Source organism: Cyprinodon tularosa, unplaced genomic scaffold (genome assembly GCF_016077235.1).
Source record: "Cyprinodon tularosa strain WSP-4 unplaced genomic scaffold, ASM1607723v1 ctg779, whole genome shotgun sequence".
Taxonomy (NCBI): Eukaryota; Metazoa; Chordata; class Actinopteri; order Cyprinodontiformes; family Cyprinodontidae; genus Cyprinodon; species Cyprinodon tularosa.
This window is the reverse complement of record NW_024039539.1, coordinates 110,575-171,522: the sequence shown is the minus strand read 5'-3', so window position 1 is coordinate 171,522 and position 60,948 is coordinate 110,575. Positions and strand designations below refer to the sequence as shown.

The window sequence follows — 60,948 nt, the reverse complement described above, 5'->3', positions numbered from 1 at the left end:
TATATATATAGAAAATGGCCTACCCCTCTTTGAGTTTAGGGCTGACTTTCGGACACAGCCAGAGTTCTCTCATTTTTCACAGTTTACTTCTTATTCACTTCTTCAATAAATCAAAATTTGGAGCCCCCTTGCCCCAGTATGGAAAGCATCACCATATATCAGGTAGCTTATGGGCAGTGATACTGATAGAATTATGACTAAACTAAAAGGGAGTGTCACATTTCTGAAATCTTTATTATTCTGTAGAACACAACTTTGGATGAAAAAATATTTTTTTTAAACGCAAAAGAAAATTGTTCATGATTGCACTGAATCAATCCACATAGAGACTTGTTCAATTATCCCATAAATATTTGGTTGTAATCTTTTTATTTTTGAAAACTAGTTAATACATACAGTTTTTTCTGACTAGAGCAGAGAATGTGTGAAGGGAGCCATTATGGTTGGCCTAAGTGAAGCTGATCACCAAATAGAATAGCATGCCAAAACATCTGTATACCAATAATACAGGGGTTTATTGTTTTAAATGTTCCTCTGATCAAATGGAGAGACTGATGGTGCTTTCAATCAAATTTAAATTAAAACAGACAACTTATTACTTTTTTTGTGTGGTTTTTGTTTACACATTTAACATTGCTTCATTTGAGAGATTCTTCCACAGTGCCAAACAAATATTTGCCTAAAACACGAATAATGCTATTATGGTAGAGGATGAGAGCCACTGAAAAAATAAAAAAACAGTTAACTGATTTTTAAATTTTATTTTAGTTTAATATGGGAAAAAAGTCAGAATTCTAAGATTAAAGTCAGAATTCTGACTCTTTTCTCAGAATTCTGAGATAAGAGTCAGAATTCTGAGAAAAGAGTCAGAATTCTGACTTTAATCTCAGAATTCTGACTTTTTTCTCAGAATTCGGACTAACAAGCATGGCTTAGAATTCTGACTGAATTCTGACAATAAAAAAAGTCAGAATTCTGAGATTAAAGTCAGAATTCTGACTCTTTTCTCAGAATTCTGAGATGAGAAAAAGTCAGAATTCTGAGAAGAAATTCAGAATTCTGAGATTTAAGTCAGAATTCTGAGAAAAGGTCAGAATTCTGAGATTAAGTCGGAAGTCTGACTTTTTTCCCATATTAAACTGAAATAATATTCAAAAATCTGTTCATTTTTTTTTTTTTTTTATTGTCAGTGGCCCTAATCCCCTATGCTGTTAATACTAGAAGCGGAGCAGTAGCTTGTCGCTTCTTCTAGGCAGTGGGAAGTGCGGAGCTCCAACACAGGATGTAGAGTCACAGCTGGGTTGAACAACCTCCCCCCTTTCTGGTGTGCAGGGTTCCCCCATATGCAGGGATCAAAGTGCGGATCGCGCATTTTCAGCCACCGAAACTCTCCCGTCTGGCTCCGCTGATCCATGAAACACAAACCGACTCTTTACGCGCGGAAAAATATATAAAACGAGTATGAAGGTGAGTTGGTTAAAGAGCTCTGCATCGCATCAACATCAACAGAAAACAATCATTCCCAAGTTGTGTGTTTAGGAGGTGTTTGTTGTTTAGCTTTTCACTTAATCTGTGAAGGGGAAATAATTTAACTACCACGAATTTAAAAGAACCTCACCCTAATCAAAGGTAAAAGCATAATGAATTCATCCTATTTTATAAAATAGTTTCTAATATAAATAAAAACCATCTAGATGCTGCATAAATGTACATACAGAAATAAAAAACTAAAAATAACCAGCTTTTTACAACTTTTCAAGTGGCTGTACCCAACCTGCATCGTTTGTCATTTATTATAAAGGATGGAGATTGTTGTTTTTAAAGTAATCCCCTTAAACTCGTTTATATTTCCAGCAGAGAGTTACACCTTTTTCTGATTTAAGTATGTACTTTATGTCTGCATGTATTGTTGTTCTTCTGTTTCACTGATTCATCAAGCAGTTTGTTTAACTTTAGTTGTTTTTAATGGGATAGAGTCACAGAGCCTGCAGTGATCTCTACTGTGAAGCAACATTTGTCACTAATTCAGTTAGTAATGAAGCTTTTGGTTCAAATGTTCTAAGTATGTAAACTACTAGCGAGTTTAATTTTACGCTGCAGACAGCCAGGAAGGGGCTGGCGTTAATGACAGGGTGCTTTTCTCCCCACATGAAGCTTTTCATGTCTAAACATGCACTGGATTGACTCTGTGCTGCACAATATCGCTGTTGTCTAACTTAACCTCTCAGTGACTTCATGCTGTAATAAATGCTCTGATTTGCTGATGTGGTTTCAGGGAATGACCCACCTCTGGACCCTCATGCCTGCATTACTGCTGATGCTTTCGCTAGTCACCGAAAGGCTGAGCAGCCATCCAGGAAATGGCAATGAAGTCCTCAAAGAGATGGAGACCGAATTCAACAGAAGCCGGGTCAGTAGTTTCTTGGGTTTGTATGTGTTCATTTATTGAGCTTTTGGGGAAGGGAAGAGGTAAAGTTTGGATGTCTATTTATTATTATTTTATTTGTATGCTTCAGCAAACCTTATTTATTCTGAAATACTTGATCTTTAAAAAAACCCAAAGGCACTAAAGCACAGAAAACAGTGCTTTTACAGTCGCAGCTCAAAGACTCTTAGAATAATAATGCCACAGGTCTTTTAAATCTTAAATTCTACATTTTCACCCTGTTCTTTTTAATCAGTTGGACTGTCATCATTTTTCATATGCTGGTGCGTTTTTTCACCCGTTTTTACTTTGATTTGTTTCATTTAACAAACATACAAAAAAAGTGTTCTACTACCATGATGAACCTGGTTTCTTTTTTCTTGTATTTCAGAATCTGGAGATTGAGAATGTGATCAGAAATATCTCGGATGTGATGCAGAGTTATGCAGCGACCACTTGTAGGTTTTCTGTGCTTTTCGTGTCCTGATGACCTGTCCTTTTTCTATTTGTAGTAACACAGAAAAAAAAAATCATATACCTTTAACTTTTTCAAACCAAGTTATGGTACATCCGCCATTGCGGATGTGTTTTATTGGGACAATATCTTATACAAACTTAGAATTGTAAGGAAAGGGATAATTTTTGTTGTTGTTTGCTTTACAAATGAAAAACTGAGAAAGTTAGTCATTTTTGTTTATCTCTACCAGGTCAACCCTTTTTACATCCATATTTTTTTTTAAATAGAAGGGTAAGATTTTTGGATATTGTTTCTATCAGCTTTGCACATCTCTAAAAGGTAAAGTGTTGCGAGCTTTTCATTGGTAATCTGCAGTTGTTCAGATTGAATATAGGTGGAACGGTTTTTTTATTTCACCATGATTTTTTTTATGGAATTCCGCCTTATCCGGGGTCGGAATGCAGAGGCAGCAGTAAAAGTAGAGATGCCCAGACTTCCCGATCCACACACACCTCCCCCAGCTGCTCTGGGGAGATCCTGAGGCGACCACTAGGCCATTCTAACACATAAAATGCTTTGTTTTTATTGTAGCTTTGACTGTATTAGTGTCGCTGACATGTTAGCAGGTGAATATTCATTCATCTTTTGTGGCCACTGCCAACCTTTTATACAGGATTGAAATGTATTTAATTCCATTTATCTTCCAAAAGCTGAGATTCATCAAGATAACAATTTAATATCAACAAATATTCAGTTATAAAATTAATCTTTCAAACTTGTTTTTCAAATTGTGTTGATTTTACTGAAACAGAAACAAAATATCAAAGAACAGCTTTGTAAAGCTTCTGGTGAAGATTCTCAGTCATCCAAAAAAAGTAAAAAAAAAAAAACAATCCACTGGAATTTGTTTTCGAAGTTTGAAGATGTTTCGCTTCCCATCCAGGAAGCTTTTTCAATTCAAAATGTTAGAGTTAGCGTTGAATTCTAAGCTTTATATAGTAGCCCGAAAACTTGTTTTGGCTTAGAAAACATGCAAATTAAACCAGAAGAACGGGTGCACCTCTTAGGAATGGGGAGTGGTTTGGGTTCTTTATTAGCCTGCAATACCTAATACTGGTCTATTCCTCTTAAATGTGGGCCGTTTGTAAAGCTGGATCTACTAAATAAAGTCCTGTCAAACTTTTATCTTAACTCATTGTCTGAAGTTGAGATATTGCATTTTTCTTTCATTTGTTCATATAAACTCTTTGTGCTAATCAGAGGATTTCTAAGTGTTTTGTGAAATTGAATTCCTTTCATGTGTATAGCATAAAGCATAAAAAGGCAATGAAAACAAATAAATAACACCTTAACCCATGTTTTTTACATGTTGTAAACTTTAAAAACTGTGTGCTATTTTCTTGCATTCAGTTTAGTTAGATTTATAAAAAAAATAAATAAAATAAATTGCATTAATGTTTGTTCTAACATCACAAATGTGAAATGGTTCAATAGGAATAAATATATAATGCTTTATTTTTATTTATCCTTATAACCAGCTCCAACCATCGCCATGTCTCCTCCAAGCTCTACTGTTGCTCAGTGTCCAGGAAACCAAGTGACGCAGGAGGGCAGTGCTGGCTGTGGCTGTCCATCCGGAACTGTACAGAGCCGGGAAAACTGTACTTGCCCTGTGGGGTTTGCTCTGCAGGGAGCAGCTGAGTGTAAAGGTGAGACATGGACAGATTGGGAAGAATGAAGCAATGATTAAAGGTGATGTCTGTGGTACTTGGAATACAAGGAAACTGGAGATGTTGGGAAACCATCATAGGGTTTATCTAGTGTGCAGGCTGCAGAATTGTTTCCACACAATTTACCACTAACTTGTAAAATGAGAATTCCTCCTTGGAATAGATAAATGCACTAAATCCATACAGATGGAGGAATGTAAATTTGTTAGAGGCAATGAAAATTGTAAAACCATGGAGTTATTTTGAGAAAGCAGCTGTAACGGGCCTTACTTTAGATTTTTGTTCTGTCTATTTTTCTAGGAAATTTTGAATTTAACACTTCCACATCGCGCCAAATTTGATCGTATATCTTACCCTCATCTGTCTCAATTCAACAGATGTTAATGAGTGTGAAGGAGAAGGACCAGGGCCATGTGGTCTCCATGCCAGCTGCACTAATACCCCCGGCTCATACTCATGTTCCTGTCTCCGTGGCTACATGATGGGTTCAGGAGGGTGCCAGGGTTTGTCCGCCTCCATAAAAGTGTGTGTGTGGGTGTATGGTGGAGAGAAAGCTAGATATTTTCATAAAGATAGAGTTTGTGTGTCGTGGTTATAACCCATATCTCCTTTGGGTTTTTGTAGATATAGATGAATGTGCTCTGGCTGCAGTCACGGGCCTGCAGGCCTGTCAGAAAGGGGCTGAATGCAAAAACACCCCCGGTTCCTTCGCCTGCTCGTGCCCAGTGGGATATGTGAGGGCTTTGAATGGGAAAGACTGTATAGGTAAGGTGCATTTTAGATTTGATATGAAAGCTGTCTTTGTTGTTCGAATCCTGGGTAGCCCGTCTTTATGAGACTGTATCATCATGAATAACTTCCATAAACGTCGCCCTCCACCCTGATGCTGACAGATGATGATTTACATCCTGTTTAGATGTAGACGAGTGCAGCTTTGAGAAGCAGTGTCGCCGTGAACTGGGAAACATATGTGTGAATACTCCTGGCAGTTTTCTGTGCCAGTGCCAGCCTGGCTTCAGAGCTGAGACCCCTACCTGTGTTGGTAAGTCTTTTATTAGGTGTCACTGGAATAGGTTCATATCTAGATTTGAGCCCATGCTTTCAGTACCTATCCGTCTCCTGAAAGTAGGGGATATACAGCTTCAATCTGTTGCTTTGCTGCAAACCTACTCTTTAAGCCTTTATTATTGCCTGCTTCTACCTCTTTTATCCATCCTGTAATGAAAACTTTCTCTTTGGAAGTGAACATTTCTTACCATTCTGTAAGTTGCTTTTCATGCATTACTTCTGCACCTCTGTACTGTGGTTCTCTGTAGGCCCTGTGTATCTGCACTACTTATCGTGTCAGCTCATTGTATTCTTTAAATGCAAAACACCTGCTGCCTGCTTCAGGATCTTTATTTGAAAAAGCACCAGTTAAGGAAATATCTAAGAAAGATAAATGCTATTGCACGAGATTATGTGGAATGACGTGGAGCACCAAAAGTACAAGTTAGACACAGGTTCTTTCAGTTTTAAACCTAAACAAAACTTTCAGTCTTAAACAAATATAACCTGTTCAGAGAAAAAAAAAATCCAAACCTCTTAATCTAACCTGCTTTATTAATTTAATGTCTTTAGCTTCAGGTCATAAAACTGGTAAAAATGGTTATTTGATGTTTTTATGATAAGTTAGTTTTAGAGATGACCAATAATTCAAAATCAATATATATCGCAATGTAATTTCATTCAATAATTGTGATATTACAACATACAGTATTCTTTACAATTACAGCATTTTTTACCGACTAGGTGATTTTTTTTTTTAAAGCAAATATTTCAAAAAATGTTATATCAGAAAAGTTTTAGAAACTTTTCAAAATAATTGTCAGAGGTTTGTGCAGATATCCATGGCAGTCTTTCTGAGACTTTAATTTCATATATATCGATATTGAAATGATTTTGTATCCCTCCATCCGTCCATATTTTGTCTGCTTTTCCCAAGCAGGGTCGTGAGAAATAATTTTGTATCAACATAAAATTTAAAAAAACATATTGTCCGTATCGTTTTAGCCGTATCATTCAGCCCTTGTTACTTTTATGCCAAATAAAACGAAAGCAACATATTTCATATAGAGTATTTTTATAAAAATCTTAGTGATCATCAAGATGTGAGGCAAAGGTTTCCTTTCTATTCCGTTTTGCACTGTGCCCTTTTTTTTATGCTGAATTATTAACACTGACCTTATCTGAGGTGAATAACACCTGCACAGCTTTGGATTGTGCTTTCTAAGGGCTCCAGAAGAGGTCATCAAGAATACCTTTAGAACCTTTTTTTTCCTTGAACTTTATTTACTACATCTATGTATTTTCTCACCTTTTCTGTGTAAGTTGTGTGTATTTTCCCAGTGCAGCACAAACTTTTTACATCAATCCCATCCACTGATACTAGCTTTTATTTTGAAGGCTAAAAAACTCATATTACAAACCTTGTGGAAACACTTAATAGATGTTCAATAAAATTAACTTTTGATGACTTTAGTCTGTTTGCAGGACACCAACCACTTACACCTAGTAAGAACGCTGAGTTTGTTTGAACATAATTTTGTAATATGACTTATTTGTGTAAATGTGTGTTAATATATATATATATATATGTATATATATATATTTTTTTTTTTTTTTTTTTTACTCTTATCAGCTGTTAATGAAAATAAGTAATCTGCTACTCTCTGTCTCTGTCCCAGACGTGGATGAATGTACTGAGAGTCCCGGGTTGTGCAACGGTCAGGGTGTGTGTGAGAACACGCTCGGGAGCTACAAGTGTATGTGTCGACCCGGTTACCAGGGAAACGGCACACACTGCGAAGGTAGGCAATTAGTGCTGACGTCTCTCTGTGGAGAAACTCTGCTTCCCAACCATGGGGTCAGCTTCATCGTGTGCGGAGATTTTAATGCCTGCTGTTATGCCTTCCATTAAAATGATCCCGGGTGACAGAATGGTTATGGAACAAAAATGAACGTAGTTTTAGATGCAGCAAAAAAAGTTAAAAAATAAATAAATATATGTATATCTAAATTCTCCCCCTCAGATGAAAATGAGTGTTTATCAGGTAGTCACAGGTGCGACACCAACGCTCGGTGTGGCAACATCATCGGCTCATACTTCTGCCAGTGTTACCAGGGCTTTAATGGAGATGGGCAGGCTTGCTTTGGTGGGTAAGAGTTATATATGTGCATGTTTTCCCACAAACATGTCTAGCGACATGAAACATGAAGGTCTTTTAAGTTTGTTCTTAATTACAGATGTTGATGAGTGCCTTCTTAACAATGGCAACTGTGAACACAACTGCACCAATGAATTTGGAGCTTACAGCTGCCAGTGTGCTGCAGGCTTTCAGCTCGACAAGGATGGACATAACTGCACAGGTGATATAGATCATAGATTGAAAGAGGATGTCAAAAGAAAAAAAAAAAAAACCTAAACACATATTTTTAGATGATAAAAATTCAATTAAATTAAAATGCGAGGGGTGGAATCTTGGATATGCAGGATGAACAAGTGGATATTTGGTATTCAAGTTTATTTACATTAGTAAAAGAGTGCTATGGTACTAATCTTTAGTAATTCAGCTTATTAAAATATGTTTTGTAATTCTCACTAGATTCAAAATTCTGAATGCATTTATTAACAGTTTGCTTGGCTTAGTCCAGATTTTAACTTTTAAACCTGGCTTTTATACTATTCTGCTGTTCTGTTTGAGGTCGCATAAAAACAACATAGCAGTTTGTTTTTGTTTATTTTTGTAATTAACAATATTAACACTTTTGTAATGTTACAGTAGAGGCCATTCAAAATTTCCCCAATTTCCTTGAAGGGCCCTTGCTGGTCCCCTACAATTCCTTTTTAAACATCAATGTTTGTACTAAGGTATTCTTTCTGTCATGATATGTGAACATTAAGATTTAAACAGAAGCGTCATCTCCTGGTCAGCCCTTGTCATTCAGTGAAAGGGTGGAGTCAGAGTAAAAAAAAATGCCTAGGAGAAGGAAGGGGTCACTCCACTGGCTGGAAGTTGGAGGGGATTTTGCTGGAAGTAGCAGGGGAGTAGGCTGCCATTCTGCTGGCATTTGACTGGGAAGGGCCATTTTAAATGGCTGCTTCTGTATGTTTTAAAACAATATTATGAGTGTTTATATGACAGGAGTTCATGGCTAGCTCTGTAATGTAGCTCTTTTGAGTTTTGTAAAGATGACTTTTAAGTTATTCTCTGACCACTACATCAAATGAAAAATAGTAAGAAACACCAACAAACTAAATCACCTGTCAACTTGTAATGTAATATCTGTTGGATTCTGATTCAATTCTAGGTCTAATCTTTCAAATCACTGCCCCATTGCAACATTTTTCATTCATCCTAGAACCAGGAGAATTAAAATATATTAAATGGTGCACTGTTCTTTCTGCTAAACTACTTTGAAATCTTGACAATATTTAATTATTTAATCTCTGATGAAATTAATAGCATGTGAACAGTGTTTTGTTTCATGCAGTGATGCATATCTTTGAATAAAACAAGAGATACAGTAAGACAAACACTGATATTTAACAGTCAGGCCCAAATTTAGATTTGGTTCTTTGTAGAGGTATCAAGTATAAAGTACAAATACTTTGTTACTGTTCTTAAGTACACTTTTTAGGTATCTATACTTTACTCCATTACTCATTTTTCTTGCTACTTCTGACTTCTACTCATTACATTAACACACAAGTAACTGTACTTTCTATTTTTTACATTTAAAATAAAAAACATTACCCGTTACTCTTGGCTTCGGTTTATAAATATTTATTTAACGTCATGTGCGCCATCCAATGCAGATCATTGGCGCCATCCACATCTAGTGAAAACTAGTAAAATTGGATGAGACATATAACGCAAACACTCATTGGTTAGCTAAAGGAAATCATCAGAATCAAGCAGGTGTTCTTCAAACTGCAAACGTGAATTGTCTATGCCATGCTACAATGTTGGATTCAGAAAAAGATGTCGAAATGTCTAAAAGGTCGGAGAGAGCGTATCGGTAGATGGAGACGGAGACCAACAAGACCTCCCTCATCCTTTGCCCTATCTCAATAAATGCTTGAAAAAGAAGTTAAGTCAATGGTTTGGTCTTAGATAATAATGTTTAAAAAAATTAGTACTTTAAATCCCATATTGAACAGATTTCTTGAATGTAATTATTTCAACTCTGGAATATTGCAAAATGTATAAATATCTTGTTCAGGGGTGATAATGAGAAACTAGTCTATGTAGATTTTACTTCAAGGCTAGGCGTAAAGCCTTCCTTTTTGATTAAGCTAATAGAGTGACTCAGGTTATACTGAGCTATTATGCTGCTGAAGGCTTAGACTGCTGGAGGACACAGGAACCACTTTACATCTGTCTGCTTCATTCTACCTGTATTCTTTCATTCTTCAGTATTTCTTATTTTTAGAAATTCTGGGAACCACTAGTAAACTTGCTAATTGAGAGCGAAGTTCTCTGTTAGGAACATACTGTAAGGAACAATCATATCTCTGATATAAGCTGGAGCTTGGTAATTTAAGGTTCATATGTGGGAAGGAGAAATTTAAATCCTATTCCAGATTTAACAGGAAGCCAATGAAGAGAAGCTAGGATATGAGAGATATGATTTCTCTTTTTAATTTTCATCAGAACTCTGGCTGCAGCATTTTGGATCAGCTGAAGGTTTTTAACTACAGTTTGTGGACTTCCTGATAGTAAAGAATTACAATAGTCCAGCCTTGAAGTAACATGTTTTATATGCATTCAGGAGCAGAAAGTTAAGAGTCATCCAGGTTTTTATGTCTTCAAGACATGCCTGTAATCTATCTAATGGGTTAGCTTAACTCAAGTCCGTCAGATAGATATAATTTAAACTAGTCTAGTGCTTTTCCTTTAATTCTGAGAAAAATATTCAAGTCTTTCTAAAAGAATATTATGATCAACTTTATCAAATGCAGAGCTGAGATCTAACAGGACAAGTATAGATACAAGTCCATTATCTGAGGCCATGATAATATCATTAGCGAATTTCACCAGTGCTTTTTCAGTGCTATGATGAGCCAGACTGAAACTTCTCAAAAAGTTCATTATGGTGTAAGTGATCGCACACTTGTTTTTTACTAATTGTAGATCATAGTGTTGGGCCTGTTTTTCAGTGCTTAGTCCTGTTTCCTTAATTGACATTAGCTTTACTATGTCTAACTGTTACATTAAAACCAGCTCAGAATGCATCTGCTTAATAAATTCTTTCCTAGATAGAACCATCTATAAATGTAGCTTACTGTTTTCTAACCTTTTCTAACATTAAAAGTATTCATGGATCACTGCTTTTATGTTCTTTGTGTGTCTCCCTCTGTTTTCCTGAACCCCTTGTAGGTATCAGCAGAAAGCCACTTACACTTGCCCTGGTTCTTCTGGGGATTAAAAAATTGCTGAAAAAATTTAGGAAAATTTTTATTGCACTTATTGCACTTAAATTACGTCAATAGAGAGCAGCAAATAGATCAAGCCTACCTGAACCTTTAAATCCATCATAAATGTTGCCACATATTATAAGCTTCTGTAGTTCAGGGGAACCAAAACAAACTTGGCAGAGTTTGTGCAACAGGATCTCTCCCCAATGCAGCCAGGATTCAAACTCAGCTCCTATTGTATCAAAGGTGTGCTGCCTTACCCTACTACACCAGAGGACATTCTGCACCCAATTTATCTAAGCTTTTAAAAACTTGTACATCAGTCGCTTTGATAAGTCCAAATAAACCCTTGATTGTTGTGTTATGCTGTGGTGAGCTAGTTATCGAAATGTATTTGATCCCCACAGATGTGGATGAGTGTTCAGCTCCAAATGGGACCTGTGAGCACTTCTGCATCAACACTGTGGGCTCTTTCCGGTGCTCCTGTAAACCAGGCTACCAGCTGCACATTGATGGTTGCACCTGTGTAGGTCAGTCACCCACAGGCACTCATTCACTTAATACAGTAGTTTGCTCACTCATTTTCAGTCATTTAAAGCAGCTCAGCGAGGACAATTTACCAGAATGCATAAGAGGAGAAAAAAAAAACTGCCATGAATATGTTCTCCATTTTTCATGGGTTTCTGCCTTTGTGTGTCTGTCGGAGAGGATGTTTGCATAGCTGGACATAAATGGGTGTCCTGGGGGCACATTTTAAAACCGTGCAAGATGAATAAAATAAAACCAGCATTCGATTCTGTACAAAAACCAGATCTGAGTGCTAAAATTTTCATGTTGACAATTTTCCTGTTTGTTTGCATCCATAAAGACATTGATGAATGTAAACTCCAGAATGGTGGATGTTCTCACACCTGCACCAACTCTCCTGGGGGATTCACCTGCCACTGCCCACGCCCCCTGTTGTTGGACTCTGACAACCTCACCTGCCGCAGTGGGTTTACTTAACACCTAACTAACTTTAGTTTTGCATATGCTAAAGACATTATGGAGGATTTGCATAATTCATATATGTCAAAAATATTGAACAGTAACCCATAACAATTTATTTGAATTCTTTATTACCTTTTATTCTCTGAGACCTAAAGTGTATGTAACTTAATTTTATAGAAATTTTCTGGATTAAATATGAGGAAGTAGTTTCAAGTCCCAACAGATCTGCACCCTGAACAGAGATTTGAAAGTTCAGAACTGGAGCTGAAATCCGTTCTTATTTGGTTTTATAAAAAGCCTTTGTGTCAAGATTCTACAAGAGTATTTAATTAAACAATCTGTTGCAAAAAGTTTTACTTTAAGTGCATTCTAGGGGACGTTTATAGAAACTAAAAGTGCAAGACATTACAACATGCCCTGCATTCTGGCACCTCACTTGCTTTCCATGGCTATTAGAAAAAATTATAAAGATTTAATTACTATTTTATGGCTGGAACTAAATACTACCTGTCATCAAAGATTAAGATTATTTATGAGTTTTAATTGTTTGAGGTTGAAATGCCTCCTTGACATCATTCGAATTTTTAGCTCCCTCCAACTTTATTTTCTTTGATCAACTTATAAAAACTTTTATTTTTCCTGACCCCATCACTGTTTTCCAATACACTAAACCAAATATTCTGCAGGAACTCATTAATGTACATCCTAATCCATGTGCGCTCTTTGGCATCCTAATATCATAAGCTATTAAGAAGCTTGACATAAATATCAGAAAGGTAGAAAACTATAAATGCCATTTTTTTTTCTTATGAGCTAAAAAAAAAAAAAAAAAAATTTTAGCCTTCTGGCTTTTTTCTTCACTTAAAAATTACCTTTGTATACCGACCTATGAGGGGAGATATGATTTTCTCACATTCTAGCTAAACTGATTAAGGTAATTCTCTACAATTGCTCATGTTTCCTTGGTCTTTGAAAGCAGACAACCAACAATGACCTCTTGCACTTTGTTAAATGACAAATTTTAAATGGGTTCTTTGTCTTTTCTCAATGAAACCAATCGTTTAATTGGCTGTAAAGGTTTTAAGGTAATAGAAGCTCTTGTTTTTCCTGTCTTGACTAGATGCTACATCTTGTAAGCTGAGAAACGGAGGCTGCGACCATCTATGTTCACTCAGAGCTGAGGGTGAAATCCAGTGTAGCTGTCGAGCAGGTTGGAAGTTGGGGGATGACCGCAAGAGCTGCATTGGTGAGACTTCACCTTCACTCTTCACTTTTTGCTTCTTTAAAGATTTTAGGATGTTATTTCAAGCCATATTCTTATAAAAAAGGTGTTAGTTGATTGAATTTTAATCACTACCTCTCAAACTACAATCTTGAATTTCCTCAGGTTTCACCATCTGTTCAAGCCTTCCTCCAAATGTAATCACTTGCTTCCTAGTGCTCTCAGCTATGAACATTATACAAGCTGGATGGGTTTCAGAGATGCCATCAAACTCTCGTTCTTTTGCACTTACCAGCATAAAGTTGGTCACAAAAAGAAATCACTTCAGCTGGGTAAAAATTGGAAGTGCAGAACCTTGATTGCCTGCCGTCAAATCTTAACAAGTTTTGCTGCTGCCAAGTTCCACAAATCATGTTTGCCCCCAAACTGCAATGTTATTTTATCTCAAATGAAAGTAAAACATGTTTGATTTATGAGCTTTGGAAATGTCTTTCCCTCTCTCCTTCCTCATAAGATGTGAACGAGTGTGTAGACTTTACAAACGGAGGATGTGAGCAGCTCTGTGTGAACCTTCCTGGTGGGTTTAACTGCACCTGCAGGGAGGGGTACGAAGTTCGAACTGATGACCTCACCAGGTGTAGACGTGAGTCAGACAGCATAATTCTTACACACTGAGAAGAATACATCTAAGTTAACATGTTTGGTGATTGTAATTCTTTGATTTTGTTGTCTAAAAAGCTGAGTTAAAGTGTCTTTTAAATATTTTCCAGCTGTGTGTGACCCCCCATGTCAGAACTATGGAGTCTGTGTGGGGCCAAACAGCTGCGTCTGTCCTCCAGGCTACCCTGGAGTGGGCTGCTCAGGTACAAACCTCAATGTAAAGGACCTATATAAAGGGATGCTTATCCCTTCTTGGCAAACTATGTAAACCTCTCATTAATACATAGAAATTAACTTATATTCACTTGTTTAAACACAGTCTGTACCCAAGGCAGTCTTTGGTTTAAAAACTCTTGTTTGACTGAGATGTTTATTCTGATCGGTAATCGTCCAGAAATGTTTGGTCAAGAATATCTGACACTTCATTTTATACAACAGTTTAAAGAAGAAAAGGGGTTTATAACTCAAGATGACTGCCCCAGATAGATTTAGATTTAAATATTTATTCTAACTATTCACAAGTTTCCTCTGACTTGAATTAAAATAAATTGTCGGAGGGGTCCAGCCAAGGTCCTGACTTAAATCCAGATTAGGTTGAAAGTAAAGAGGCCTTCCAAACTCAAGGACTTCAAGCTCATCACTGATGCTAAATAGTCTAAATACCAGTTTGCCATATTATAGATAAAGGCTTTTCCACAGATTATTTTAAAGGTATTTTTTTGGCCACACTATCTTTTGATGAAATATAAATATAATTATTGTCAGAAATCATAATGTGCATTGTTTTGTTTTTTTTTTGTCTTTTGAATAGTATATGTGCTATTTTCTTTAAGAAAAAAAAACTTCCTGAATTAATAAAAACACTTTCATTAAATCTAACGAGAATGTGAATTATTTTGAGCTTAACTCGACGTGGGTAGAAAATGGTTTGCTCAGGGTTATAACATGGAAGTAGTGATGGATAAAATGGAAATAGGAATTAGCAACAGCCTGATGTTGCAGGCATCTATGAAAAAATGAAGCTGGAAGTACAAATGACTAAACAATGAACAGCAACAGTTTCCCATGTCTCAGTCTGTTTAAATAATATTTAAGACAGTGCCTTTGGTTTACAAGAAAGTATATTGGTTGTTTATTTCAGCCATGTGCTCTCCACCCTGTGCTCATGGAGGAACATGCATGCGATGGAACATGTGCTTGTGTCCCTCTGGTTGGACAGGAGCAGGCTGCCACACAGGTATTATTCCATTGAAGGCATATTTTCTTGTTTCCAAGTTATCCCTCTAACTTTGTGTTGTAGATCATGCATGCATATACATTGAATGTTGCCATTTTCTCTCCCTTTCTCAATGCTTACATTGTCCCAGTTGTTTGTATTTGGACTCTTCAGGTTTAACATCTTAGCTTCTCTCTGTGCTCAGCTGTGTGTGAGTTGCCGTGTGCTAACGGCGGTCGCTGTGTAGGCCCCAATACCTGCCAGTGTCCCTCTGATTACACGGGCCCCCAGTGTCTAGTGCGTGAGTAAAATGACAACAAAACATCAAGTAGAAATAACACAAGTCTCATTGATTGCAGCTAATCTATTTTTTATCAGATTCATGTTGTAGAGACTGGTTATAACGTAAAGAACCAATGATTTTATCAGTTTATTTAAATATTGGACCATATGTGACCAATATGGAGGAGATTTGGACTTCATAGGAGGTGTCTGTGTGTGTGTTTTATAGCACTTTGCACTCCGGCCTGTCAGAACGGGGGAAGATGTGTGGATGTTAACAAATGCACGTGTGAGGCTGGATGGCAAGGAGCTCGATGCCAAATTGGTAAAATGATTTAAATAGAAAACCTTCATTAATTTCATTCTAGCCTCTGTCTGTAATTTAGTAATAGTGCTGCTAACATTGAAACAAGTATTTTATGGACATACAAATCTTTTTAAAAGACAGAAGAAGAAACACAACCCAATTGTTGTTTTTTAGGATGTACATTTTGTATAATAATGATGAGACACACAAAGTTTAAAATGTACTACTTAAAATGTGGTTTGTAATTAAGGTGATGAAGGAATTATAACAAGAATACAGACTATAGGTAAGAGAACTGCTTTACTATAAAAAAAAAAAAAAAAAAAAAATGAAAGCAGAATAGAGTTCCTCATCCCTGAGGCCATGTTACCACAAAGCAAACACACTGCAGTTTACGGCCCAGTTGTTTTGGCCTCGCTATTTGTTGAATGTCTTTTTCTGGTCACTGACTCTCACTGACAGGTGCAGGGATGAGCCTTGTTGAATTAAATTATTCCAGACAACATTAGTCCTGGGTTCTTCTTTGTCCTCATCAGAACCCATCCAATGTCAGAGATCATGTAGGAATGGAGGCATGTGCGTGGGCCTCAACAGATGCCGCTGCGCCAAAGGATTTACCGGCAGTCTCTGTGAAACAGGTTTTTCAATGACTATCAATATTATATGTGTACTCTTTATTGGTGGCTAAAAGAAAGAAAAAAGTTTTTTCTCTTGTTAATACTGGGTTGTTACTGTAGCTGTAGCCACGCGATGTGTCCCACCCTGTCAACATGGAGCCACGTGCAGCCCGCACAACACCTGTACCTGTCCAGAAGGCACCACAGGCCTGCGCTGTGAGAGGCTGTAAGTGAAAAGTAACAAGATCATCTAGCACCAGCTTCTCCTCAGATTTTTTTTTTTTTTATGGTCTGTTTTTTTCCTAAGTTTTTAAAGGGATTAATTGGTACAAGTGTCATGATCATTGAGTTTTTTATTTTTATTTCATGCCGTTTTTGTCATTCATTTAATGCTGCGAACACTTCACATTTTACTCTGTATGTGCTCATGCAGTTTAATGTCTTCTTTTGCCACAACTAAACTAAATGAAAGCATTGACATAAATATTTTTAAGCAACACTTTATTACAAGATTGTATATAGCTAAAGTTCGGAAAAAGCAATTCACAACATAAACATAATGCTGCATAGTTAATATTGCAGGTATAAAAATATTAGCTATACAGTACCTTGTTTATGATCTGTGTTTGTAGATCTGAAGAAAAATTGAGAAAAACACCTGGATTAGAAAGTAATTTTAGTGTAAATGCACGTTGAATGTATTTTGTGGAGAATGATGCACATTTTGTCTTGCTCTGTATAGAGTTGCTTTATCTGCTTATATAGGCAGCCTGTGGTTGACTACAGCAAACTACAGTTATTTTAAAATGAGTGATGGGTGAGCAGTATGCAGCATAGACCTTTTTTTCCTAAAAATAAAATAAAAAACCCTGGTGGGTCTGACACTTTCCTTTGCATTTCATTGCAAACAATATAAAACAGACAAATTATATAGCATTAGACTAGTTTAGAGCTATCTAAATAGAGAACTCTCACATGAATGACTGATATTAGGGACAGGAAGTCATTTAAGAATGTTTTTTTCCCTCCATTTTTTGTTGTTTTCTTTTAGCAGTAATAGCTTTGCTTGATGGCATTTGAAATAATCCTACAGTCAAAAAAAATCTGTTCAACAGGTTAAACTAATGTCCACAACTATAAACATTAAGGTAGACAGAACAAGAAATTATGAACAGGTGCCCTTTTAATTAATAAAAAAAAAATCTTTATGATTTAATGCAGGGGTGTCAAACTCAATTTCAAAGTGAACCACTTCTGCATCATTAAGTCTATAAAAGGGTCAGTTGCAGCTGTTTTAATGATTTTTTTTTCTTTCATAATTTCATTTATAAAGATTACACTGCTGTTTTATCATAACTTTACTAAAGAAGTGTTTGGAATGTAGATTTTCTTCCTACTCTATTAACTTATCTACAGTACTTAGTAGGTTTAGTTGAGAATGAGTTGTTTTAGATGACAGAAATCTGTCACTACTCAGCAGGCCTTCTACATTACCTCATCACTGCTGAGCGCCTTATCATCTCCAGATCCCTCATACTTTTTATAGCTACATCAGACAGTTGTGCTTTATGACAGTCATTTTGGATCCCTTAAGATAATTTCTTTGCTGCCTAAACACTTTTCAAAAAAATTATCCTAACTGTTTCATATTTTTTAGGACATGCCCTGTTGTCACCATGATGGTCAGCACAGCTCGTGCTGTGAGGAAAGCTTTCAAGGAGAGCTATGTCGATCGCTGTGGACCCCTGGGAGTTCAGCTTTGCACTAAATACAGGTCAGTTGTTTACCTACCAATGCCAGCTATTTCCTCTAATCGGGTTTGCATTAGGATTTTTTTTCCTGTTTTTTTGTTTTACACAACTAAAAATCTAAAATAGTTGTTTTTTAGAGTTTTTTCTGCTAAAGAGCAAAAATCTGTAGGTGTTTGTTTTGGTACTGAATTTGAAAGCAAACATTGTTTTAAATCAGAATGAAACCATTCAAAAAAACTGTTGCTTTTTTGTCATGTGATCATATTTGCAGGATAAACCAGGCTCGTGTGTACCTGCAGGCCTACAGGGTTGGCTACAAAATCCAGTGTCCTGGGAAGAAGAATACATAAGCTGAACATGAAACGGGGACAGTCACTCAGCATCTGCAGAACAAAGCATTTTGGTTTCTGTGTGAATGTTGAAAGACATTAGAAGCAGAAAACCTTTACTGACAAGTAATGCTTACAATTATAAGGACATTGTTTTTGGTGATTAGGTGCTACACACAGACAAACGAAGTTGTCAATTGACTGAATTCAGAAAATATCAGAACTGTGGAATTAAAGGGAACTGTTAAGAGAAACTATACTAAAAAAAAAAAAATCACCTGACTTCCTTAGAATATAAAATTGACTGAGTTCATTATTAGTAATGACTTGCTTTTAAATGGCAGCTTTATGCTTCAGTGAATGTGGACTGTCAGTGTACAGCTAAAGATGTCTGGTCTGTTTGATAAAGCTGACAAGCTCCAAATAAAATCCCCATTTTTTTTATCATACATTGATTTAAAAATTCATAAAAATTTAATGAACTGCTGAAAGACTTTTAGACTAGTTTCTCACTCGCCGCACAGCTATTTGCATGGTACCAATCCATGCCTCCTTATCAGAGAGGGTACAATCTCCTCAGAATGTGGAAATATCTTCTGTCTCCTACTGAGAAACTGCCACAGAGAGTAAAGATTGATTGCACAGGATGTTGGGAAAGAAAAAAGAAAAACTCAGCTGCTGGGAGCCTCTAGCAGCAAACGTGATGGTTCCAGTGCTGAATGTTTGTACTTTCTATGACATGGAAAAGCAGTGTTGCTTTCTTTTTATTACAGCTCTTCTTTTTAACGCATTTGTAGATATTTCACGTTGATTTATTGCTAAGAGTACTCTTTAATCCATCACATCCTCTTTTAGCAGATATGAAAAAAGGAAGTTCTGCATCAAGGATGTGAGAAAGAAGAGAGAAGAAAATGCTCCGTTCTTTATACCATTAGGACAGTACAACTGTTAGGTTTTACAAATTAAATGGTCTCTTAAAACAAAGCCTTTAAGCTGCTGTCAAACAGTTTATTGGACTATTTTTGTTTGTATTTAAAAAGCTTTTTGCGTGAAAAAAATAGCATGAATATATGATGGTTTTCTTTAAAGCTTGGCCAGAACCAATGTATGTGTAACATATCCATTTGCTGCCTACTGAATCTCTGATCACTTGGACCCAACTATCCTGCACATCAGTTGGTGACATTTTAGTTGTTTTCTACATGCAGGAACAAAATATTCTCCAAACAGAGCCTGCAGCCACAGCTGTGCTGAAGTGGACAAGCATGCTGCAATTTTAAACTTATGCAGGACCAATAGTTTAGCTATCCAAGATACTGATGTTTGCTAAAGGGACTAATTATCACCAATGTGAGTATCAATCATTCTGTCTGTTAACAGTAATATTAAGAAAAGTGTCATCTAAATAATTTCATATATAAAATTTATAAACCTCTCACAATAAACTTTGTCATGCATAGAATGCTATCTGACTGATTTGATGTAGAGATCTAGCATAGAGCAACATCTAAAACTCAGCCTGAAGGAAATTTGGTTGTTTAGTTTATTTTTGTACCAAATGTACCAATTTTGTACCAAATGCTCATTTAAAGGTCAATATTTTATGGATATCATACAAAACCATAGTTGTCCATTCATCCATCCATTCAGTTAGGCCAACAACACACATCACCTCAAGGCACTTTACAGAGAAAATTGTATCGGATCTTTGTTCAAAGTTTTCTATTTAAGGATATTGATTCATTCAGTTTGGTTTGCTCCTCCTGAATGAGCATTTGGTGACAGGAGAAAGCAACTTGCATTGTATCATTGACTCCACAGCAGTTATTCACATCAAGCACGCATCAACCGTGGAGAGCAAAAACATTCTTTTAAATGGAAAGTAACCCCAAGCAGAACCAGGCTTCGTGTGGGGGGCATCTTGCCAAGGCTGACTGAGGGTTTAAGGAGGAATTGTATCAGCTGAAGGCGTTTAACTCCAGTTTGTGGACATCCCGATAATCAAGAATTTGAATAGTTCAGCTTTGAAGTAACAAATGCATCTAATTTTTGCAGTAAAATAAAAAAGCGAAATTCCATCCATTCATATTCATCTGGCTTATAGGGGCTAGTACCTATCTCCAGTCTTTGATAAAAGAGGTGTAAACCATGGACGGGTCACCAGTCCAAAAAGCAAAGACATAAAACTAATAATTGGTCCTCTGGAATACAAAAAAATGTATTTTCTTCCTGATTTCTTCATGATAAGTGGCTAATTTTGTGTTGTCAACATAGCTGAGGAACATTCTAACCTTTTCCTTTATTTGAAATAATAACTCTAGACTGTTCACTAATGAATGCAAATGACACAAACTTTGGCTCATCAGTGTTTTCCATGATTGTACACATAATCACACTAACTCCCTGATCACCACGACGCTGATTACTGCTAGAAATGATGAAGCAAGAAATCACCCTCACAGAGCTGTCTGTCAAACGAAGTAGGAAAAATTATCTTAAAGGCAACACCTTATGGCCTGATATAAAGACATGGGGGTACTAATAAAAACAAATATGACATATGTCAATACTAAAATAGTTACACAACTGTTTTCAAAGCTTCAGGACTCCAGGGACACATGTATATCAAGTCTGGAACAGTGAGGAACCTTCCATGTTGAGGTATTTAACAAATAATCCAGGGGGTCAATTGAAACCCAGGACAAAATCTAAGGCACTACAGGTAACACTTGCCTCCTAAAATAGGAAAGTTTATTCCTAGTTTCAAGGTCAAAAGAATGCCAACAAAAGAGAAGCTCACAGAGATCTGTTTTCCACTTTGCAAAAGGATAATTTGTTGATACCGATTTGAAAAATAATATATAACAGCTGCGTGAATTCAGTTAACAAAAGAGATCGGTGGAGACAGTTATAGTGGCACTTTAATTACAAAACTCTCGCAAGAATGAGAACAGATAAACAATACCCACATCTGGTCTGCTCTCTTCTAAAGCAACAGGCATGAGTTAACTTTTCATACTCCTCTCAAAGCAGATTTCATAAAAGAAACGCATACAAAAGAGACAATGCGAAAACCCCGTCCCTGAAACGGATACCTGAGGGAAGGCCGTTTGCTGCTGGTGCCCAGAGAAAACAGAACAGGCTAATCTCAAAGCAGGCCCTGATAAGAAGCAAAACCTATAGGAGACACAATGGATCAAATATGTCACAATGGACATTTTGATGGACAGTAACCTGATTTAGCATGCACAAAGCAAAACGTGATGGCCAGATGTCCTAGGTTTCTTTTAAAATGCTAACCTGAATCTTAATTTCTTTAAAACAGGTCAGACAATCTGAGGGTTGACTGAAGAACAGGATAAAAAAAAATTAAATTTCAACTAATAATACCCACATTTGGGCATATATTCTTTAGTCCATGGACAGAGGATAAAACAAACTACCGTAGAACTTTTGATTGATGTGCATCCCTTCATTGGGCTTAAAGCCAAGTTATAATGAAAAAAAGTAATATACAAACCATCAAACACAGTAGAAACAGAAAATCCCTCTATTGTCCCACAATGGGGAAATTCTGGTGTTTACATAAGTAAAAATAGTACTTAAAAAAGGCATACATTTATGGGCTTTAGAAAAAAGTGTTGGAAAAAAAGAATAGTGAAGAGTTAAAAGATGTACAATAAGATACTGTACTGTAAAGTGTTTTAACAATATAAAAACTGTGCACCTGGAGAATAAATACCAATTATATAGCTATGGACATTTTTACAGTGGTGGATATTTTAAAATAGCAGCAACATCACAGATGTGCAAAATGACAACAGTATGTTATTTAAATGACTAAGGTAGAAACTGTGCAAAATCAGCATGAATGTTACAACTTATTGAGGCCATTGGGAACAGTGGTGGTTATTGAGTCTTCCAGCTGGTGGGAGGAAGGATCTGTGATAACGCTCCCTGGTGCATTTAGGGTGCAGCAGTCTTTCACTGAAGGAGCTCTCCAATTCAGCTACAGCTTCATGCATGGGGGTGGAAACATTATCCAACAGAGATGTTAATTTAGTGAGTCCAGAGGGCATCCAATCACAGTAGTGGTAATGTCATTTATCTGGGGCCGCGTTGGTGATTCAAACCTTGGGTAACTTGCTGTCTTTTTAAATTGTGGCTGAGATTCAATTTATAATCTCAAGCTCACCAGGACTTAGGCTTTGCAGCAAAAAAGCAATTAAAAACACTTTTTGATTCTACCCTTTACTAGATCCTCAAAAAACAAATGAAGATTATAGGGTGGCCTAGTCAAATCCATGCCTCGAAAGGGAGACACAACCATTTTCTTTTTCCATTAGTAGATGTAATCATTATTTGCAAACCTAATATAAAACCATATGTACTAAAATATAAAAGCAAAACCTCTCAGAAAATTCCCTGTGACATCACAGTCACAACTTTAATATTCATTTAATATTCATTGTCAAGCAAAAGCCCAGCTCTGCTTAAAACTTAATCCCATTATGTAAAGTATATATTTACTCTTGCAGTTTGTTGATAAAAAAAGGGAGATTAAATACAGGTATTTACAGTATTAATTAGAAGAGTAGGAGTTGCTGCTGGGTATGGGGGAGAGATGGTAGCAGAACTAGCTCTTTGACAACTGGAAAGGGAAGACAAACACAGATTTGCTGGATTTAAGTTAATTTCTATAGGCATAATCAGGCAGTACTAGTTAATATTTCTAGAGGGCAGAAAACAGTTGTCAATTAATAGAACTTTAATCCATACCTCGCCTGTTTTTTTATAGAAGAGCAGGAAAGCGTTTCTAAAAGGACAAACCTTTCACCCTCCAAAGAAAAAACTTTCAGATTCGAGTTTCACACATGTAAGAGAAAAAAACAACATAAGGAACAATGCAAATACAATCTAGAAATAAGTAAACATCACATAAGATGATTTGTCAATGGAATGAGTATTTTCACTCCTAAAATAAAATCATTAGATAATATGCACTTGAAATAACACAAGGCAATTGATTTTTCCTGTTTTAAATTTACACTGCAAAACATTTAAATTTAACGAAGCCAAATTTTTCAGATATTTTCTAATTCTTGTGTTTATGCCTATCCAGATATTCCTGGACTAGGGATTTCAGCCTGCTGACATGATCTAATGAGAAAAAACCCCTATATTTTTCTATATCTCTCAGTAGAGGCCGTGGTCATTACGGCCATTGCAGTGGGCAATAAAGAGGTAATAAGACTTAAGTGATATTAGCATTCTGCTGACAGATTTGGACGTCTTTGGCTAATCCAGAAGAAGGCTTTACGTTCTGCAGATCATCGTCACACCTTCTGTAAGAACATCACTGATGAATTCATCTGGCTACATTAATGTTTTGTTGGGATTTTTATTTCTTTTATTTGAAAATGTCTTTACTTGAAGCCAGTTTCCTTAGACAGATTTCAACTGCAACAATTTTTCTTTTCAAAAGAGGCCAAAATATGTCTTTTATACACAAGTAAAGGTAGATTTACATGAATACAGTCATGGCAAAAGGTAAGTGTTCGCTCTTTCAGGTCTAAAGTAATAATCATGAGGACATGCTAAAAATGTCCCTGTCTTGTCGACAGGGTATGTAGAAGGATTAGTGAGTCATTTTGCATCCATTTGGGAATTTCAATAAAATCAATCTTAAAGCAGCTCCACTTACCAGGGTCAGTAACCATGGTAACATGTGCATTCTAAAAACGCCTTGGTCTAAATATCCCAATTTGGTTCATTTTACTGATTCAAACCTGGACTAATTCGAAATATATATTCATCAGTTGGAGACTGAATTACAGAGGGCAGAGTCAGCCTCCTGGGTTCAGGTTTTTAGGATTGAAAGTTGGGCTAAAACTGGGGAAAAAAAAGGCAGATTGATTCCTAGTGTGTCACTCTCAAATGTTAAAGAGGTGAAAAGACCCCTTCTTTTGTGTGTCTGTTAATTATAATATCTTAGAAAAAACACTTTAGAATAAAATATTATATTGAAACCAAACCATGAGTAATACTTATGGCTATTCATTTTTTCTTTCAAAATTAGGTTCTTATCATCATAAACAATTTTCTTAAGAGCATAATTTTTCCTGGACAAAGTAGGCAGCACTATAAAGATTATGTTAATTTCTCCATAATTAATTGGTTAAGTGGTCAATTTCACATAATTAAGTCTAATTTACTGCCAAAAACTTCAAAGGACATAGGTGAGAACACTCAAATACTAGTATAAAAACTAGCTATTTTTAATAAAGGTGCCATATAACCAAGTAAAAATACTTTTACTGTACTTACTATTTGTTTGTATCTGTTCTTTACAAGTGTACTTTTTTTCTAAGGACCTTTTTACTACATTTGAACACAAATATATGTACTTTCTACTCCTTACATTTTAAAAAATGCCTTGTTTGTTTTTTACGTATTTATAATGTCATAAAGTAACAGCTGCAAGAGAAAAATTAAAAGTATCCAGTTGGACATGTGTGAAGACAGGAGGCTGGACATATTTCAGACAACGGATCAGATCCAATTCTCCCTTTATTAGTTATAAAGCTAAATGTAGATCATGTTTCTATTTCTATATCAATTCTTTTTGCAAATGTATGTTGAAATTGTATCTATTTTCTGTTTTTTATCTATGGCTTGTTGATTTCAAGTTTTACTTATGTACTATGTGAAACTTTTTAAAAACTTTTTTATAAGCAATTCAATTAGCAATTTTACTTTTTAAGTTTATAAAAAAATGAACTAAATGATTATTTCAATTCAGTTAAATTCAGTTTATTTATATAGCACCAATTCACAACACAAGTCATCTCAAGGCACTTTACAGTTCAACCAGATCATACAGTCAAATTGATGAAAAATTTTCTATCTAAGGAAAACCAGTTGATTGCATTGACTCATATATTTACTGCAGTATATTTTTAATTCTGCTGAAATTATATTATTTTAAAGTAATGCAAGTGGATTTTGTGGTGCCTTACCCAACTCAAGTTACTTCCCTGAAGGAAGAAGAAACTTCTTTTAACCCTTTATAGGGCAAATTACCATTTTTGATAACTTGCATACCCCTTACAAATGGAACCCCCCCTGTCCCTCAGTGAGGTCTAGAATCACAAGATCTATATCCAGCCATTCAGCAAACATACTGCTACATGGCTGTACTGTACATCTTATTTTGGCAATTGACCCATTAGATGAGCCCTTGAATGATATATTACCTACTGTAAATTAAGTTGGAAAAAAGAAAAAAAAGGTAAAAAGCTAATTGAAAAGTAAAAAAGTTAATAAGCCTGGTTAACAATACTATTTAGGTTTATTAAGTAAAAAATTTAAGTGCCAGTATCAGCATTAACCTCTAAGGTTATGTTGTACCAAATAAAAATGTGTTTCTTTCCCTCTCAGTGTTTTTCATGAATTTCTTATAGAATCATTTTTTTTATTTTTCTTAATGTATTCAAGCAAGTTGGCGTTCCTTGTTATTACATTGAAATTCATTTTTTGCCATCAAAATATCAATATTTTTTGAATGTTACAAAGGTAATAAGGTCTTGTCCTGGATTCCAATAACTAACTAACTATTGGCTTAAAATTTTGATTTTCAAAGTATTTCACTGAGTGCCCTATTAAGGGTTAACCAAAACCAGAAAATAGACAAAACCCAGTTTAAAGCTGAAATTGAGACTGTTATTATTTTGTCAAAGGGGAAAAGGTTGCTCAGGAGGTACGGACTCATCCTGTAACCGATGGGCTGCTGGTTTGAGCTCCCACTTGATCCATCTCTGTCAATTTGTCCTTGAGGAACAAGGAAACCACCTTACCTGCTTTTAGTGGTCAAAGGGCCCAGAGGCTCCCTTGTATGGAAGCTTTGCCTTTCTCAGTTTGCCCCAGATCAGTTATGGCTAAAATCTATCTTGCAATCAGCATGTGAATAACTGAATGTAGTGTAAATGGCTTTAAAAAGTCATTCGACTTGAACATTTTAAATAAGTAAAGACAGTTTACTTCTTGTTAGTACATAAGCTTCAGTCATTACAAAGACACAATATAGAGACTTAGACTTAGAGAGTGTACGTCTAAATAATTTGGTTATAAAAAATATATGATTAAAAGAATTTGAACACAACTTTACATTTTTCTTTGTCTGATCTCATTCCTTGCTCAAGCTCATACCAATACAAGACACATTCTACTATTATAACTACAAGTAATAATAATAGTAGAATAATTGTGACAATTATGGTAATAACAATGTCTCTGCAAAGACTTAAAGCAAAGGCTAAAGGCAAACAAAAGCCCAGAACCACCTAGCAATATTTTTATACCTTAAACATTACCAAATTTGGTTTATTTGGATAAAATACATTTTTATTTTGTTGTTGGGGTTTAAATTGAGCCAACTCTGCAAGCCTCTTCTGTGCTTCTATTTTCATTTTAAAGAAAGGAGTTTTCTTAAAAACCCAGCAGGGCCATCATTGGGGTTAGTCTTTGCTTGGACCCCCCAATTAATGGGTAAATTATATACACACACACTGAGTTTGCAATTTAAAAAAAAAATCAGTTCAATAGATCAGTCACTGGTCCTGTCCTTTGAATAATGGGCAACAAATTAGTATTACTCTCCCAAAACTACCTGGACAATTTTTTCTGATGGTATTTTTTTCCATATGAAGTTCTCAAATCCAAGACTTCAAATTTTGAATGCACAATATTGAAGATTCTTTTTTTGTTTGTTTTTTCAATAGGGCTCTGCCTGCAGACCTGCACTGTGGGGACCCAGAACTGCACTATGGGAACCCAGAGCTGCACTATGAGGACCCAGAGCTGCACTATGAGGACCGAGAGCTGCACTATGAGGACCCAGAGCTGCACTATGAGAACCCAGAGCTGCACTATGTGGACCCAGAGCTGCACTATGAGGACCCAGAGCTGCACTATGAGGACCCAGAGCTGCACTATGAGAACCCAGAGCTGCACTATGTGGACCCAGAGCTGCACTATGAGAACCCAGAGCTGCACTATGAGGACCCAGAGCTGCGCTTTCAGGACCCTGGCTGCAGAGCTGCATTGTGAGGTCTCCTGCGCTGTTTAAACCGGATGTTTATTTGAAGACTTTCAAAGTAAAAGCAAAGTTGATTCGAAGCCTTCCTAAAGTAAAAGCTATCATCGATAAACTCCCCCTGAAGCTAGCTTCCATTCACAAACAAGTGTTGTTATGCTTGAAACTTATAAGTCTCTGTATTTGGATCACTGGATGGAAAAGGGCATTCGGTCTATTAGACATTTTCTGAACAACAATGGAGGTTGGCTGTCCTATGAAGATTTTTTTCTTACTGTATAATTTAAACTGCTCCTATGCTCAGTTTCACACTGTAATAAACTCTAATCCAGCAAACACGTCCTGGGCGCTATTCCCGAAGGCTTTGAAAACAACTTCCAGTATGAACTTGCAGTCCTGACAGTGCAGTGAACCCCATTTTGCAGGTCTGCAACGAAGGGTCCTGACAGTGCAGGTCTGCAGTCAGGTTGTTTTCATAAAATGCATTCAAACTGCTTAAATCGGCTCATATTTACACGTCAGCAAAATCACTTAGGGACATTTTGGGAAAGAGGAATTAGCAGGTAAGCTTTTTACCCCTTTCTTTAAAAAAACAACAAAGCTGATGTTAGCGTGGCTTAACACATATTTCATATGGCTTTGGTGCCAGAGTGATTCCTGCTCGGTAATCCATGACAGCCTCCACTCCAGCTGGCATTGAGAATGTGAAGTGCTGCATGAAGGACGTGAAGAAGAGGAAAAGTTCAACCCTGGCCAGGTTCTCCCCAAGACACAGACGCTTTCCTAGGACAAAATTTAGAGGAGAGGTGCTACTGTCAGTAAATGATCACTTATCCTTAAAACTCTGGGCTAAATATATCTATACAATACAGGCAGAGAAAGGCCAACTTTACAATATTAACTACAATGATCAAATAATCTGAAGCAATCACTCAATTTACAATACATTGATAAGATGCTACAAGCGATGTCATAGTATTCATCCACCTGAATATTTTTCACAATATTTCATGTTTGTTAGATTTTTTTAGACCAACTCAAAGTAATTCATTACAGTGAAGTGGCACAAAAAAAGGTTTTAAATGAGTGAATGAAGTTGAAAGGTATGGTGTGGATGTGTTGGTGTTGACTACACACTACATTCACAACTGTTGGGTTGTTTAAGGGTATTTTAATACTAGACACTGTCACAGTTTTGGTTCTGTTTTGTTTTCTTTTGAGTTTTAATTTGCTCCTCTTTTTCTGGTTTTAGTGGTTTAATTCTTATTTTGTTGAGTTTTCAGGTTATTTTTCAGTTACTGTCACAGTCTTGGTTCTGTCATGTTTTCTTTTGAGTATTCAGTTTTACTTTGTTCCCTGTTTTCTAGTTTAAGTGTTTTAATCCAGGATTTTATTTGTTGCCCTCTGCTGCCCTCTTGTGTTCTCCTTTTTCCCTAGCTCCTTTCCTGTTTCTGCTCTGTACACACCTGCTCCCAATCTGCTCATTAGGCCTCTCTTTGTTTCAGTCTCCCATAAATACTCTCTCTGTGCAGTTCTTCTGTGCTGGTTCCTCGTCAAACTTTCTCCAACTCTGTCTCATTGACTTTCCCCCAGGTGTCTCCATGGTTTTGGTTTGTTTGACTTTGTTTTCTTGTTTGATTTTTGTATTTTTGGATTCCTGCCTCAATGTTCTATTTCTAATATAGTGAGGCCCCTTTATGGGGTATTATAATAAAAGAGGATAAATCAAAAGAGATGCCACAGTTTTCTAAATTTGACTTCAGAAGATTAATACAAACACACTACATGCTACATCCCATCATAAAAGTATATATCATCTATGGGGTTTGAAAGACACTGGATGTTCAGCTGTTGGGACTCCTTACCGGCAGAAAAAGGGATAAAAGCAGCTCTTTTTTCAAACTTGCCCTCCTCATTCAGGAAGTGTCCGGGTTTAAATTCCAAAGGTGTCTCCCATTCTTTTTTATCAAACAGCACTGAGGCCAAGTTTGGAACTATGAGTATGCCCTGTTGAAACAAGTGAAGGTGTTTAAATATGCATAAAATGTTGAATATAAAATTTTATTTGAATTTCACTGAAGTCTTGCAGGAAGTTACCTTTGGGATGGTGTAGCCTCCCAGCTGGACTTCCTTGTTGGTAGAATGTGGTAAGGCAAGAGGAGCTATGTTGCCCATCCTAAGGATCTCATGGATTACAGCATCTGTGTAGGGAAGATTGGCACGATCCTCCATAGACGGCTGTTTGGATTGTCCGATCACTCTGTCTATCTCGGCTTGGACATTCTCTGCAAACAACCTCCACTTTCAAGATGCAACTTGGAAAAACATATTTTTGAGTGTGTGTTTGGGTGCTACTGATAAAGTTTTATTCGAGTCGACTCTTGTACCTTGAATCTCAGGATATTTAGCCATGTAGAGAAATGACCAGCGCAGGGTGGTGGATGTAGTTTCTGAGCCAGCCACAAACAAATCCAAGACACACATGATCAAGTTTTCTTCATCAAATGTGTTGCCTTCCTGACCCTCATTCTGTGCAAAAAAAAAAAGAAAAGAACACAATGACATCTAGCTAGATCAAACATATACAGCTAATAGTTCATTTTTAACAAGGAGAGATGAGGTTTGTGGGATCTGCAAAAAGTTCACATTGAAGGTTAAAGGACAACTCACCCCATTCCAGTCATCTAATATTTGAAAAATGTGCCATACAAACACAGTTCCCAGCCTGCTAGGAAATGTCCAGGGGCCAAGGAAATGTGCAGGGGCCAATTTACAAATGAAATGCTAAGCTAATGAATCCTCAATCTGAAAATACAGTAGATTGAAAAAATGCAAGGCCCGGTTTTTGAACCAGCAAAGGAGAACTACCCCACAGTGGCAGAGCTGTTCAGTTAGTCTTGGTAGTGTTGGAATATTTTTGGAACAAACACCCATTCTGATTTAAATCAGATGATGTACACTTGTTAAACATAAGGAAAGTGCCAAATAGACGGTTTTAGACGCAAATGCTGGACCGCAACATGTGCAGTAAATCGTAAATATAGCGCCCATATTATGTAGACAGTCTATAAGACATCAATGTATACAGTTTATTAGCAATAAATGAATAAATCCATGATTTGCAGTTAGCTGTCCTTAAAAAATATAGCAATAATCAAACAAGTGATAAGTTTAAAGTAGCTATATATTCCTTTCTCAGCTTCCATAAATGTCACAGTAAGATACTACATTTATGGTGACCAGCAAATGTGTCATATTTAGCAAATGACTCAACATGAACAGTAAAAAAACCTGCAAACGGCAAAAGAAGCTGCAAACACGAATGAAGCAAACTCCAAAACACACAATCAAAACAAAAATACAATAAAAAGTTGCCAAATGCCAAAAAAATCTCAAGTTCAACAAAAGCTGCAAACGTGCTCCATTTAACACATTTCCACCACACCCAAAGGGGGATTTTAGAACCACGTTAGATGGAGTTAGACTCTCAGTAAAAGTATTAAAGGGATAGGCTGTAGAAAGTTGGAGGCATGTAACTCAGCAAAATGTTTGCAGAAGTTTATCTGGCTTTCAGAAAATGATACCCAGTAATAAGTTATGAAAGATCATAAATAACTGTCCCTATATTCCTTAAGCTTTCCCTCCCCCCTGAGAAGAGAGCAGAAACTTTAAATAACTCTTTATGTGGTTTATGTATTAAATGAATAGGAAGCATTATAACTTTTACGGAATGGCAATCTTACTCAGATCAGAGATCACAGATACAGATACGATGGACTCTCACTTAATCAGAGAGTCAGCAGCAGCCCAGAATAACAGTTTAAAGGACTCATTTATATTGGCAGGTTGTGACCTTGGAAACATAAAACAGTTTACTGCACATTTGTTAAAATTCTGCATTTGTCTCTTAATTATTTGCCGCCCTCCTCAGATTTTAACAGGGTTAGTGCATCAAGTTTTTAGTCGGTATTATTGCCGGTTCTGCAGTTATTTTGACGTCACCCACTGTGAGGTATAAGCAGCTTATGTCTCCCTAGTATCTTTGTAGGGAGTTGGGGTAGTCTAGATACAGACCATACTTTCTTACAGTTTGATCTACATATTATCATCAAAAACACTAACTTGCCTCTCAGAAACTGTTCACATTCTTTAGCATCTCTAGAATCAGCATCTCAAGCAGGTATTGTATTGTTTGAAATGCTACCATCTCTGTGATTCCTCTCCAAGCTGTCAATCCACCTGAAACCACACCCAGCCCCTCCTTCCACTTGAATGTTCCAATGTCCATAGGCCACGGCTTCCTTTAGGCTCGTATTTTGAATATTAGGTGTGGGTGGAAGTACGGCATCAGAACAGAATAGGTTATCCATAATTGGGTTTTCAAACACCGAATGCCACCAAATATTGTTCTTATTGTCAAAATTAGACTAAATTTTCAGTTTTTATATATATATATATTTTTAATACAATTTGACAATCCAGGTTTTAATTCTTATAACACCTTTTTTCTCTGAACTGTGTAAACAAACAAACAAACACTTAAATACAATATAACTTAAAAGTATAATTTATAATGGGAATTGTCTGTATCTTGCAGTCACCATTTGAATTTCCTGCAGGTAACAGTCGATGTAATCTCTGCGTTCTGTGGGATCCCAGTTCTCCTTGTGCTGGTTCAGCTCCTCTCTTATGAAGCTCTTCACATCTCCCCAGATCTGCTTGACGGTCTGATGTGGACCAGGCAACAGCCTCATCAGCAGAGGAAAAGAATTGTAGAGCTGAAAAAAAAATATATTGGACACAATGAGTTAAAAATGCAGCTGACTGTTGCTTTGGGACACCAACATAGGTAAGGAATAGATTTAAATGGAGGCAAAATGATATAGCTGTATGTTTATTTAAAGCATATAATATTGTATTTCACCACGGTTATGTAGAATACAGTAATAACATTATAAAAACAGAGTGTTTAAGGCTATATTTCTTAATTTCTTTGTGTTTGGAGCGTTGCCAATAACTGGCATGTGTTAATTGTAGCACACAGTCACAGTACACAACAGTTCCATTTCATCATGAGGTTTAGAAAACCTTACTTGTGCCCAAATAGAGGCTTCGATCTGGAGTGCCTTGTCAAACAGTAGCATCAGTTTCCTGAATTTCTCATCCCCGTACTCGAAGCGGTGACCAAAGACCAGGTGGCAGATGATGTTGGAGACAGCGTTATTGATGATGAGATGTGGATTTACAGGCTTCTCTTGGTAGTTTAGCAGAAAACATTATATAAACTGCACAGCTGACCACTTTGAATGTATTTCTAAGTGTTAAATAACTACCTTTATAAGCTCTGAACTCTTCTGCACAATGTCTGAATTCATCCAGGATGACATGTTCAAGAGACTTTTTCCCAAACCCAAAGTATTTGAGGGTTGAAAGTGCAAAACGCCTCTGTTGTTTCCAGATGTCTCCATTACTAAATATTATTCCTAATGACAAAGAAAGAAGGGAGAAAAAAGGAAATATAAAGTGAAAATTTATACAACTTATATTTTTTCTGCTGTTGTATTGGCTTTCCGTTGTTCAGAAGGGGAGAAAAAAAATAGCTAATAGTTTGTAATAATAATTCGCCTGAATGCATGCTGTCATAATGATATTTATTCTTTGTGCAAATGTTGCAACACATAAACATTTTCTGTAAGTTTACAAAAAGCACATTTGCCCATGTATGGCTACGTGTAAGGATATTTTCCTACCTAATCCACCTGTTACTTCTTCCTGCAAAGCAAGTTTGGGACGGTCCACCATGCTGTCTCCCTTCGTAAGCAGAGCCTCCTTAATAGTATCAAATCCATTCAACACTACTGACCATTTCTGACCAAATCTTAAGCTGAATACATCTCCATAAGTCCTTGCCAACTGAGTGAGATTTAAGGAAAGTAGTTAGAACATGGATCAGTTAAACAGTTGCAGTTGGTTATCATTTTATATTGCTCTATACCTCCATCAGCTTCTCATGGGGCCTGCTTTGGTCCCATGTGAATATGTTGCCCACAATGGGTAGAGCTCTGGGTCCAGGAGGGAAGCCAACTGGTCGACGGTTTTTAACCAAATCTGCGGTAATGATAAAAACCACCACAAATAACAGCAGACTCTTTAAATCCCAGTCAACAAAGAAACTAAATATGGAAAAAAGCAAATCCATGGTGCTAACCCGGCCTGTCAATATGCTTTTAATTTATTCCCAAGGCACTGCATTGATATTTTGCTCTAAGAAATAGCAGCAATGTTTTTTCTCATCTAAAATGTTGCTTCAAAGAAATAGATTACTTATTAAATTGGACTCTGGTCCCTATATCCTTGACACAGCAACTGAACATGTTACATATATTTCCAGGTACAGTATTTGTAAAATACTTATTGACCTAATGCAAAGATTGAAGTATTTTTCTTTTCATTATGAGTATAAATACAGTGTTTGGAGAAGACCAGGATAAGGAAATTAATTTATCTGAAAAAGTACCCCTCATTACTTTAGTATTTTTTTTAATTAATGTTCCTGTCATTATGAAAAGGCAAGAGAACAACAACAACAAAAAAAACTCAGACCCTCATAAAGGTTATTTCTGGGCCTTATCATTTTGCTTATCAGTGGATGACATGCAGAGACCTGCAAGGTGATATAAGTTGATACCAGAATTTATTAAAATTTCTGGTTGTTTTATCAATATAATTGATTATCTACAAGAAAAACTGTCATAGTGCTATTATTGTTTTCTACATGATCATAAGAACTACTATGTTTCAAAACGACTAGGTCCGATTCATTTACAGCTTTTCACGCTTTACTTCTGCTACTGTTATAACATTTTCTACCACATGGTAGCAGCAGTGAAATATTTATTGGCCGAAATGCTCTCTTCAAAATAAAACCAACGTGTTAATAACTTAAAAAATATATTAAAAAAACTCATAAAAAGGTTTAACCAAACGTGTTTTATGTGTTACAGAGTGAACTTCAAGTCCCGCTTGAATAAAAGCATTTCATTTTTCAAATGCCGGTCATTTCAACCTACTTTTTTCTTTAAAAAAAAGACACCAACATTAACGTAGAAATTTTATTATCACGTCCTCTGGATGTGCATGATATATCTGTCTTTGTAAATCATAATAGTTCATATTTTTCCTTATTCACATTCTATTCTCACTGAACATAAAGCCAGTTGAAGCTGCTGAAGCTTTTAAAATGAAAATACCGGAACCGGAAACTTCACATCTGTTGTCAACGACCGTCGGCTAGCTGCTTTGACCTGAGGTGTCCTCCAAGAGCAGTGATTTGACAGGCAGCCAGGAATAAAACATTAAAATATGGTTTTCGAGGAGAAGATGATCACGAACGGGGAACCCGAAGATGTTAGTAGTAAATTCTTTATATTTTCTTAAGAATATACTCAGGAATTCCTTTAAAAATGTAACGGTCACCGACCGAATATGCTAGCTTGTCTTAGCTTCGGTATCAGTTATTTTCCGGTTTATTAATACGACATCCTAGATTAATCACAATCTAAAGTTGACCTTTTTTTGCATTGTTTGCATCATGGATCTAGGTTTACAAATATTGACAAAATTAACTTTTATTGGCTGGAAGTGAATGATGCCATTGATCTGGTTGTGTCTGTTTCAGGAGGAGGAAGAGGAGGAAGAAGAGGAGGACTTGGTGGTGAGTCAGCAGCCTTTTTGCTCCAGAAGGTTTCATTAGTTAGAATTTATTGATTTATTATTGTTTTTCTCTGTACCACCATAAGACTTTGATTAAATATGAATGACATCTATTGAGTGGTTTTAATGCGATACTAATGAATTAAGAAGTCTAGTTCGTTTCAAACTTCAAAATTTAACCAACTGTTTCTAACCTTTTTGCCAAAAGAAGTTTAGTAATGCATATTATGGGCATAGATAATGTTGAATCAGTTTGTGGAAAAGCATTTGATGTCAAACAGCCTTTATAACTAACATTAATTATGGAATAACTTCAATAATTACAGTTTTATCTTGTCCTTAGCATTTTAAAAGGAATTGGTTAAGTTTCCCTCTTCTGGCATTGCTAAACCTCCCTCTCCATGTGTATATTATTGAGATAGATGGTGTTTTGGACAGGATTCTCCAGCCTTAGAGCAATTTTAAAGTTCTTTGTTCAGCTTCTTTTGTTACGTACTGAATGTTTTTCTCGCATTCTCTTGCTTACAGCCTTATGAATCGTAAGCATGCTTTAATATTTTGTCGAAAATACAATTTCACTTCTAATAGCTTTCTGTTGGATATGAAATTAAGTTGGAGATCACAGCACTGTAGTATACATTTACTAGATGACCTTTGATTACAGGACCCTCTTGAAACCTTGCGGCAGAAGTGTGAGGAGACGGAGCACTGCATCCACTCTCGGGAACGTTTGGAGTTATGCGAGACCAGAGTTAGTTCTCGATCCCAGACAGAGGAGGACTGCACGGAGGAATTGTTTGACTTCCTCCATGCTCGGGACCATTGTGTAAGTACAGAATGTACCAGTTGGACCCTGCTAGGTGATTAAAGAACACAGGTCATAAAAGCAAAGATTCACTCTTGTACAACAGATTGGTCACCTCGAATAATGACAGTTATCGAACTTAAGGCTTTACGTGTGTTTTGTTTTAATCTACCTTACTTAGTCACAGATGTATCTATCGGCAGAGCTGGCGAGGGGATACTTTTTGCTTGAAAGTTTGGGCTAAATGTGTACACTGAGTGGCTTTGTTACTTTAAATTTTATGTCTTGTCTCTTTACAGGTGTCTCACAAATTGTTCCATTCTGTCAAATGAGGTCCCCTGTGCCTGGATGACTCGATGACCACTTTCTCCAGAAGTCAGACTACCAGGAGGATGGGGGTTCAAACTCGCACATGTGTTTATCTGCTCCGTGTTGTAACTTAAAAATGTGTTATCTAAACATGTGAAAAAAATGTATACAGTCATTGTGATTCAATATATCAATAAAGTGGCTTAGATGCACAGATTTGCTGTGTTCTTTTTTTTTTTTTTAAGTAAATGCTGGTTTTCATTATTCTTGATTACACGACCATAATTACAAATTTGCTCTTGACTTTTTAGTAAAGGTTAATGTGATTAGCAATCAAGATTTTGAGCAAGAAAATATGTTTGTTATAAATATGAACCCAATGAAAGCGCTTGGAAAAAAAATCTTGTGTTTTCACTTTTGTAATATGTTCCCTAAAGTTAGAATTTTTTTTTATTTTTTTTTTATTTTTATTTTCTTTAACAGTTATCTATATTCCTTTCCTTTTTACCCAGTGTTTTACACAGAGCATCCCCTTTTTACTGTCATTGCATCCTTGACGACACAACTGACCAACTGGTACTTGTAATCCTTAAAATATTACTGATTGCAGGCTGTGAGACAGATATACAAGATATCCTGTCCTACAAAATCTTCAACAAATAGCAGTGATGCAAACAGAACACACAAAATAAATACTGCCAATGTACCCTATAACACATCAAGAAAATGCGCCGGAAAACCCACTATAACCACAAACCTCTGAGCTATTATGGGAGCAAATATTACAAAAAACAGTTAGTAACCAGATGGATACTTATGTAAGTTTTGAGGTTGTGTAGCTATGTCTATACAGCCAGACTTAAAATTTGGCAAGGATAGTATAGAGATCTCCCTAAATAATAAGAATATAAACATAATTGGCCTAATTTTTTTCACTTAACAAAAATGAATAACATTCTGGGAAATTATCCTTTTGATCTTCAGGTCTTTAAAAGGTTTGAAAGACCCTATGCCATGCCTCTTTAATCCAATAAGGGGCTTGTCTAGGCTACTCAAAATTCTGCCTGGGGCACTTTAAAACTCATTGTAAAGTGGCAATCAGTATAATCTATTAAAACCATATATTACATTTTTTTTAAAAAGATATCCATTTATTACATATCAAAGGAATTATATCTTATATAAAATTTAATTAATTTTGCTAAAGCCCATGGGTAAAAATATAGGTATCATTTGCTGAACGTTGTAGACCAATCGCCTCTAATTATCTGACTGACCGTGCTGTGGAAAGGCGTGCATGATTATAAGCGTTTAACTATGACTATATTCCAATATTGTAAGATATGGACGATTGATCTCCATGTCTAGTGAAATATCAAATATTGACAACTTATTTTTTGTTTTAATTTCAGTATTTCTGGTTTTGTTTATTATATCTAATTAGGTTTCATTTATTTTTTTAAGCATTTGTTTATTTCGTTTGCCCCTATGATATTCTGTTGAGAGAAGGGAATTCAAATATTACAATTGCAATTAAATATACAAGATATTTTTGACAAACTTTCTACTTTTAAATGTTTTTTTTATTTAATGGATTATCTTAAGAAAACGACATTGATAGAAAGAATATAACATTTATTAACTTAATTATTATAATTTTATTTCATTTATTTTTTGTTTTGTGGATCCTACAGCATCCCGATCCACACTAATTCCAGTAGATGGCGGTAATGTGCATCAATAAGTTGCTTGCCAACCGCCATAAAAGAAGAAGGCGATTTTTTATTTTTAACAAAACATTTATTGAACAATGATTTCACAACAAACAGTTAAAAAACTCAGGTCATCAGCACATTATTATTATTGTTATTATAATAGCAGCTTGTTATATTTTAGCTCTCCAGAGTCAGAAATGGTGCACAAAACAGAAGAAGAAGAAGATGATTCCAACTTTCACTTGTCTGTGAATGCAGCGCTGGGGCGCCCCCTGCTGGTCCAGCAGTGCTGCATCGCATGTAATCTTGAACCAATACGCGCTGCAGCTGACGTAAGGAGATGAGAGGTAGGAATGTTTAGTGCCGCCTCATTTACTTTAATAGCTTCGACTCCATTTTCAATGAACATTGTGTTCTGGCTTCATTTAGCTGATGGAAACTCTGCAAGATTTAGTAAAGGGAGTGAAGATGGAGAGACAGACAGTGGCTCTACTGAGCTCCGCTGCTTGCGGGGTGGGAGCCCTGCTGGTGGTCTTCAAGACCGTCAGCGACCACCGGGCAGCGAATGAAAAGACCGAGAGGGCAAGGAGCCGGAGGACTGAGAGCCTGCAGCGGGCTGAGCAGGAGGTGCTCCGATACAAACAGGCGGTGAGATCCACATTTATAAACACCTGCTTCTAATGCATGCACCATTCCTCCTAATTCAGACCATATGGCGATTCAACCCCTGCTATCTAAACACATTTGCAAACTTTGATCCCTGATGTTGCAATCCACCATTGTAGGGATAATAAACAGGCTTTTCTTTTTCCTGTGGAAATAAATCTAAGTGCTTAAGTTATATTCTTTAAAGATCACATATATTAACAATTAAAAAAATAATTTGGAGGTACTTTCTCGCTGCAGATACAAAAAATAGAAAACCATAACCTAAGAAAATACAAAAAGCAGTATTTATTTATAATTGATTCTTATTATGGGATCAGAAATAGTTTTAAACCAGCCTGATCAAATGCAAAAACTTACTTTCACCATTGTTAAATGTCTCATTAGATTTTTTTCCTGCTTCAGTTTCCTAACCACATGTAGGCCATATTAAAGCCAGACTTGTAGAAAATAAAAAATCAATCAAATGCTCCTAAAGCTGCTCAGAAAGCAACAGTTCTTTGTAGACAGTTTATTTTACAAAACACTGCAACATTTTTGAACCAATAACATCACAAAACGGTTAATGTAGATACGTCAAATGGATGAAACAGGATATTTGTTTGGTGAATAAAGCCTTTCTTTCCTGTTTAGGATAAGATGTCTGCAGTGAAGGACAGTTTTATTTCTTTCTAGAAGCTTTTTGATTCTTTTTCTGCCTTCTCCAAGTTTATTTTAAACCCACTTGGTGCTTTTTTAAAAGTAGTCAACAATTTTTCTAATGCCAAAAACCTTCTGCATAGTTTCTCATTGATTAGGAGCACAAATTGGGCTGATTCTGTCTGCTTTCTCAGGGTTGACGTTAAAAATTGTGGCTTTTCTTGTGATCACTTCATTTTCTGTTGAGTTTAAATCCTCAGACTAAAGAGGAACCTGTGCCTTATTGTGCCAACCTGTACTGTACCTGTGCCTCAACTTGTCCATTTCTGTTCCTTTTAAATCCTGGGTTTAAAATAAACTTTCTTAAATAGCGTTAAAATGTGCAACCATTTGCCAATGTCGTAGCAAACATCAATCAGCATTTGTGCTTTTTCTCTCCTTAGCATAAATCCTTCGACTCTGCTGCCATCTTGTCACTGTCTTTGTCTGAGTTGACGAAGAAGCTGCGGGAGGGTTCACTGTGCCCCGAGAACGTGTTATACTCCTACATGGAAAAAGTTCAGTATCCATTAACGAGCACTATTTCATTACCTCTAACCCCTTTATCCATGCCCGTCATGCAATCTGATGTATTTTTACACAAATGCAGTTTGAATTGAAATCATAGCAGCTTCCTTTCAAATAGACTCTGGCTGTTCACAAGAAGCTGAACTGCTGCACAGAAATTTTGCTGGAGAGTTTTGACCAGCTGAAAAGCGTCGACTCCAACAAGGACGGTCTGCTGTACGGGGTTCCCATCAGCATCAAAGACAACGTTTCATATAAGGTAAACAGCTGAAGGAATTTCACTGTGGAAGTCTCTGTGTCGTCTGGTCAACTTTCCTGCTTTGTATGTGTTACCTGACTCTGCCCTCTGCTGTCTTTATCTATTTTCTCCTTACAATAAAGAACCATGACTGCTCCTGTGGCTTGATCGTAAACCTGGACCAGCCAGCCCAGAAGGACAGCGTGATCGTGGAAGTGCTGAAGAAACAAGGAGCCATTCCTTTTGTGAAAACCAACCTGCCACAGGCACTGTTAAAGTAATGAGAATTCATGACACCTTCATGGCACAAAGTTTGTGCTTAGTATATAAAAAAGAAAAATGTGTCTTTTCTCTTTAGTTCAAACAAGCAATCTGGTCTAAACACTTCATCACTCTCTGACATTAACCCAGATTATACCTGACCTGTTTTAGGTCAGTTAGGATTATCAGAACTATTTTCCTTTGCTTTAATGTCAGAGTTTGGTGTGCCTTCTTATATTAGTTTGCATGAATTTTGGCGACTACCTCCCAGAGAAACTGCTGTAACTGAGTCAGTTACGGCAGCATTTGTAGGCCATCTAGTTTGTTCATAACTTGGGCTAAAACATTGACTTTGTTGCCCTTAACCTGCTTTCTAATGAACTGGAGCATAGAGTGATTCTCCTTCTGGTCGATGTGTTGAGATTTGGTCTTTATATTTCTACATGTTTTTATTTACAGATCATAACATCTATTTTGTTCATTTTTAATGAAAAATCTTTTTTAAATAGTCTTTTTATTTGATCCTTTATGACTAAAACATAGCTTGATGAACAGACTAACACCTCAGTAGTTCAGCACTGATGCATCTATAAACCTGTAGCCTATTTTCCTTAATTCACTTCGGGCTGGAAGTACCTGCGCTGTTATGTGGCTGTGGCGCCATGTTGAATGGCTCCAAGCTAGCAAACATTCAAAGAGTTATATTCAAGATGGATTTTGTGGATATGAAGAGGCAACCTGCATCAAGCTTAACTCGGTCACTAATGGGAACTCCATGTAAGCTCCATCCATCCATTTTCTGTCATGCTTTATCCCAGCTGGGGTCATGAGGGGGGCTGGTGCCTATCTCCAGCTGTCAGTGGGCAAGAGGCAGGGTCCACCCTGGATTGTTTTGCCAGTCTATCCCAGGGCAACGCCGAGACAAACAACCATTTATCACTGACACACACTCACACCGAAGGAGAATTTAGAGAAGCCAATTAACCTAACAGTCATGTTTTTGGACTGTGGGAGGAAGCTGGAGAGAACCCATGCATGCTCAGGGAGAACGTACAAGCTCCAGGCAGAAAGACCCTGGGCCAGAAATCAAAACCAAAAACGTCTTGCTCCAAGGCAGCAGTGCTACACACTTCTCCACTGAGCAGCCATTCTATGTAAGCAGATTTTTTATGTTTTTCTTTTTTCCATGTAAGCTGAAAAAAAGAAAAAGCATGTCCAGTAAGGCTGTGAGCTATGAGAGCAAGCAGAAGAGTGCTGCAGTTCTGTGCTTTGGCCACAGGTGGCAGTATCATTACAAACTCCTTCAATTAATTTAGCCATTTTGAACTAAATCATCATCATATGTGCTTTTCAGAATTGTTTTAAAGCATACTGACCTTTGTGTTTTCTCAATTCAAAGAGTGTAATAAAAATATTACATTAAGTATTCTGGTGTATTAAACAGAAATTGCTGTCTTTCTAATCCTAACTGACGTAAAATATGGAAGTTTAATCTGATTTGAGAACCAGACAGGGAGTTTTACAGAGTTTATGTAAATATCTTTTTTCTTTGCAGCTATGATTGCAGTAACCCCATCTTCGGACAGACCGTGAACCCCTGTAATGTCCTGAAGACTTCTGGAGGTTCCTCTGGAGGAGAGGGGGCTCTCATCGGAGGAGGTGGCTCCATTCTCGGAATTGGCAGTGACATAGGGGGAAGCGTCCGCATACCTGCCTCTTTTTGCGGCATTTGTGGCTTTAAGCCAACCACAGGCCGGCTCAGGTGCGTGTGCCTCGGATGGTTTTATGGTTGCCTCTAACGCAATGTCTTTACCTTTGCTCTGTGTCACCATCAGTTCACAGGGCATGGTATCCATTTACCGAGGTCAAAAGTGCGGTAAGTGTTAATAGTCAACAGTGTCGCATATTGACACACTAAGGTCGTCCGTTGGAAATTATGTTCAGAGCTGTGCCTCTTGTTACCTTAGTGCTCCCATCACCTGGACCCATGGCGCGGGATGTGGACAGTTTAGCTCTTTGCATGCAAGCTCTTCTCTGTGACCACATGTTTTCCTTGGACCCCACTGTGCCACCTTTGCCCTTTAATAACCAGGTGTGTCCTCTGATGCATAGTGTGTGAACATTTCAATATAATATTTACAGTAAAAAACTTTTCAGATTTATTCTGTTTGAATCTTTTCTCAGTTTTTATTTCCAGCTTTTTTTTTTTTGAAATATGCTTTAGATTTAACATGTGGAATATTGTGATATCATTATATTTGTATAACGGGATAAGCTGATGTTATACAATTTCTTTTATACATCTTTCCTGAAATGGTTTTACTATATGGATCAATTGGACTCATTTTAGTTCCTAAAAAAAAAATTACTAAAGGTGAGAATTTGCAGGCAGATTCATCACAAACAACACAAGTGAGTTTTAAATTAAATAACTGCAGAGATCTTGAAATAGGAGTTATCCATTAGATTTCTCTGCTTATTATCAGTCCTATAATTTGATTGAAGGAAACAGAAAACACTGCAGGAAGTCAGAATCATCGAGGTGGAGGAAGTATGACAGAAAAGGAATGCCATATACCTACTATTGGGGTCACTACAAACAGCTAAACGTCTGACTCCATCATAATGTAATATTTTCTTTATGGATTAATAAAAGCAGCCTCTTTTCTTCATAATATAGCTTTAACGTTACGTTTAGGCAGGGAAGGTTTCAACTCTGATCTTTAGTTACACAATTTTTTTGCCCAAAGAATGGGCCCTAATTTTGAAAAATCTAATTGTTCTGGGATTTAATAAATATAAATAAGGTTTTTAATCTCAGAAAAACTCAGAAAGGAAAATGTAAGTCTGAGTTTAAAGTTTGTTTTAACAGTGATTGTAAAATAGGAAAAAGAATAGAAATGAACATTTTAAAGCTTTATCTGTTATCATTTTGTGGAGGAGAAAAAACATAAATCCTTGGAGTGATGAAAGTGCTGGAATAATTCCAGGTGATGAATGATCTTTGCCTTTCAGTGTTGTTTTGGTTGAGCTTACCAGTATCAATCTGACTCATCTTCTGGGGTCATTTTTAAATAAACCATAAAACCTGAAAAAGCACACCAAATGTCATCTTTAATGCTGATACCAATTTAAAATATCCGAATAAAAGCGACTGTCTTTCTGCAGACGTACCAAAGCTCCAAGCCTCTCAGAATTGGTTACCTTGAAAACGATGGGTACTCACTGCCTCCTCCGAGCATGGTTCGCGGCCTCAGAGAGGTCAAAGCTTTGTTGGAGCAGGCCGGGCACACCGTTAGTTCAAAACACTCATCTTTTTGCATACTCCAGCTACTGTATGTAGAAAGTGCAGTGTTTCTAAACTGATCGTTGCTTTCAGGTTGTGCCTTATGAACCTCTGAGGGTGAAGGAAGTTGTCACTGAACTCATCGTAAAGGGTTTGTTTGCAGATGGAACCACCAGCATGCTACAAAAACTGTAAGTTTTTCTTTTTTTGTCTTTTCTTTTATCATTGTGCTGTAAGCGACAGGAATAAAAAAAAAAAATCCCTCAAAAAAAACAAAATCTACACAAGTTCGTAAATTGAACAGCACTGCAATGACAAAAAAAAACCCGTGGGAGGTGACCAGGAGGCATCCGGAACAGATGCCTGAGCCACCTCAGCTGGCTCCTTTTGACATTAAGGAGCAACAACTCTACTCTGAGCTCCTCCAGGGTAACTGAGCTCCTCACCCGATCTCGAAGGATGCGCCAAGCCACCCTGTGAAGCAAACTCATATCGGCCGCTGGTATTCGTAATCTTGTCTTTTCGGTCATTACCCAGATCTCATGACCATAGGTGAGGGTGGGAACGTAGATCGATCGGTAAATCGAGAGCTTTGCCCCCGACTCAGCTCCCTCTTCACCACGACAGTCCGATACAGCATTACTGCCGATGCTGCACCGATCCGTCTATGGATCTCATGCTCCATCCGTCCCTCACTCATGAACAAGACCCAGTGATACTTGAACTCCACTTGAGATAAAGACTCTTCACTGACCTGAAGAGCGGATCCACTTCTCTCCGGCGGAGAACCATGGCCTTGGATTTGGAGGTGCTGATCCTCATCCCAGCCACTTAAATACTCGGCTACAAACCACCCCAGTGCATACCCAAGGTCCTGGTTTGATGAGGCCAACAGGACAACATCATCTACGAAAAGCAGAGAAGATATCCCAAGGTTCCTAAACCAGACACCCTCCAGTCTCTTGCAATTGAAGAGATTTTTTTTAAATCAGCACTTTGAAACGTCTACTTTGTTTCACCAGAAAAATGCAGCATAGTGGACGGGAGTTCAACTAAAGGAGGACAAAAATAATTAGTATCCATTATTGTTGGGGTGTAGATTAGAGACTGATAGAAATTTGATAGCAGGTTGCATCAATTCTAGCTTTCTGTAAGCAGTAATCGCATCAGATGTATTTAATATAGCTTAAAACCTAATTAGCACATGTTTTAATTTTCCCACATCATGCTGGCATCACTGCAGTGATTTCTGAACTGATTAGTTCAGGAGAAAACGTTAACATAGGCTACGTTCACACTGCAGCCTGAAGTGACCCAAATATGATTTTTTTTATATTTGCCCATATGCGACCTGTATCTGATGTTTTCGTGACAGTCTGAGCAACGCAGATCCTATTTTTTCAAATGCGACTCGGGCCACTTGGCTATGTGGTCCTGAATCTGATACGAATCTGATTGTTTCAAATGTGACCTGCGTCTGAACGGCCTTTAAAAGCGTCATTAATACTCAACAAAGGTCACTATTGGGAAGAAAAACAACCATGGCAGAAAATAATGCAGAGAGCGGTCTTTTTTTAACCATCTTAAAAAGACTAAGTGTTTAAGGTAGATCGCTAGACAAGCTCCAGCACTGCCACACGTTTACTTCTGTAAACACAGAGTGCGCTAGCTTGTTACCTTATTGCGTCCTCTACTACGCATGTGGGACAGTCATGTTGTGTGAATGCAGTTACAACAGGAGATCAGATACAAGTCGCAAATGGGAATGGCAACACACAAAAAAAATCAGATTTCACAGGATTGACATTAAGGCCTGCAGTGTGTTAGAGGTTCTGATTTCACTATTTGGTCTGACTTGCAAACGGTTATAGCTTTCATCAGTTCCATGGTATTTTCCCCTTGTTGCCTTGCCAGTAAGCAACATTATCTGGGTGGGCCCCATGCCAAGTACAGCATCCTGCAAAGAGACGTCCTAGTCCACAATTGCGTGGGGGGCTACCAGGAGTCAGTGATGGGGCCCCTAAGCAACTGCAGTCTCTGCTTACCAACAGTTACGCCATTGGGGGCGCAGATTTTTTTAAACTGTTCTTAATCCAAAATAACAAAACAAAAAAAAGCACTTCCCTGAACGATAGGTTAGGGGAAACTGAAACCGTGGTGAAATAGAATGGATCATGAATAATAAAATTCCCTGATGAACAAAAAAAAGGAGACAATCTCCAGGATACATTCCGGATTGATGTTGGTGATATAAAGAATAAAATCAGCATCAGTAGAGATGAATTAATCCAGATGGCATGCAGATATGTATATGCTTTGCTTTTTTATGTATTTATTTTTCTTCAGTTAAGGGTATTGTAGAGGATTTTTTTAAAAGACCTGCTCTCTCCATTTTAATATAAAAATGCATGTACAAGGGCATGCACAGGTCCATTTCTCCTCATGCGCACCCTCTTTAAAATGTGCTGCTCTCATAGATCATACAAGCTTACTGCAGACATCCCAAGTCTCCCGGATGTTCAGGGAGTCTCCCTGATATCGATAGTTGTTTACGGATGCCCGCGGGTCAGATAAATTATCCCAGATTTTAGACTATGGGAGGTGGTGTTTTCTTAATGTGAGTGAGAGCGGGCAGGCAATAATTTGTGCGTCATGTGCAGATTAGAACTACTGAGATTGCGCAGACAACAAATGAGAGCGGGGTGTAGGGAGGAGGTTACTGTGAAACCTGTGCAGCGTATCTGTCCAAAGCGATGCTCTGTTCAACGAACCTTCCAGGTGAGTGGTTGATCAGAGAGCTGATTGGATCAGTCCAATAAGTTTCTCTCGGTTACTCTCTGACAGTCACCTAGTTACCACTCAAAGCTGTGCATCCTGTGAAATGGCAGAGGTTGAATCCTTGAGTAAAAAACGAAAATACAGGATTAATTTTACAGCAGAATATACTAAAGTATATCCACGTCTAGTGAAGGTGAGGAACAGTGGCGGATCTAGACCAAATGTACCAGAGGGCCAGGAGGGGCCAGCGTGTTTTCACGGGGGCCCAGTAAAGCATGAAATAAAAAACAGGGCGGGGGGATCTCTGTTACTGTGCCCACATACAGCGGGCACTATATAGTGGACGATGATCACTGCTTTTTGTCCCGCTGGCCACGTAACTCCTCCTTCAGTGCGCTGTGCCTGCACCATCTTTGTTATTAGTCGCCGCTGTCGGGTAGCATCAGCCTATGGCGACAGTGGGCTACTGTGACAGCAAATCCCATAGTGCTTTGCGAGGAGAGCTCTCCACACAAAGCATTCTGGGATATATCTGCCTTTTGTAGTCTGTTTGAAATTGGAGACTGAGACACAGCAGACTGCAAGGAACAAAGCTTCCTTTTGATTTGGACACTTGCAGAGCTCACAGTTACACAGAATCTCTCTGTGAGCTCTGACTGGGGTGACTCATTCCCCTTCTACATATAGAACACTTTCGCACGTATAAGAGTTATAAAACATTAACAGAAACTCTTTTGTACAATGCAATGGTTTCCACAGAACTGAACTCTTTAGGTATTTCATAGAAACTGTTTTACCATTAATTGCTCTTCCTTGTTACTGTTTAAACAACACCTATTTCAAACTGACCGTTCCCAGCTTCTGCACAGATGTTTATCCTGTTTAGAAACTCTGCTAATTTCTGCAAAGTCATCTTACACCCTTGTGACCTTCAGCAAATATGCTGCTTGCTTAAAAATTAAGATATGAGTTGAACACCCAATTTTAACTTCACACTCTTCTGAGGCCTTTCTCTCCTTCTCATACACTTCTTAGACACTTGTCGAAGAGCCACGGTGAAAAAGGTGAGCTAAAATGACTGTCTGAAACCGTAGCTCACCACACATATACGGCTGAAAGTGCGCATATGCAGAAAAAGATTGCTAACATAGAACGGCCTTACGTAAACGTATCACCAGAATGATTGACAAGTTGGAGGAACACTTATTTAGATGATCCCTCTGAAAATAATAGATCGTCATCTATACCTTTAAAGCCTTTAAATTGATTAAATGCATAGTTTTGAATTCCAGAATATGAGAGAAAAATCTGACAACAGGTCCAGTAACATTGATTGAGTAAAGTTTCCGAGAAACTTCTGTCAGTCCGTTGTTCTATATGTCTTCCCTGAAATGTTTTAATAACAGAAGAGATTGCTCATCCATTTGTTTATTACTAAGACCAACCTTAAAGTTATTTATTAACCTGATCATTGATTCTTATTAACAGTTTGGTTAAATTTTAACATTCTACAGTTTGTAAAAATCAAATCCAAAATTTCCAGCCATGAACTCTGACAATGTATCACCGAAACACAGCTGGTTGCTTAGCAGATTTGATCTGATTATATTCTCTCCAGTAGATAACTGGGATTTTATTGCTTATGTTTCAGGAAGGGGGGGCCTTTGGATCCCTGCCTCAGGCCACAGGTTACCACGTACTCTATCCCCAAGTGGTTGAAGAGAACCCTCATGTTCCTGATGAAGCCCTTTGTGAGTTCTGTCTCCCTGTTCCAGAAATAACAATATGATTCAGATGGAGATTTACTTTTTTTCTCACGTTATCCTCAGTCTCCTCGGATCCCTGCTGTCCTGGGCGCCCTCTGTGGAGTCAGGTGTGATCATGTTTCCATAGCTTGGTTGCTTATATTTTTCATAATTTTCTTTTAAAATGTTTCTTGGAACAGATTTCTTTAGATCTCCTCCTTAATCTTATTGTGTTTGTAGATCACCCCCAGATGTTTGGAAGCAGCATGCTGATGTGGAGGTACTGCTTTTACCCAGCAGATGATTCCTATAGTTTTTTATTTATTTTTCATTTTGTTTTAATTTTTGGCTAATTGTGTGTTTTGTTTAGGACTACATTTCTGAGACGATTGCACACTGGAGGAAACACAACATAGACGTGCTGCTCTGCCCAATGATCGGACCAGCTTTCAACTTTCTGTACTGCGGCCAACTCACATGTACGATACACCAAGTAGCTTCTTTTAAACATTTTGGACCTCATGTAGAGAAGAGTGGCTAACTTTCATCCTCAAAATGTTTGGTATTTGTATGAAAGAACCTTTGACATATTTGCCTGCCCCTAAATGCACTTGCAAATTCCCTAACCATCACGTGTCCAAATAACCATGGCAACGATACCCTCAGGCTGTCCTTGTCAACACACCTCAGTGACATTTTTTTCGAGCCGACCAGCAACGTATTGAGTAACATCAGTGACTCTAAAGAACTTGAAAATCAACATTTTTTCGTTGTTTTGTTTTACATTATTTGCATCAAGTCCAAAAGCGTCATCTAGCTACTGCTGTTCAATTCAGTTACAGCTTAATGTTGATCATTGTAATTTTTAACAAACCACCATATTTCTATTAGGAACACTGTCACCTTAATATGTGATGTAAAAGTATTGTCCTTTAAATATAAACGGTCACAAAAAAAAGAGGTCAGCCATTTCATAGCTTGCTTAGGTCTGTTTCTAATGCAGCTATTATATTATAATACTTAATAATCATTGTTATTACTATAATTATTATTATAACATAAAGGAATCCTGTGTTAAACTAGGCCAAAGTAGCCTACTAATACATTATTGACATGTTTGTGCATCACAAAGAGTTGCATAGCTCTTTTATCAAAATATGTACTGTTCATAAAAGAAAATGCATTCCCTGAAGGTGTTTTTGTAGTGATATTAGGGCGGTAATCATATTTGGAAATCAAATCTTTGCTTTAATTTGATGAAGATTATGCTTTTATTTGTGCAGGGGCAGTGCACCACAAAACATTGACCTAAAATTAGAAAATATGCCCAGTGTCATGTTATAGCAAATTATACTAATTTCCACCTGCAGCCTCTCTTGACAGGCTGATACTAATCATATCTGTTTTGCATGAAAATATAGGAGAGAAAAAATCCATTGAACACACATACTAATACAAAAACAACCGCATATATCATAACACACTTTGTGGAAAACTGTTCACTGCATCTCTATACAACACTTCTGCTTATACAGTAAACACAACTAGTCACTCATGCACACATGCATTTACCCTCTCGAACACATACTTTCTAAATAAACCAGCAATACTTTCATTTAACACATTCATCACTTATGAGGGAAAACGTGCTTAAATAGAAGCTGTTTTATCATCAAATTAACAACATTGATAAACTTTTAAATTTTATGATCTAATTTTGTATTTCACTGACTCATGCAAACAACAGGGAAGATGGATCCAACAGGTCTTACATTTTAGAATGCTGCATTCTCCTCTAGAGGTTGGCTTTTTAACTTTAGTTGGGCTTTTTTTAGCTCGGTTTAACAACCCTAAAAGCAGAAGCTGCAATATTATGAAGGCTGTTAGAAATTGAGCAGATGTTAGCATCATAACAAGGTTATCCAAATTTAAGAAGTTGTATTTGGGAGGAATCAGTCAGGGGTCATATTGTCTAGAATCCTTGTTGTGAATTTTTATTGCCCTTTTAAAGCTGCAGTCTGTAACATTGAGAAGAGAGCAGACTTTGACTGAAAATTTGAAGAAAAACAGGTTTCACGCCACTCCCCCACCCTCTCTGCTTTACTCATGCCCCACCTCCAAGCTCCACCCCTCTCACAGCATCTGCACGGCTACCGCATGCGACCACAAGCGTCCAAGCAGCGTACACGGCATGGAGTGTGAACCGGTAAGAGCGATAACACTCACCTCCAAGCAGCTAGATATAAGATGCTGGTTATACCGAAGTTTGCCGTGTAAGAAGTTGTCGGCAGGGGCAGTAAGGGCAGTTTCTCTTTCATTGGTGGCTGTCGCTCCGCCATGACTTCCACGCGCGTCCTCCTGACTGCTGCAGCCGGGCGCTGCGGCAGGTTAAGCGGTGAGAGAGGGGGCGGGATTCAGCGTGTGTGAGCTCTGATTGACACTCCATCAGACGCTCCTCTGGCTGTGATTGGTTGTTTTGACTCGTCCCGAATTATTCTTTCCAGATTGAAATACAGGCAGTATGCGGGACCAATTGAAGCATTTTTTTTCACAGGTTACATATCATATGTACTGCTGTCTGTGCATAGGGACAGTTTTAGCCAATATGACAAAAAAGTGATTTTTAAAAACTTACAGACTTCAGCTTTAAAGGACGATTCAGAAAGTTTGAGACTCTTTGCATGCCTGTGACCGGTTAGTTACAAAATCAAATAAAAATTATTTAAAAAAATTTATTAATATATAAATATTATTAGTTTGTTAAAGATAGGCTCTCTGTATGCACCCTGATGCTCTATCTCTCCGGTTCTTTTCCCTGAAAAGAGATCACTTGGGACAAAATCTTTAAATAACACTTCATAACTTATATGTATTAAATAACCAGGAGACATGACAACAGATTCTGATAGAAATTGTAATCTTACTCAGATCAGAGAAATTGCTTAGAATGTACAGAAGGCAGCTGCTCTTCTTCGGGCTCACCTCTCAGGAAATGGCCCTCATTAACAGTTAAAAAGGCATTTTATACATCTCCAGTCTGCCATATCATCTTATTCTACATCATACATGTTGGCAAATGATTAGACATCCATGGCTCAAGCCTAATCAAAATATTACACTTCATTCTTATCTGAAGGACACCGCTCTCATTCCATTTCCAAATCTTTGCCAAGTACAGAATTAAAGATTATAACTGTATATCCAAACAGAGGAACTGTCTTAATTAGATTAAAACATCATTTCTGACACGCAACAGGCTGCCAATACCAAGGTGTAATAAACTCACACATTTTTAATGATAATTATCCTAACTAGCACAGTTCTTTCCAGAGTTGCACATATCTAAACCAGCTAATTAGCCATACATTATCATGACCAGGAGCTCAGTAAGATCTCTGACTGCACAATTTCTGCATTCTGTTATGGCTGCCATCCCCCCACAGTTATGCACATCTTCTAGCTTGGCCACCTGATGAATTATCACACCTCACTTGTTTGGAATTAATCTACTAATGTACTACCCTTTTTTTTATTGAAAATTAAGATATGTTTTCATATTTCTTTTTTAGGTATGTAATGTTACTGCATGAGACATTATGTGATTAAAAAAACTGCGACGTTATCAAGGTTTAACTCATGCTCCTTGCAGCAAATAAAACTAAATGGAGTCATATTGTAGTGTATTTACCTATGTTATTTTTGTTTTGTTTTTTTGCTGTGCCGCAGAGGCTCAAGTTAGGTGTTTTGGAAGAGATTTATCAGTGGAGTTGAAGAAAAGTGGCATATGTACCAAAACAATCCCATATCAAGCAATCTTTCTCCAAGTTCTACTTATTCTTTCCCCCTTTTCCTTTAGGTCTCGCCAGCATAACAATGCTGTACAATCTGCTCAATTTTCCGGCTGGTGCAGTCCCCGTATCCACAGTGACGTCGCAGGACGAGGAAGACCTCAAAGATTTTAGGGGCAATTACCAGGACACCTGGGACAAGCTGCATAAACAGGTGATACTGTGTTTATTGGGGCAAGCGATAGCATTTTAATCTTTAAAACTAAAATTATGATACTTTGCACTTATGGACAATCGGTCACATTTTTTTCTGTTTTATTTAGCAAAAGCACTACTGCAACAGTTATTGAATATTAAACTAACCAGCTAATTCTTTGTGTATAAAAAAAAAATACATTTTAATCAAACTAAAGACCTTTTTTTTATTTTTTTAGTTTTTGTCCTTTCCTCTCTTCCACTGATAATGCACAATAAACCACCTTAGTGTGGAAGTACCTTCTACGTCCAGTAGGGAGAAGCAAAGACCACAGTGTTCAGTTGGTATGGCATTTCATTGGCATCATCTCTCTGTGTTTTAGGCTGTGACTGGGGGCGAGGGTTTACCCGTGGCGGTGCAGTGCGTGGCCCTGCCGTGGCAGGATGAGCTCTGCCTGCGCTTCATGAAGGAGGTGGAACAACTCGTAAAACACAAGAAACCTTAGAACTATGTCGTTGTCCTGCACCACACAGCCAAGTAAAAATTATTTCTGGAGTGGTGCATTATGAGCACATTATGTTTGATAAAGATTCAGGTTTTACATGAGGTAGGTAAAGCTTAATAACTGCAGCAAAAATCCTTAACATGGTGAAAAGGAAAAAAAAAAAGCAAACGAAAAAAAGGGGAAGGAAGGTGATTAATGATTTCTTAAAAGTAGCTAATAGTTTGTAAGAAAAAAAACAAACATTAAAACTGATTTATTTTGTGGGCGGTAAAAATATTTTTGAACAATAAATCTACTTAATGTTAGCAACTGTATTTTATTAGTAAATACTTTCCATTGCCTATATTGAAATGCCAAGTAATTTAGAAATGTTTATTAATATTTCTTGATTTTTGTTTTTACTTTGCATATAAATTCTAAAAGAAAATGTAGATTTTTTTTAAAAGAAAGTTGTATTTTTTATAGCTGTATTTGATCTTGACCAGAACACGAATGACACATTCCAAGATGGGCAAACAAGTGTGCAATTAATGTAAAACAATCTGTATAATAATCCCAGCTTCTGTAAAGAATAATAAAGATAAAATGTTATATTGATTTTTTGTTATTAAATATCTAATATGATTTAGCAAATAAAAATGATAAATAACTGGATGTCATTTTTCAGAATCAGGAGATTATTTTCTTGTTATATGTACACTTATTCCTCTGAACATCTGGGTAGATTCTGGGATGCCTTTACAGTGAAGCAGGTGGCGGAGTTAATATTTAATAAAGTAATAAAAAATAAAGGTATGCATGTATTCAAGACACCTGTCTGCTTTGATGACCTAAAACCTCTTTGTTTTTCCTCTGCACGTTCACATCGCTGAGCAGCACATGAGTGAAGATCATTTTTATTCATATTCAGAATGGTTGTTGCGTTGATGCCTTTGCTGGAAAAAGGAAAGAGATAAAGGAGACTAATGACACATGGCGCCTCCATCTTCAAGGCTAGTGCACCGTGTCCTCATATAGTGATTACCCCGTGTTATTGTAAATATGTGTTTCTGTTGGGTTTACATAAATTTACATACGTGTGTAAACACTCCTGGAATGGGAAACCATTAGAGGCGATGTCAGCGTTTTCCATTACGGCCTCTCTGTTTCGTTTTGTTGTGTTTTTTTTTGGTTTGCACCTCTGCCGTCTATCCAAATGGAAATGGGCCGCACGCACGGCGGAGGACGAAGGGCACATTAGGTGAGGAGGAGAGCGGGAATTGAGAGGTTGTTCTTAGCATTATCTGCAGCACATAGAGAGGCAGTGTGCCTCTTGCTGTGCCACTCAGTCAGGGTGCATTAAGCCTTAAGAGCCAGTGAAGAGACTCAGGTCTTCAGAGGGAACTTGACATTGTTCATAAATCCCTCAGCATCGGAGGCAGAATTAAGGACACGCGCATATATATGCACTATTTCAGTTGGTCTCATTTTACACATCAGCAATTAAATGATTGTGTATGTTTTATTAAAATAAACACTGTTATTACTTATGTACTTTGGGAAAAAAAAAGCAAACATTATCACAGGAGATGTTAATCATGTTTTATGAGTTATTACAAAAAGAAACATTTGCCAAATGGACCATAGACTTTTTTTCAATTTTGACTTTACGCCTCTTTTTTTATTTTGAATAACAGCTTAATGTATGCATCTTTTGATGTTAGAATTGTCTCTGCTGATTAATTGTAAGTTAGGCTAAATATTGATTGGATCCTTTTAAAAAGCACTACACACCCTTTTATCATACAAAGCCAGAACTGTGGAGTTCTTAATCGTCTCTTTTGGTGATATAAATGTGTATTGGTCTGTGTGCCGAGGAGTATTTTAAATCTAACTGGGAAAAAAAGATGCAGATTAAATAAAAAAAAAAGGCAGGTGAGATCATTTATCAGGTGGATAAGCTGTAGAAAAATCACTCATGTCAACAAATAGCTGCATAAAGGCGTGTGGTTTTGTGGAAGGATGATAGTTGGCTGCTCCTGCATCACCATGGGAATAATGCAGTAGATCCAAATTGGCTGTATGACTTCTGCTTTTTGTGTTTTGTTTGTTTTTTTTGTTGTTTTTTTTGTTTTGTTTTTTTTGTTTTGTTTTTTTTACCCAAATCTATTTAAACATTAATCCAGCTTCTCATACTATGAGTGCTGACCTAGGGTCTCATTCATCAAAGTTTTACTAAAAATATGTGTATGCCAAAAAACAACATGCAAAAATGACGTACTTTAAAAGATATTTCAGATAAGTCAAACCATGCTCATGCATAAACACAAGCAAATCACACCAGTGTGCTCAAGTATGCAGTTAATTAATGCCATTGTGTATTAAAATAAGCCTGCTGATGTTATTCAATGATTACTGATTGACACTGTAGTGAACGGCGTGAAAAGGTGCTGTTTAACTGAAGCAGAAATAGATGTGTCTTTTTAAGGAAAGATGTGTGATGAGTGAGGAGGAGATAAGAATACTGTCATATTGCCATTCCAAGAAGCACTTGGAATGGCAATATGATCCTGATGTGTGGACTGATCATATTAACAATGCCATCTAAGATAGTGGGCAGTATTGAGACTTGCTTTGGCTTTGATATCTCTGATTTATGGGTCATTTTTTTCCATAAAAGCTGCTTTAGGCAGAGAGATAATCAATTGTTTATGTTTTACACCTGTAGGGGGAATTTTTCTGCTAAGAGCTGGTTGTCAGAAACCCCAGAGTGTTTAACACCTGTAATTAATAAAAAAAAAAAAAAAGAAAAGATTGCAGAAAATCTGCAAAAGCAACATTATCTGTGAGATGTTTCCATTAAGATGTTTCCTAACTTCTCTACAGATAGATTAATTATTGTGGATCTTAAGCTGACTGCGTAGTGAAGCCATGTACATTTTTTTGCCCATTTGAAAAAATGTATATCAAAATTTAATTAGGAAAAATCTAAATCTCCACTGAATTACAATGTGATATTTGATGCTCATGACGACATTGATCTATGACTTATGTTTTATATAAAGTAACATTGAAAGTTAATCTGACTTCATTTGTACACCTTGCTATCTTTGCCGACATTTTTCCCTTTCCTCTAAAATGTGCATATTTACGTGTCGAGGTGATGTGACCAAACATTTTTACAGCAAGTGGTATGCACAAGTTTTTGGCCCTGCTTTACGCATAAGCATGTTTATGCTATAAAGCTGTAAAGCAGCACATTTTTGATTTGATACAATTTTAAAATGTAGTAATTACTAACAGACTTTTTTGTCAACTAATGCTGTTTGTCTTGGTCTTCAGGATGCATGTTTACTAATGCTATGCTGCATTGATGAGGCAATTGATGCAAAAGGAGCCCCAACTAAGAATTAAGTACACATGAAGACATCTCAAGATACATTTCTTTTTAAAACATAATTTTGACTTTTTTCTAAAATATGAAAAAAAAAAAAAAAGTTTAGCTTTTAACTGTACATTTTACATGCAACTGATGACTGATTTGAAGGGGCTAAAAGACAAGGTACCATAAATGACCCCTCTAAGTTTTTGCAACACCACATCATTTGTATGATTTTCTCTTTTAATTCACTTCAACAGTAAAAGTTTTTTGCTGGACAAGCTTCTTCTGGATGAGCGTGTGGTGACGATGGATATTCACTTGCATTGTGTCCAGCAATCCCTCACACCGAGCATGTATGCAGTGACAGTGGAGAGGAAAAACATCCAGCAGTACCAGGCTCAGCATAAGTGGCCTTCTGCTGACTCGGGTTCTAGGAGATAGAAGCAGACATAAAAAAGGAACATATAAGCACTGAGCCATTAATACTTTACATGTTAGAAAAGGTAATGGTAAACTAGCTCTATAGATGGTTCAGTCTAGGAAAGAAACATTTACTGTATGCTGCCAAGCATCTGATCCAGATTTCATGCCTAAGTGAAAGGCAGTACATTCAGTTTGTCACAGTAAAAGCTGATAGCTATGTCTAGGACAGAAAAAAGACTAAGCACTGAAAGACAGGCCCAACTCTATTATCTATAATTGTAACTGTTAATGGCCTCAGCCCAGCTGATATTTCCCAAGGATGGTCTGACAGCCAACAGAATCATGCAAGATGAAGCTACTATGATGAGAAAAAGCAGAGAGAACATAAAGTCAGGGACTTAACTAACAAATACTGCAGAAATTGAGACTAGAGATAAAATGAGGCAGAATGATGAAAAATGGCCCCTATGTCCCCAAGCGGCCTAAACCTATAGCAGCAGTAATATAGAGATAGTTCAGGATAACAAATAAGATTTAAACCCAGCCTCTAGACCAAGAGCCAAAGATCTTGAACAGAGAAGATCCTTCGAGCTGATAAATTTAGATATAGGATGTATTGTTCTCAGCACAATTTAAAGCTTTAAAATAATAGGTTGCTTATTAATGCATGAGTCGGATTGAAATAATTCTTAAATCCTTGTGCCCAATTATTATTGCAATTCGTTAGAATATTTTTCTAAATTGTTTAACATCCAAATACTTTAAAAAATGTATATTTTCCTGATCTTACATGGATTACATATCCCCTCTTTGATTAATCTAGTAGAGCTGTACTTAAAACTATGATTCTGCCTCATGATGGGTTTTGTTTCGTTGACCTAATATGCGCTTATGAAGGAAAAAAAAAACATTTTGCAGCTAACAACCAAGAACCATGACTGTTATGAGCTCAAGACATGAAAAAGGCATATACCACCTCTGGGACCCCCTGAGCAGTTATTCCTAAAAAGGTTGTTTGGAAAATGCTCTGATTCCGATCCTAAATAGAAAGAAATCTTTTTTTTCTATTTTGATGCTGCAAGGTTTTGCTGAAAAAGCCAGCCTTATCCGAGATAGCCACAACAAACAAAGTGCTGCCTAAACTGCTGAGTTGGTCTGCAAAACCAAAATTATGATATTAATTATAATAATTACAATTGGTTGTATAACAGAAATTCTTGACATTGGTATCAGATGTAATTTTAAAAGGAATTTATGGCTGCTGTTGTCATAGAAGGCAAAAGTGTGTAACTCAGATTTCGAAGGAAGATGGAATGTGTCTAATAGCAAGAAGTACCAGGTTGCTGATTTTACTCTTCTTGTTGTTCCTCAGGTTTTTTTTTTTTTTTAAACCAGTCAGAATGTGCAAAGCTCAATGTTACATAGAGACTCAAATATACACAACTCTCTTGTAGAAATCTAAATTGTCTGTTTTAAGGTCACATAAAATAATGGAAACTCGTATCTGTTAGTAACAGCACATCCATGTTTTTATGTCCTTTACATCTGTCAAACTCCCAGGTTTGGCCTTGCTGGGTCCAAAGTGATGCAAGTGATGTCATTGTTTTTCAAGCCTGTGCTGATGCTTTTCTGTTGAACCACATTTTTATGGAATTTTTTTATTTTGCTTGTATAGTGAGTAAAATAAGTAATCTAACACCCTGCTATTTAGCAAATTCTCCCACTTAGAAATCATGGAGGCGTCTGAAATTGTCATTGTAGGTGCATGTCCACTGTGAGAGACATGATCTAAAAAAATATCCCAATGTATGATTTATTTTAACTATTTATATGTTACAGCTGCAAATTAGTATTTGAACACCTGTCTATCAGCTAGAATTCTGACCTTCAAAGACCTGCTAATTTGCCTTCAAAATGTCCACCTCCACTCCATTAATTATCCTAAATTAGATGCACCTGTTTAAAGTCGTTAGCTGCATAAAGACACCTGTCCACCCCATACAATCAGTAAGAATCCAATTACTAACATGGCCAAGACCAAAGAGCTGTCCAAAGACACTAGAGACAAAATTGTTCACCTCCACAAGGCGGGAAAGGGCTTCGGGGAAATTGCCAAGCAGCTTAGAGAAAAAATTTCCACTGTTGTAGCAATCATTAGAAAATTGAAGAAGCTAAACATGACTGTCAGTCACCCTCAGACTGGGGCTTCATGCAAAATCTCACCTTGTGGGGTCTCAATTATCCTAAATGAGCCCAAAACTACACTGGAGGAGCTGGTCAATGACCTGAATTTCCAAGGTTACTGTTGGTAATACAATAACACGTCATGGTTTGAAATCATGCAGGGCACGGAAGGTTCCCCAGCTTAAAACAGTACATGTCAAGGCCTGTCTTAAGTTTGCCAGTGATCATTTGGATGATCCAGAGGAGTCATGGGAGAAAGTCGTGTGGTCAGAAGAGACCAAAATAGAAAACCTTGGTCATAATTCCACTAACGATGTTTGGAGGAAGAAGAATGATGAGTACCATCCCAAGAACACCATCCCTACTGTGAAGCATAGAGGTGGTAGCATCATGCTTTGGGGGTATTTTCTGCACATGGGACAAGGTGACTGCACTTAAGTAGAGGATGACCGGGGCCATGTATTGCAGGATTTGTGGAACAACTTAGTTTCCTCAATTAGAGCATTGAAGATGGGTCCAGGCTGGGCCTTCCAACATGACAATGACCCGAAGCACACGGCCAGAAGAACCAAGGAGTGGTTCTGGAAGAAGCATATCAGGGTTCTGGCCTAGCCTAATCAGTCTCCAGACCTAAACCCAGTAGAGAATCTTTGGAGGGAGCTCAATTTCTGTGTTTGCTGTGTCCACACAAGAAACTTCCTGCTGCACTTTGATAGTGCTGTATGATGTGAAAATGTACAAACTCTCAGTTCTGCTGAAATGATAAAAATTAACACATGCTGCACATGTACATAACCTTTTTGTTTAATGAATTTTTATTGCACAACAAGCAGAAGCAATTTAAACTGATATACATTGCTGCGTACTTACATTGATTTGGTAATGACTAGAACAACACTTATCAAGGATTTGACTTTTTAAGATCTAAATATGCAGAATATATTCCGATGCAAAGCGTGCAGTTTAATAAGTTTCCCTAAAAACTTCTTAAAGTAGGTGAAGCAGTTAGGGTGTCTGTCCAAGCTGACTCTGTTGTAATCAAACAGCAGAGACATCTAGCAGACCCAGGAGGACAAAGTGTTCTTTCATGTAACGTCTCATTGATAAGAGCAGCAAACACCTCATTTACAGCAACCTTAGGCTATAAGATCAGGTACTTTAAAAGCCATCCTAACACATTCAGACTTTGCCTGTGTGCAAGCAAACAAAACACCTTTATATCAACACAACTTAACCAGGATGATTCTGTCTTAATGTCCCATTTCAGGGACCGAGGAGCCCAATAGTCTTTATGACTCTGTAGAATTGCAGCTCATGATGTTACACACAGTGGGGGGCTCCTGCCTTTTAGATGATCAAAGTGACAAGTTCACTCTGCAACCACAACCACTTACAGGAGACATCAAGAAGCTGCGAGATTGGCAGCTTTTTCGTCTTTGGTCCATTTCATCAGCCATTACTACCAGCAGAGGCAATGTGCTGTGGAGGAGCAGACGAGGAGGGGAAGGCAGATTAACAGAGAGCTGATACAGGTGTACAGGCGGTATCAAACAGCAGCCCTGTCAATACAGCAGACTTCAGATTTCTTCAGTTGGGGCTGGGTTCCTAGCAGTGTTGCCACTGATCTAACTATGACAGAATTAACCGGAGCCCCGTATGATTTTCTCAGATTCTGTGACTCAACAATTCAGTGATCCATGCTCTATCGGCTTTGAAGGGCCCTATCCCAAGTTTCAAAAGCTTACCTTCGGACAAGGTGCATTCTTTTCTCCCATGCGGTTCCGCTTTCCAGATTTTGAGCTGCATTCAGTTGTTCACCAACCCCCACGTCCCTCACCATCTCCAGCATCCTCCTCTCTTTGCACATCTGCTTGGTTTGGGTTTTCCTTTCTTCGCTGTAGCGCCTTGCTTGGCCCAAGGCCCTTACAGCCAAATTGGTTTACATTGCAGAGATAAATGCTCTGCAAATGCGCTTAAACACGTACAGTAAAAATGCAGACAGTGCGTGTCAGGATTATCACCCAAGTCAGAGGAGGGAGGAGGGAGAGGAGAGCGTCTCTGGCACAAAGCTAGGGAGCCGAAGTGGAGCCTGCAGATACAGTCCATCTCATCCACTTCTCAGGAGAAAAAGAGGAGGATTTAGCATTTACATGCTAGTCTGTAATTCCTGGTATTATATAACTTGTCGCCAACAATCAAACTCCTGTGGTATTGTAGAAGTATTGTTTC

At 37.3% G+C, this 60,948-nt stretch overlaps 4 protein-coding genes across 7 annotated transcripts; 3 read left to right on the top strand and 1 right to left on the bottom strand.

Moving 5' to 3' along the window:
- Nucleotides 1-1,278: 1,278 nt before the first annotated feature.
- On the top strand, nucleotides 1,279-18,895 carry si:ch211-221n20.8 (multiple epidermal growth factor-like domains protein 6). 4 transcript variants are annotated; one of them, XM_038270813.1, is made up of 22 exons: nucleotides 1,279-1,467; nucleotides 2,276-2,410; nucleotides 2,817-2,883; nucleotides 4,421-4,591; nucleotides 4,990-5,115; nucleotides 5,237-5,377; nucleotides 5,529-5,654; nucleotides 7,339-7,461; nucleotides 7,684-7,806; nucleotides 7,898-8,020; nucleotides 11,480-11,602; nucleotides 11,941-12,063; nucleotides 13,183-13,308; nucleotides 13,799-13,927; nucleotides 14,055-14,147; nucleotides 15,086-15,181; nucleotides 15,366-15,461; nucleotides 15,672-15,767; nucleotides 16,286-16,387; nucleotides 16,487-16,592; nucleotides 18,024-18,140; nucleotides 18,389-18,895. In XM_038270813.1, the coding sequence occupies exons 1-22, from the start codon at nucleotides 1,462-1,464 to the stop codon at nucleotides 18,465-18,467; spliced, it is 2,427 nt and encodes an 808-aa protein (XP_038126741.1). In that variant the 5' UTR covers nucleotides 1,279-1,461; the 3' UTR covers nucleotides 18,468-18,895. The 4 variants fall into 4 exon arrangements, with proteins under 4 accessions (XP_038126741.1, XP_038126744.1, XP_038126742.1 ...); XM_038270816.1 differs by lacking the exon at nucleotides 11,480-11,602; XM_038270814.1 differs by lacking the exon at nucleotides 15,672-15,767.
- A 6,796-nt stretch (nucleotides 18,896-25,691) lies between these two features.
- LOC119773696 (cytochrome P450 2J6-like) lies at nucleotides 25,692-33,845 on the bottom strand. The gene is made up of 9 exons (XM_038270819.1): nucleotides 33,536-33,845; nucleotides 33,291-33,453; nucleotides 32,874-33,023; nucleotides 32,634-32,794; nucleotides 32,142-32,318; nucleotides 29,928-30,069; nucleotides 29,638-29,825; nucleotides 29,406-29,547; nucleotides 25,692-28,323 (listed from the first exon to the last, which is right to left on the bottom strand). The coding sequence occupies exons 1-9, from the start codon at nucleotides 33,737-33,739 to the stop codon at nucleotides 28,148-28,150; spliced, it is 1,503 nt and encodes a 500-aa protein (XP_038126747.1). The 5' UTR covers nucleotides 33,740-33,845; the 3' UTR covers nucleotides 25,692-28,147.
- A 950-nt stretch (nucleotides 33,846-34,795) lies between these two features.
- LOC119773697 (cytochrome b-c1 complex subunit 6, mitochondrial) lies at nucleotides 34,796-36,583 on the top strand. The gene is made up of 4 exons (XM_038270820.1): nucleotides 34,796-34,947; nucleotides 35,219-35,254; nucleotides 35,918-36,079; nucleotides 36,358-36,583. The coding sequence occupies exons 1-4, from the start codon at nucleotides 34,903-34,905 to the stop codon at nucleotides 36,388-36,390; spliced, it is 276 nt and encodes a 91-aa protein (XP_038126748.1). The 5' UTR covers nucleotides 34,796-34,902; the 3' UTR covers nucleotides 36,391-36,583.
- A 1,763-nt stretch (nucleotides 36,584-38,346) lies between these two features.
- Nucleotides 38,347-53,561, top strand: LOC119773701 (vitamin D3 hydroxylase-associated protein). The gene is made up of 16 exons (XM_038270823.1): nucleotides 38,347-38,429; nucleotides 38,512-38,730; nucleotides 39,831-39,944; nucleotides 40,073-40,213; nucleotides 40,336-40,469; nucleotides 42,009-42,215; nucleotides 42,289-42,329; nucleotides 42,421-42,545; nucleotides 43,622-43,747; nucleotides 43,833-43,930; nucleotides 48,169-48,268; nucleotides 48,347-48,390; nucleotides 48,503-48,542; nucleotides 48,633-48,741; nucleotides 52,119-52,264; nucleotides 52,629-53,561. Exons 2-16 carry the CDS (start codon nucleotides 38,515-38,517, stop codon nucleotides 52,749-52,751), a joined length of 1,764 nt encoding a protein of 587 aa, XP_038126751.1. The 5' UTR covers nucleotides 38,347-38,429; nucleotides 38,512-38,514; the 3' UTR covers nucleotides 52,752-53,561.
- Nucleotides 53,562-60,948: the final 7,387 nt, after the last annotated feature.

Coding starts and splice junctions, on each gene's coding strand:
- LOC119773697 (XM_038270820.1), top strand. CDS start 34,903: ATGGTTTTCGAGGAGAAGATGATCACGAACGGGGAACCCGAAGAT. Junction 34,948..35,218: donor CGAACGGGGAACCCGAAGAT/GTTAGTAGTAAA, acceptor TGTCTGTTTCAG/GAGGAGGAAGAGGAGGAAGA. Junction 35,255..35,917: donor AAGAAGAGGAGGACTTGGTG/GTGAGTCAGCAG, acceptor CTTTGATTACAG/GACCCTCTTGAAACCTTGCG.
- LOC119773701 (XM_038270823.1), top strand. CDS start 38,515: ATGGAAACTCTGCAAGATTTAGTAAAGGGAGTGAAGATGGAGAGACAG. Junction 38,731..39,830: donor TGCTCCGATACAAACAGGCG/GTGAGATCCACA, acceptor TTCTCTCCTTAG/CATAAATCCTTCGACTCTGC. Junction 39,945..40,072: donor TATACTCCTACATGGAAAAA/GTTCAGTATCCA, acceptor CCTTTCAAATAG/ACTCTGGCTGTTCACAAGAA.
- si:ch211-221n20.8 (XM_038270813.1), top strand. Junction 8,021..11,479: donor GGATGGACATAACTGCACAG/GTGATATAGATC, acceptor TGATCCCCACAG/ATGTGGATGAGTGTTCAGCT. Junction 15,462..15,671: donor GGGCCCCCAGTGTCTAGTGC/GTGAGTAAAATG, acceptor TGTGTTTTATAG/CACTTTGCACTCCGGCCTGT.
- LOC119773696 (XM_038270819.1), bottom strand. CDS start 33,739: ATGGATTTGCTTTTTTCCATATTTAGTTTCTTTGTTGACTGGGATTTA. Junction 33,024..33,290: donor AGAAGTAACAGGTGGATTAG/GTAGGAAAATAT, acceptor CTTTGTCATTAG/GAATAATATTTAGTAATGGA. Junction 29,826..29,927: donor TAAATATCCTGAGATTCAAG/GTACAAGAGTCG, acceptor GGTTGTTTGCAG/AGAATGTCCAAGCCGAGATA.